The sequence below is a fragment of the Microcebus murinus genome, chromosome X, assembly GCF_040939455.1.
Source record: "Microcebus murinus isolate Inina chromosome X, M.murinus_Inina_mat1.0, whole genome shotgun sequence".
NCBI lineage: Eukaryota > Metazoa > Chordata > Mammalia > Primates > Cheirogaleidae > Microcebus > Microcebus murinus.
This window is the reverse complement of record NC_134136.1, coordinates 58,337,732-58,409,820: the sequence shown is the minus strand read 5'-3', so window position 1 is coordinate 58,409,820 and position 72,089 is coordinate 58,337,732. Positions and strand designations below refer to the sequence as shown.

At 38.8% G+C, this 72,089-nt stretch overlaps 1 protein-coding gene across 3 annotated transcripts; it reads left to right on the top strand.

Moving 5' to 3' along the window:
- The first annotated feature begins 39,581 nt into the window (after positions 1-39,581).
- On the top strand, positions 39,582-70,582 carry RAP2C (RAP2C, member of RAS oncogene family). Of its 3 annotated transcripts, XM_012764747.3 has the most exons (5): positions 39,582-39,710; positions 54,758-54,884; positions 56,383-57,190; positions 59,694-60,006; positions 68,069-70,582. In XM_012764747.3, exons 3-4 carry the CDS (start codon positions 56,918-56,920, stop codon positions 59,970-59,972), a joined length of 552 nt encoding a protein of 183 aa, XP_012620201.1. In that variant the 5' UTR covers positions 39,582-39,710; positions 54,758-54,884; positions 56,383-56,917; the 3' UTR covers positions 59,973-60,006; positions 68,069-70,582. The 3 variants fall into 3 exon arrangements, with proteins under 3 accessions (XP_012620201.1, XP_012620203.1, XP_012620204.1); XM_012764749.3 differs by lacking the exon at positions 39,582-39,710 and having other exon boundaries at positions 54,277-54,884; XM_012764750.3 differs by lacking the exons at positions 39,582-39,710; positions 54,758-54,884 and adding an exon at positions 56,064-56,255.
- The last annotated feature ends 1,507 nt before the right edge of the window (positions 70,583-72,089 follow it).

Sequence of the window (72,089 nt, the reverse complement as noted above, 5' to 3'; positions counted from 1 at the left end):
ACATACTTAGGGATAAATCTAACAAAAGATATGAAAAAGACCTGTGCACTGAAAACTATAAATCATTGCTGAGAGAAAATAAGGATCTAAATAAATGGAGATAGAATCCATGTTCATGAATTGGAAGTCTCCATATTGTCAGGATAGCAATTATCCAAAATTGATGTACAATGTCAATTCAAGCCCTATCAGAACCACAGCAGGGTATACAAATTGGCAAGCTGATCCCAAAATTTATACAGAAATGCAAAGGATATAGAATAGTCAAAACAATTTTGAAAAAGAAAACTACTTGGTTTTAAAACTTAGAAATCAAGACAGTTTAATACTGGCATGAGGATAGGTAAAAAGATCAATGGGACAGAATTGAGAGTTCATTTATGGTCAATTTATTTTTGACAAACATGTCAATATAAGTCAATGGAGAAAGAACAGTGTTTTCAACAGATGGTCTAGGATAATTGGATATCCACATGCAAAAAGAGGAATTTAGGCCAGGCACAGTGGCTCAAGCCTTTAACCCTAGCACTCTGGGAGTCCAAGGCAGGACAGTTGCTTGAGGTCAGGAGTTTGAGACCAGCCTGACCAAGAGTGAGACCCCCATTTCTACTAAAAAAAAAAAAATAGAAAAAATTAGCTGGGCATGGTAGTGTATGCCTATAGTCCCAGCTACTAGGGAGGCTGAGGCAGGAGGATCACTTGAGCCCAGGAGTTTGAGATTATAGTAGACTAAGATGACACCACTGCACTTTAGTCTGGGTCACAGAATGAGATTTTGTCTCAAAAAAAAAGAGGAATTTATATTTTTAATGTACACCATATGCAAAAATTAACTCTAAATGAATTATAGACTTAAATGTATAGGCTAAAACCATGAAACTTCTAGAAGAAAACAGAACAAAATCTTGTGACTTTGGGTTAGATAGAGTTCTTAGATACAATATCTAAAGACAATAAAAATTGATAAATTGGTCTTCACCCAAATAAAAACATTTGTGCATCGAAGGACACCATCAAAAAAGTGAATAGACAAACCAGAGTGGGAGAAATTTTGCAAATCATATCTGATAAGAGCTTATATGAAGAACATATAAAGAACTTTTACAACTCAATAATTAAAAGACAAATAACCCAATTAAAATTTGTACAAAGGATCTGAATAGATATTTCTCCCAAAAAAAATATATACAAATGGCCAATAAGTACGAGTTTGATGCTCAACATCAAACTCATCAGGGAAATGCAAATCAAAAAGACAACATATCATGTCATACTCACTAGATGGCTATATTTAAAAAGAAAGATAGTCAGTATTGGCAAGGATATGAAGAAAGTAGAACTCTCCTACAGTGCTAGTGGGAATGTAATATGTTATAGCCACTTTGGAAAACAGTCTGGCAACTCCTCAAAGGTTAAACATAGATGTACCATATCACCCAGAAATTCTACTCCTATGTATGTATGCAAAAGAATTGAAAACATATGTTCACATAAAAATTTGTACAAATGTTTATAGCAGCATTATCCATAAGAGCCAAGAAGTGCAAACAAACCCAGATGTCCCTCAACTGATCAATGGATAGATGAAATGTGGTACATCCATGCAATAGCATATCATCTGGTCATGGAAAGGAATAGAGTACTGATATGTACAACAATGTGGATGAAACTTGGAAACATGCTAAATGAAAGAAGCCAGTCACCAAATACCTCACATTGTATCATGTCGTTTATATGAAATATCCAGAACAGGTGAACGTATAGATGCAGAAATAGATTAGTGGTTGCCGGTGGCTAAAAGGTAGGAAGAACAGGGAGAGGGGTGACTGCTAATTAGCATGGATGGTTCCCAGCTTACAAGGGTTCAACATACGATTTTTCAACTCTAATGTGGTGTAAAAGAGATTCACATTCAATAGAAACTGTACTTCAAGTACTCATACAACCACTCTGTTATTCACTTTCAGTATAGTGTTCAATAAATTATATGATATATTCAACTTTATTATAAAATAGGATTTGTGATATAATTTTGCCCAACTATAGGCTAATGTAAGTGTTCTGAGCATGTTTAAGGTAGGCTATGCTAAGCTATGATGATTGGTAGAGTATGTGTATTCAATGCATTTTCAACATGATACTTTCTACTTCTGATAGGTTTATTGAGATGTAACTTTCTTATAAGTCAAGGGGCACCTATATAGGGTTTCTTTTCAGAGTGATGAAAATGTTCTGGAATTAGGTAGTGGTGATAATGGCAGAACTTTGTGAATATGCTTGGAACTATGAACTGCATACTTTATGTGAATTGTATGGAATGTGAATTATATCTCAATAAAGCTGTTAGAAAAAAAATAAAGCAAAATCTTTCATAGCTCTCTGTTACCCTTAACATTAAGTCCAGGTGTAAAGAATACCAGAACTTCTCTCCTACATAAATGTCCAATCCCTGCCATGTACCTTGCCACATCTAGCTGTTCTAGACTAATTGATCGTCATTCTTCCAACAGGCTGGTGTGACTACAGAATTGTTCCTCAACTTCTGCTATTCCCACCCCCTGGAATGTCTCATTTGCCTTGTTTACCTAGTGAACTGCTAATTAATTTTTAGGAAGCAACTGAAACCTTCTCCTCTCTCCCTAGCCAAGAAGGGTTACTCATTCCTTTCTCTCTACCATGACTGTTCCCCAAATATACCTCTATCATTGTACTTCTTACACTGCATGGCAATTGTCTGTGTTTACCTGCTGTGTGTCTCCTCAACTAGATGATGAGTTCATTGGACAGTTCTGTGGACAGGAACCATTTACCTCTATCTTTCTAGCATCTAGGACAGGGACTGATACACAGATTCTAGGTACATATTTGTTGTTGAATAAATGAATTTAAGTAGATTATCAGTTATTCATACTATATTGTCACTCTACTTTATCAAAATGATACCAATGCCCTGTGAGCTGGCAACAAGGTTTGAACACATGAAAGAGTAGATCAAGCCTATTTGCAGCATGGAGAGGTTAAGCCTGGCCAAGACACTACAGTGCAGAGTGCTGGGTGACCAAAAGGCCAACCAAGGCATGTGGCTTGGAGAGAGGATGTGAGAGTCACTGGGCTTGAGACAAGTGGCAGGCAGTGGGGAAGAGACCAGTGCGTAATTTTTCGATTCACAGGGGCTAGCCAGCCAGGCAGGACAGGGAGGTACAGAACAGGGAGGGCTAAACTGTTGTGGCTTAAATGGCAAAGAAAGACCTTAGAGTAGTTTTTGAGTCACTGCCTCCCATGGACCTTTCCTGGGGGTTGTGACATCCTGGGAATTTAGCTCTCTTGACGCTGCCACAGAGACTCCTTCTGTGCAGTCTGGGCTCATCAGACAAAGGTTACTGTCTTCTAAACCTTCCTGGCTTCCTAATTGCATGTGGTGCCCCACCATGTTTCCTTGTGCTCCAGTCTTGAACTTGTGTAGCCTTCAGCCAGAAAGAAAGAAACTTGTGTAGCCTTCAGCCAACTGGCCCTAGCCCAGTCTAATAGTTTGATTGGTTGCATGAAACGTTGAGCAAAATGCAGCCTATACTAAATGAAGTTGAAATGCCAGAACTGTTTTGGTATACTGTAGAAGAAGGGATTCTGCCTCAAATCTGTAACATCGAAATCCTGCCTGAGCTTCCAGCCGCCAGCCTGCCCTACAGATTTGGAACTTGCCAGCCCTATAATCATTTGAGCCAATTCCTTAAAATCAATCTTTCTCCCTCTCTCCCATTCTCCCCCTTACACTCCACCATATATATCCTATTGGTTCTATTTCTCTAGAGAACCCTGACTGATACATCCAGGAAATGGAGAAATAGTTCAAGAAAAAATGTGAAATGTATCTATTTCATAGTTTTGTCTAGGGGCAACTTTCTCTTGAGAAGGATAGCTTCCATCAGTGGAAGCTGTTCATTAACATTCAGATTCCGATTCAAAACAGTTGTTTCTTTGGCTGGGAAAGCCCAATTTGACAATAGACATTTCTGATTAAATGCAAACAGTCAGGGGCCTATGACAGAGAGGTTGCTAGCAAGCCCTAATTTTTTTTGCCACTTCAGTGACAGAAAGACAGTTTTGTCTTTCTTTCCCAGTGTCAAACAGAAGCTGGTCTGTAACCACTCCTGTCTCAGCCTGGGTGTGGTTCTGCTTAGCAGCTCTAATGAGAGGAGTTTTTAGGACCAGTAATTTATCAGCAAATACATGCCTGCGGCAAAGACGGAGGCTTTTGCCACTTTCCAGTTTGAGCAGCTTTGCCTGAACTTGAGGGCCTTGCCAATTACCAGGTTTCTCCACGGCACACTGCAAAGAAGTGAGGCAACGTGCACACCAGCATCTACAGAAAAGGTGGCTGCTGAACACCACACTTGAGCTGTGTTGATAATTAAGGAAGGCCTAGGGAAGAAAAGAAGGATGTTCTTGTTCAAACGATTTGGGGAAAGAGTGCAGGAAAGAAAGTCCTTTTAATGGGATTTTTGCCTCTCTTCTAAAACCTAGGAAGCATTGCTTAGTTGTTTGCCTGTTTAGATCCAAACACTAATACATTTTGTACACTTAAAACTGTGATTAATTCAAATTGCTCAATTGTTCCCTTCATCTGTATTCATAGTCATGATCCCCTGCCAGCGCCAGATGTTTCTAGGAGTGGTTAGCTCAAAAGCTTACTTGACATCATTCCGTGGCATTCCTTTCACTGATGTTTAACAGAGGACACAAGGCCTGACTCACACCTTGGCCAGAGACTACACTGATTAAGGCAAGCTGTAAGGAATCATAACCTTCCTCCTCGAATGGGGCCGGCTTTGTGCATCTACAGTTCTCTAATAGGAGAAAGGGTTCCCTTGTCTAAGATAGGGATCCTCCCATGTTTTTGGAGAAGGGGGAGGTCCCCAATTAAGAGCAGAAAGGAAATTGGACGGGTTAATCAGAAGCAGAGAGACACACACTGTGCAGCTGATCTGAAAGTTGGCACCATGCCTGACAGCATTGAATGACAAGATGCGGTGTTCCCCCTTTTTTTGAGGGTGCTCGTTCTCTTGTGTAATAAAACCATGCACTGCTTCCTAAATTTCGATGTGCATGCAGATCACCTGGGGATCTTGCTAAAAATGCAGATTCTGATTTGCTAAGTCTGGTAGGCATGAGCTTGTGAATTACTAACAAGCCCCCAGGTGATACCAAAGTACCTCATCCTTAGATCATACTTTGTGTACAAGGTTATAAAACATGCGGTAGGCCTTCAAATAGGTGCCAAACCTCTGGTGTTGGCTGAGTCCTGTCAGCCATACAGTCGGCCCTTCTCTCCTGCCATTTGCAATCTAGGAGACAAACAGCCTGTGTACACATAATGGGAACAACGCCATAGGGAAGTGGAAAGAGCTGGGGATCTTCGCAGGGAGTAGTTATTTTCAGCTGCAAGGGAGAACTGCAAAAGCCTCAGAGAGGATCAGACTTGTAAGTTGGATCATGAAGGAGAAATGGGACTTAACAGGCAGAAATGCAGTGGAGACTTGCCAGGAGGGTGGATAACCGGGAGCAAAGGCACAAAAGCTAGAAAATGTGAGGCATGGGCAGGAAATAGCATGCCATTCCATTTGACTAAAACGTGGAGTTTCTTCTAAGCAGAAAGTAAGGTGGACAAATAAAGTTGGTCCGGTAGTATTTTAGGACCAGATAACAGAAGACCTTAATGTCATGTCATACAAAAGCATTCGGACTTCATTCCATAAGTGACAGTGAGAATCAATTATTTTTTAAGCTCCAGAGTTATTTGACTGGAGCTGTGCCTTGGGTTCTAGGCTTAGAGATCACTCTGTGGAGAGCAGAAAGGACAGATAAGAAGGGGAGACCCTGGAGGAAGGGAGACCAATTTGAAGGCCATTGTTTAGTCAGCCATGTAGAAAATATTTATTGAGCTCCTGTTCCCACCACAGCTCTAACAACTTGAACAGAGAACACATACATGCATGTCCTGTCCCCTTGTGGCACTCACAGTCTGAAGAGTCCAACAAAGGAGAAGTTCAGGGTGCTAGGAGAGCATGACACAGGGAGATCCAGAAGTCTAGGGGGTCAGAGAAAATTGTACTGTGTTGGTGACACCTTGATCCAGATCTGAAGAATGAGGCAGAGTTAGCCAGATGAGGAAAGTGAAAGGGCACTCCAGACAGAAGGAAGGGCCCCCCAAAGGCCCAGAGACTGAAGAGCCTGGCATGTCCTGACACTGAGAAAAATAGAGCATAGCTGAAGTGGAGAAATCCAAGGGAAGAGAGACATCACATAAAGCTAGAATGGTTGGCAGAAGTCACATTTGCACAGAGCATTTATAGGCTAGGCAAGGATTTTGAACTTTACCCTAATGGCAATGAGAAGACATTAGGGGTTTTAAGCACTGGAGTGACTTGATGAGATCTCTGTATCAGAGCAACCCTTCTTTGTCTTTGCTCTGTGGAGGGTGGATGGGGACAAGGAGCAAGATTTGATGCAAGGAAGCCAGTCATGAAAATGTTTGAGACAAACAAACAAGAGTTGATAGAGGCTTGGTCTGAGTGGAAGCAAGGGTGGAGAGAGGTAGGCAGAAACAAGTGAAAATAAGAAGGTAAAATCAGCAAGAACTGGAGAACATGGGGAAGAACAGAAAAGGTGAAGGAGAAGGCAAGAATAATTTCTAAATTCTTAGTTTGGGGACTGGATGGATAATGGCACCAGCTACTGTTGTAAGAACATAGAGGAGAAGGAGGTTTGGAAGGGAGTGAGGAAGACAAGATCAGTTGAAGGTCCTATGGGACATTTGGGGGAGATAAAATAGGCAGATCTATACACAACTAGAGTTCAGAAGAGAGGTTGGGGTCAGGGATAGGAATGTGAGCATCATCAAGATAAAGATGATGGCTGAAGCCTTGCAGGCTCATTCTAATCCCAGCGCATTCCTCCCTGCCTGCTTATCACACCTCCCTACTGTGCCTGGCCCCCCAGCGTCCTTCAGGAACAAACATTGCAAGGAACGGACTGATACGGCAGCCCAAATTCTCCCATGACTGAGGAGAAAGAGGACAGATTTTGGAGGTAAATCACAATAAGAGATTGTGAGAATGTTGGAGAATAGAATTGGTATGCAGCCTGTCAAGATGAGGAACAGCTCTCATTTAATGTGTGAAGTCTGATAGGTCAGTTACAAAAAGAGGATTCAAGACTTTGCACACAATTTGTACATCAAACAGCTTAAGAGTCTTGGGTCGGCTCTCCCTGCTCAGTTACCCAACATGTTCTTGACATATATATGTTCAGATTGTGTATGTGAATTCCAGTAATTAGCCTACACAAAACTATAATTAGAAACACCTGCTGCTGCTGGCAAAAACTGTAATACATTCCCCAAACAACTACAAATGACCTTTTCCCCAGTGTTTTAGATTATTTACACCACTTTGCCCTTTGAGTAACCTAGATAATCAAGTGGGCTGTGTAAAAATGAAGATGTGCACTCTAAACAAAACAATACAAGGAAGGTTGCTTTGTATAAGTTGCCCTCCTGGAGGATATGTCTATCGGCTATCTCCCAAATCTTCTTTGAAATTATTACACCTGTAAATTAATGTTTTCACAGGACCTGTTGAAGTGGAACTCTTGTCAAGGAAGTAAAAATAAGTAAATAAACCCTGCAGCAATATGTCTTCTAAATTTGTAGCAGAATGATGACTTTGGAAAAATATGCAATCTGGACTCAATCTGATGCAAACCTCAGGATGACATCATGTATTCATATGTGAGAATTTTTGAGTGAAACCAGGACTCATAAGGGTATGTGGTGGTGATGAGTGGATATGGTTCCCTAGAAGGGAAATACTCTTGAGCAATTATCAGCCTCTGGACAGGCAGGCATGTAAAGGGAGAAGGTCACCTATCTGGGTGATTGATTACAAGTCATCCAAAGACTTTCCACACCTGCTTATTAATAGCAGAAACGCAAAGATCTGGGACTGAAGTTTTTCATGTACAACTTAAGGAGAGACTTGGAATACTACCTTCTAGGAAGATATGCTGAATCTGGGTTCACAACAGAAATGTAGATTATTCAGAAGCAAAGCCTTTTCTAGGGAGAGTTGAATAGATTTTCGACTAGAAGAGCATCCCTGTGGGCTCAGGAAGGTTTAGAAATCAGATCTCCATTATGTTACCTTATAATGTAGGGTATAGGGCAGTTATGGAAAAGAGTATTTCTATTACCTATTGTCACCTAAAAAATGACTCTCAAACTTAATGACAGTTTTACGTAACAATCAATTTTCTTTCACTATTCCTTGGATTGACTGGGCTCTGCCAGAGAGTTCTTCTGCTAGTCTTACTCGGGGTCTCTCATGCAGTTACAGTTAGATGGCAATTAGAGTCATCCAGAGGCTCAACTGAGTATCTGAGATGGCTGATCCTCTCTTCCTCTACATATAGTCTCAGGACCTGTCTTCTCCACTTTGTCTCTCTCCAGCAGGAGAGCCAGGTTTTTTACAGGGCTTCCCAAAGCAAGGGTTCTAAGAGAGAGGGAATGAAAACTGTCAGTCCTCTTAAAGAATAGATTCAGAACTGGCACTACTTCAATTCTGCTGCATTTTATTTGTTATTGCCAGTCACAGGGCACCCCAGAGTCAATATGGAATGAGACCACACTAGAGTGTGAATATCAGGAACACTAGAGTGTGAATATCAGGAAGAGTGGCTCATTGAGCACAATCTACAGAGACTAGGTATGAGAGAGAGAGAGAGAGAGAGAGAGAGAGAGAGAGAGAGAGAGAGAGAGAGAGAGAGAGAGAGAGAGAGAGAGAGAGAGCGCAACCTGATACTCTACTCTCTAACATTCTCTGGGGGTGCTACCTCAAGGAAACTTCATTATCTTTCCTATTGTGGTTTTGGGTGAGGAAACTCAGGTTTGAAGTATAGGTAAAGGTTTATTTAACTTTTTCCTGATCCAGTATTTCATAACCACTCTTTGTCCTTGCATCTCTGGTACATACATGAACTTAACAAGCTGACCCCAACAAGCTGTCCAAATTTAGCAGGAATATCATGGTGACAGTATTTAGAGTTCATAGCCATGTATAAACAACTGGAAAGGAGAGTAGTGGATTTGCATGGTATTGGGCAGAGTGATAATTCAACCCATGAGCCAGTGGTGACTTAGGGAAAAAAAATAAATTTAAATTCTCTGCTTGTATAACCAATAACAGGACCAGAAGAGGGAATTGTTCTACCTAACCACTTGAAGAAACTAGGGCAAGCTCCATGGAGGCTTGTGACACAAATGAAAAGTAAGAATCACCACCTATCCCAGTTACTCCCCATCCTACTCCAAATATTCCCCAACTACAAATTTATCCTTACTCCAATTATCAGACAAATAAGGCTTAAAACTCAGTGTTCTTCACCACCACAACCCTGAAAAGCCATGTATCACTCGTGAACCAATTAGAGTGCTCACTCTGTACAAAGTATCATTCTGTACATAACCCCTGGCCCCAAGGAACTCCCAATCTAATAAAAAAGATTGGTATATGATAAGGATAAATATAGAGGGTTGTGGCAGGCCAGAGAGGCATCTAACTAAATCTTGAAGCACAGAGGAAGGCGTTCTGGGAGGAAGTGACATCTAACCTGAGTTAAAAGGACAAGTTGGAGTTAGCCAGGTGATGGTGTAAGGAAGTAGGGCATGGAAAGAAAATTCCAGGCAGACAGTAAAGACACAGGGACTCCCAGGGAGTTCAGCAAGGATAGGATATAAAGTCTGAAGGAAAACTGATGTGGTGAGAGATGAGACTGAAGAGATAGGAAAGGACCAAACTATGAAGAATTGTATACCATGCTAAGGAGTATGGAAAGCAATATACTGTGGTGAGTATGTAAACATAATATTTTGAAAAAGGCCTGGCCTTGAATCTTGTCTCTGCTCTGTTATCTTTAGACAAGTCACTTTACTTCCTGAGCCTCAGTTTTCTAATCTTAATGTGTGACTCATAGAGTATATGTTTCATAGGGTGGTTATGAGGATTCTATTCTTTTTTATCTTCCATCATTCCTGTTAAGTCAACTGTAATTCTCATCATTATTGTATTAGTTTCCTGTGGCTGCTGTAACAAATTACCACGATGTAGAGGCTTAAATCAACAGAAATTTATTTTCTTACAGTTCTGGATGTTAGAAATTTGGATCAAAGATGTTGGCAAGTCCACACTCTCTCTGGAGCCTCTAGGAGAGAATTCATTTCTTACCTATTGTATCTTCTAGTGGCTGCCAGCATGCCTTGGAGTTCCTTGGCTTGCAGCCACATCACTCCACTTCTCTGCTTCTGTCTTCACATAACATTCTGTGTGTGTGTGTGTGTGTGTGTGTGTGTGTGTGTGTGTATGAGAAATCTCACTCTGCTCCCCTTTTATAAGGATACTTGTGATTGGATGTGGGGCCTACCTATATAATTAAGAATAATTTCCCCCATGTTAAGGTCCTTAACTTAATAATCTTATCCACAGGCCGGGCGCGGTGGCTCACGCCTGTAATCCTAGCACTCTGGGAGGCCGAGGCGGGCGGATTGCTCAAGGTCAGGAGTTCAAAACCAGCCTGAGCGAGACCCCCGTCTCTACCATAAAAATAGAAAGAAATTAATTGGCCAACTAATATATATAATATAAAAAAAAATCAGCCGGGCATGGTGGCTCGTGCCTGTAGTCCCAGCTACTCGGGAGGCTGAAGCAGGAGGATCGCTTGAGCCCAGGAGTTTGAGGTTGCTGTGAGCTAGGCTGACGCCACGGCACTCACTTTAGCCTAGGCAAGAAAGCGAGACTCTGTCTCAAAAAAAAAAAATAATAATAATCTTATCCACAAAGATTCTTTTTCCTTATAAGGTAACATTTACATCTTCCAGGAATTAGGATCTGATATCATGGGATAACTATTATTCAGCCTACTACAGATGGCTACATTTCTTTTTTTCCTGGATGCTTTAAGATTTTCTCTTTGTCTTTGTTTACAAAGTCTTGCTGTGATGTACCTAGGTGTATTTTCTTTGCATTTATCCTTCTTGGGGTTGACAGAGCTTCTTGAATCTGTGAATTGATGTCTTTCATCAGATTTAGAAAATTTTCAGTATCTTCATAAATTGTCACTGCACTTTCTTTTTTCTCCTTTTCTTCTATAACTCCAATTAAAATTATGTTAAACCTTTTTAGTACATCCCAGCTGTCTAGTATACTCTTCCTTCAATTTTCTGTTATTTTATTCTCTATGTATTTTAGTTTAAATATTTTACTCTGATGTATCTTCTAATTTACTAATCATCCCTTCTGTTTTGTATAATCTTCCATTAAACACATCTGTTGAATTCTTCAGGTTTTTTTCAATTATGGAAATTCCATTTGATTATAGATTTTAATTATTACATTAAATTTTCCTTTTTTCATGTTTCTTTTTTCCATCTTTCCTCTACTATATGACTAGTTAGTTAGAAACCTATTATCTAACTTGTATATATGGATCACCAGTGAGTTTTTGTCTGTTATCTGTTTTTTTTCCTCTAGGTTTTAAGTCATATGGCATTGTCTCTTGAAATTCCTAGAACGTTTTGAATGAATGCCTTCTAGATGTGTATAAATAATTATAGAGGCTCCAGATGATGTTATCTTCCCTTAGAGAGGATTCACTCTTTTCTCTGTTAGGCAGATCAAGTAGGGGCTGATCACGTTTACCAAGTCAGTGACTAAGCTGAATCAAGAAGGCCAGGTTCAAAGTTTGTAAATCCCTTTCTACTTTTATTTTGCCCCTGCTTCTAAGGCATTACCTTTCAAAACTTTCAGCTGATAATCTTGTGTGTTCAAGGGCCCTTACCTCTGGAAGATCTTAAACTCTAATCCTTATATTACTCAACACAGTGAGACTGCCCAAAATGCTACTCTGTTATTAGAGGCTTCCTGCAAAATTAATCTAATGTTTTGAAGAAAATATTTGTTATGTGTCATATATATTTCCTTTCCTTTCCCTTTTCACTGGGGTCTTAGCCTCTCAAACCAGCCCCCCAAAAACACCAAAAACTCTATTTTTTTTTCAGCATATTATGGGGGTACAGATTTTAAGGTTTCAATAAATGCCCATTTCCCCCCCTTCGCCCAAAACTCTGAGTCTCCATCATGACCATCCCCTAGATGGTGCACATCTCACTCATTATGTATGTATATACCCGCCCTCCACCCCCCTCCCACCTGCCCAATACCCTATTACTGTAGTACCTATGTGTCCACTTAGGTGCTACTCAGTTAATACCAGTTTGCTGGAGAATATATCTGGTGCTTGTTTTTCCATTCTTCGGATACTTCACTTAGTAGTATGGGTTCCAGCTCTAACCAGGAAAATATAAGATGTGCTATATCACCGTTGTTTCTTAGAGCTGAATAGTACTCCATGGTATACATATACCACATTTTATTAATCCATTCTTGGATTGATGGGCACTTGGGCTGTTTCCACAGCCTTGCAATTATGAATTGTGCTGATATAAACATTCGAGTGCAGGTGTCTTTTTTGTAGAGTGTCATTGGATCATTTGGGTAGATGCCCAGCAATGGGATTGCTGGATCAAATGGTAGATTCACTTGTATCGCTTTAAGGTATCTCCATATTGCTTTCCACAGAGGTTGAACTAGTTTGCAGTCCCACCAGCAGTGTAGGAGTGTTCCTCTCTCTCCGCAACCACGCCAGCATTTATTGTTTGGAGATTTTTTGATAAAGGCCATTCTCACTGGGGTTAAGTGATATCTCATTGTGGTTTTGATTTGCATTTCTCTGATGATTAGGGATGTTGAGCATTTTTTCATATGTTTTTTGGCCATTCTTCTGTCTTCTTTAGAAAAGTTTCTGTTCAAGTCCTTTGCCCACTTTTTAATGGGGTTATTTGATTTTTTCTTCCTGATTTTTGTGAGTTCTAAGTATATTCTAGTTATCAGTCCCTTATCGGACGCATAGGATGCAAAAATTTTCTCCCATTCTGTAGGTTGTCTGTATACTTTCATGACTATTTCTTTGGCTGTGCAGAAGCTTTGTAGTTTGATCATGTCCCATTTATTTATTTTTGTTGCTGCTGTGATTGCCTTTGGGGACTTCTTCATAAACTCTTTGCCCAGGCCGATGTCTAGGAGAGTGTTTCCAACTTTTTCCTCTAGAGTTCTAATAGTTTCATACCTTAGGTTTAAGTCTGTTATCCAGTGTGAGTTGATTTTTGTGAGAGGTGAAAGGTGTGGTTCCTGTTTAGCCTTCTACAGGTGGCTATCCAGTTTTCCCAGCACCATTTATTGACGAGGGATTCTTTTCCCCAGCGTATGTTTTTGTCTGCTTTGTCAAAGATTAGATGGCTATATGAGGATGGTTTTATATCAGGATTCTCACATCTGTTCCACTGGTCAATATTCCTATTTTTGTGCCAATACCATATTGTTTTAATTACTATAGCTTTGTAGTACAGTTTGATATCTGGCATATTAATGCCTCCTGTTTTGTTTTTGTTGCCTAGAATTGCTCTTGATATTCGGGGTCTTCTTTGGTTCCATACGAAGAGTAAAGTTATTTTTTCTATATCTGTGAAGAATGCTGATGGGATTTTAATAGGTATTGCATTGAATCTGTAGATCAGTTTGGGTAGTATAGACATTTTGATGATATTGAGTCTGCAGATCCACGAGCATGGTATGGATTTCCATCTGTTTACATCCTCTGGTATTTCCTTCCTCAGTGTTTCATAGTTCTCCCTGTAGAGGTCTTTTACGTCCTTGGTTAAGTATATTCCTAGGTACTCTAATTTCTTTGTTGCTATTGTGAAGGGAATTGAGTCTTTGATTTGGTTCTCAATTAGGTTGTTGTTGGCGTATATGAATGCCTCTGATTTCTGTTTATTGATTTTGTATCCTGAGACTTTACTAAATTCATTGATCAGTTCCAGGAGTTTCTTGGTTGAATCCTTGGGGTTTTCTAGATACAATATCATATCATCAGCAAACAGTGAAAGTTTGGTCTCTTCTGCCCCTATTTGGATACCTTTGATTCCATTTTCCTGTCTGATTGCTGTAGCCAAGACTTCCAGCACTATGTTGAACAGAAGTGGAGATAGTGGGCAGCCTTGTCTGGTTCCAGTTCTAAGTGGGAATGATTTCAATCTTTCCCCATTCAGTATGATGTTGGCTATGGGTCTGTCATATATGGCTTGTATCATTTTTAGGGATGTCCCTTCTATGCCTATTTTCTTAAGTGTTCGTATCATGAAAGGGTGTTGAATTTTGTCAAAAGCTTTTTCTGCATCTATTGAAAGAATCATGTGGTCTTTGTTTTTGCTTCTGTTTATGTGGTGAATTGCATTTATAGATTTACGTATGTTGTACCATCCCTGCATCCCTGGGATGAAGCCCATTTGGTCGTGGTGGATTATTTTTTTGATAAGTGTCTGGATTCGGTTAGCTAAGATTTTGTTGAAAATTTTCGCATCTATACTCATTAGGGATATTGGTCTGTAGTTTTCTTTTTTTGTTGCATCCTTTCCTGGTTTTGGTATCAGAGTAATATTCGCTTCATAAAAGGTGTCGGGGAGGTTTCCGTTCTTCTCGATGTTGTGGAATAGTTTCTGCAAGATAGGTACTAGTTCTTCTTTGTAAGTATGGTAAAATTTGGGTGTGAAGCCATCTGGACCGGGACTTTTATTTTAGGGAGATTTTTAATTGCTGTTTCTATTTCAGCTGTTGAGATTGGTCTGTTCAGGGAATCTATTTCTTCCTGGTTGAGCCTAGGGAGGCTGTGTGTTTCTAGAAATTTGTCCATTTCCTCCACATTTTCCAGTTTGTGTGCATAAAGATTTTTGTAGTATTCATAAATTGTATCTTGTATCTCTTTGGGATCAGTTGTGATATCTCCTTTTTTGTTCCTGATGGAGCTTATTAGAGATTTCTCTTTTCTGCTTTTTGTTAGCTTAGCCAATGGTGTTTCAATTTTGTTTATTTTTTCAAAGAACCAACTTTTTGTTTTATTAATCTCCTGAATAGCTTCCCTGTATTCAATTTCGTTTAATTCTGATTTGATCTTGTTTATTTCACTTCTTCTGCTGGGTTTGGGGTTGGTCTGTTCTTCTTTTTCCAGCTCTTTGAGTCATTTCATTAGATTGTCTATTATTGATCTTTTTGTCTTTTGGTTATAGGCATTTATGGAGATAAACTTTCCTCTCAGAACTGCTTTAGCTGTGTCCCAGAGGAATTGATAACTTGTCTCTCCATTGTCGTTTTCTTCATAGAATTTTTTTATTTCCATCTTGATTTCTTCATTTATGAAGTAATCATTTAGTAGGAGGTTGTTTAATTTCCACGTTTTTGTGTAGAAATTTGAGTTTCTGTTAGGGTTGATTTCTACTTTTATTCCACTGTGATCTGAGAAGGTACATGGTATGATTTCTATTTTTTTAAATTTCTTGAGATTTTCTTTGTGTCCTAGGATATGGTCAATCTTAGAGAATGTCCCGTGAGCTGATGAGAAGAACGTATATTCAGTGGATTTTGGGTAGAATGTTCTGTAGATGTCTGTCAGACCCAATTGTTCTAGAGTTTTGTTTAAGTCCATTATTTCTTTATTAATTATCTGTTTGGAGGATCTGTCTCGTGTCGTCAGTGGGGTGTTGAAATCTCCGGCAATTATGGAGTTGCTATTAATCCATTTGCTTAGCTCCAGTAAGGTTTGCTTTATGAATCTGGGTGCACCTAAGTTGGGTGCATATATATTTAAAATGGTTATCTCTTCTTGTTGAAGTGTGCCCAAACCATTATATAATGACCCTCTTTGTCTTTCACTACTTTTGTTGGTTTAAAAACTAAATCGTCTGAAATTAGAACTGCCACACCAGCCTTCTTTTGGCTTCTATTTGCTTGGAATATTGATCTCCACCGTTTTATTTTTAGTCTATATGCATCCTTGCAGGTTAGATGTGTTTCCTGAAGACAGCATATACTTGGCCTGTATTTTCTTATCCATTCAGCCAGCCTATGTCTCTTGAGTGGAGAGTTTAAGCCATTCACATTTATTGAGAGAACTGATAGGTAAGGTAGATTACTGATCATTCTGTTGGGTTGGATGTTGTTGCTATGATTTCTGTCTTGAGCCATTGTAATATCTGGCCTTTACTATCTTTGGGTTTTGGTTGTTTTTATATTCGTGGGTTATTATTATGATGTTCCGTGTGTAACGCTGTTTTAAGTACTTCTTGTAGGGCTGGTCTTGTCTTGGTGAATTCTCTGAGGCTTTGCTTGTCTGAGAATGTTTTTATTCCTCCTTCATATACGAAGCTTAGTTTTGCAGGGAATAATATTCTAGGCTGGGCATTATTTTGTTTCAAGAGAGTGAGAATGGGGCCCCAGTCTCTCCTTGCTTGTAAAGTCTCATTAGAGAAGTCTGGTGTTATTCGAATTGGCTTTCCCTTGTATGTTACTTGCTTCTTTTGTCTTACAGCTCTAAGAAGGGCCTCTTTAGTTGATACTTTGGTCAGTCTGATGACTGCATGTCGTGACGTCTTCCTGTTTGCATTGAATCTCCCAGGGGTCCTCTGAGCTTCTTGAACTTGTATATCAAGATTTTGAGCAAGGCCTGGGAAATTTTCCTCTATTATATCTTCAAATAGCTTGTCCAACCCTTGAGTGTTGTCTTCTTCCCCTTCTGGTAACCCTATGACCCTCACATTAGGTTTCTTCACATAATCCCACATCTCTTGTAGGCTTTGCTCTTTTCTCTTGTTTCTCTGCTCTATTTCTGTGACTGATTTATTTAATTGGAGGGTGTTATCTTCAAGCTCTGAGATTCTTTCTTCTGTTTGATCTACCCTGTTCTTGAGACTTTCCACTGTATTTTGTAGTTCCTTGAATTGATTCTTCATTTCCAGGAGTTCGGTTACACTTTTCTTCATTGTGTCTATTTCTTTTCCCATATCCTGGAGGCTTTTTGTGGTTTCTTTGTGTTGGTTATTGCATTGTTGTTGCAGCTGGGTGAGTGTTCTTATGTTCCACATACGAAATTCCTCTTCTGTCATATTGGTTGCCTGATTTTGGTTGGTGTCCGTTTCTAGGGGGCTGGTGCTCCTCTTTGGGGGTGTGTTTTCCGTTTGGTTCTTCATATTTCCTAAGTTCTTTCGCTGATTTCTTCCCATGTCAATCAGTTGTTGTTTCTTTCCTTAAGTTATTGTTTGGGTATTCACACACCTTGTTTAGTTTCTGAGGCGTTAGGTGGTGTCTGTGGGTGAGATTGGACCACTCCCTGTATACTGAGTCAGTGGGTGCCGTGGAAAGGCTGTGCAAGATGCCGTCCCTGTCAGTAGGTGGCATTTGCTTGGAGGAACAAGCTATGCTGTTGATTTTGTGTCCTGTTAACAGCTCTTGTTCTGGGCGGAGCTGGGTTGGGTAAGCCTGCCCTCAGGCCGTTAGCAGGGGTCAAAGTTCTGTTCTCTGCTTCCAGGGAAAACTGTCAGGGCAGGGCTGGAGTGGTCCCGCTCAGCCAGAAAGTCTGGGTGTGGGGGTGGGGCTGTCTGAGACCCGCAGTCTGCAGCAGGCCTCGCTTCTTTCCAGCCTCCCCAACTCCGCAGCTACTCCTGGGCCTCTGCCAGCAGGTCAGACCACAAGCCAACAGGCCTCCCCGGACTGTGATGCCGGCGGGGAGGTTCCCTGCACAGGAATGCCACCTGGGTTGGGCGCACAGCCTCCTCCTGGGAGGAGGGTTGCCCTCTAGGACGCCGATCCGCCCCTGGAGGCACACACACCTCAGTAGGCTGTTCACGTATAACCCTTCTGTGCCCCGGGCAATGCTAGCCCTCGGTGCAGGGGATCTGGTCTGCAGGTCTGACCTCTGGGTCCCAGAGTTCAAACTGTGTCCCCACCAGGGAGAGGATTTCGGGTCCCAATTCACCCACAGGGAGCCCATGCTGGGTCTATGTCTCTCAGCCTCTGAGTCTGCACCGTTCTGGGAACACCGTGCCAGCAGCACCTGGGAGTGCTGGCGGGTAGGGAGCTCACAGTCTGAGTTCCCCTGAGTCAGCTATAGGGTCCCAAAAGGGAAGGTCCCGTTCCTTGGAGGTGCCTCTGGCTGGTGGCTGCATTGTCTCTCTGGGCAGCCGCGGGTAGGGTCGGCGGAGGGGAGGAGGAGGCAATTTGGCGCCTGCCGCGCGGCTCGGGTCTGTGCACATGGAGTTGCCCGGAGGAAGTTGGGAACCTGGTGCCACGTCTGCTACAGGCTCACCACTGGCTGGCGGCGGCCGTCTCTGGGCTGATGTCCACAGGTCTCTCCACTCGCTGTGGAGCCCGCCAGTAGTCCCAAATGCAGGGGAGGGGAAACAGCAAATCCACCTACCCTTGCCGCTGGTCTTCGGGCTGCTCCGGTGGTCTCAGCCTCCAGTTCTCCTCCGCAGCCTCCTCCCGTGGAGTCTCCCGAGGTCTCAGGTACCCCTCCTTCCGGCCCTCGTTCGCTGTATGCTCGTCTTCTTGCTTCTTTCCTCTAATTTCTGCTAGAATCTGTCTTTTCCGCAGAGACACTTTGTCTGGTGGTGTTATTCGTCCGCCATCTTGCTCCACCCTCCTCTATTTTTTTTTTTTTTTTTTTGAGACAGAGTCTCGCTTTGTTGTCCAGGCTAGAGTGAGTGCCATGGCGTCAGCCTAGCTCACAGCAACCTCAAACTCCTGGGCTCGAGCGATCCTTTTGCCTCAGCCTCCCGAGTAGCTGGGACTACAGGCATGCGCCACCATGCTCGGCTAATTTTTTATATATATATCAGTTGGCCAATTAATTTCTTTCTATTTATAGTAGAGACGGGGTCTCGCTCTTGCTCAGGCTGGTTTTGAACTCCTGACCTTGAGCAATCCGCCCGCCTCGGCCTCCCAAGAGCTAGGATTACAGGCGTGAGCCACCGCGCCCGGCCTATTTTTTTTTTTTTTTGAGACAGAGTCTTACTCTGTTGCCCAGGCTAGAGTGCCATGACATCAGCCTAGCTCACAGCAACCTCAAACTCCTGGTCTCAAGTGATTCTCCTGCCTCAGCCTCCTGAGTAGCTGGGACTACAGGCATATACCACCATGTCCGGCTAATTTTTTCTATATATTTTTAGTATGCCAATTTATTTGTTTCTATTTTTAGTAGAGACGGGGTCTCACTCTTGTTCAAGCTGGTTTCGAACTCCTGACCTTGAGCGATCTTCCCACCTCGGCGTCCCAGAGTGCTGGGATTGCAGGAGTGAGCAAAAACTCTATTTTTCCTACCCGCCTCCCCAGCAGTGGCCCTCTGTCTGGTCAAAGCCCAGATTCTAAATCTTTATCTATGCACCCCAAATTTACAAATGCCCCCAGGGAGAAAGTAGCTTTCCTCCCAGCGGTTCAACTCTCTTTGAAATCTTGGTCCCTTCAATGCTGATTGCTTCAACAGTTTCCAAAGCCTTTACGCAGATTTTTAATTTTTTATTTACCCAGCTTTTCTAGTTATTCTTGTTGAAACTGAAAGCAGAAGCCCACTGAGGGACTTTTTGACGTGGGAGCTTTCTTACAGCTTTAATTTTCTTTTCTCCAGCTTTATTGAGTTATAGGTGACAAATAAAAATTTTATGTATTTACAGTATACAACATGATGTTTTGATATATGTATAAATAATGAAATTATTACTACAATCAAGCTAATTAACATATCCATCACCTCATAGAGCTAACCTTTTTTGTGTGGTGAGAACATTTAAGATCTACTCTCTAACCAAATTTAAAGTATACAATACAGTATTATTGACTATACTCACCATGCTGTATGTTAGATCTCCAGAATTTATTCAGTCCACATAACTAAAACTTTCTATCATTTGACCAATATCTGCAACATTTCCACCCTCAGCCCCTGGCAACTACCATTCTACTCTCTGCTTCTATCAGTTTGACTTTTTAAATATTTCACATATAAGTGAAATTATGCAGTATTTGTTTTTCTGTGCCTAGCTGCTTTTACTTAGCACAATGACCTCCATGTTCATCTATGTTGTTGCAAATGACAGGATATTCTTTTTTAAGGCTGAATAATATTCCATTATATATATATATGATATTTTATTTATTCATCCATAAATGAGCATTTAGGTTGATTTCACCTTGGCTATTGTGAATAATGTTTCAATGAACATGAGAGTGAAGAGATCTCTTTGACATACTGATTTCATTTCCTTTGGATATACACTCAGTTGTGGGATTGCTGGATCATACAGTAGTTCTATTTTTAAATTTTTGAGGAAACTCCATACTGTTTTCCACAATGGCTTCACTAATTTATTATATTCCCATCAACAGTGCACAAGAGTTCCCTTTTCTCCATATCCTTGCCAACACTTTTTTTTATTTTATCATATTATGGGGGTACAAATATTGTTAGGGTTACATATATTGCCCCTGCCATTCCTCCCCCCTCCGCCTTACCAAAACATCAAGCGTGTCCTACCCCCAGGTAGTGCACATCACACCTATTTTGTAAGTATATATCCTTCCCCTCCTCCCCTCTCCCATCTGCCCACCACCCGATAAAAGTTTTATTTTTTTATTTTTTTGACCTTTGGGTTACATTGTATATCTTTGCCTTTCCCTACGAAGGGTTAGAGGTATTCCCCCCCACCACGATGCTCGCCACAACCCTAAGATGTGTATCTCCCCCTCCACCAAACCCTGGTGAGCACTGCCACCATTTGAGCACCATAGTTTTAATCAGTACCAATTTGATGGCGAGTAGATGTGGAGCCCATTTTCTTGATCTTGTGTCGTCTCACTTTGGACAACCAGCTTAAGCTTAATCCAGGATAGCATGAACGGTGCTAGCTCACTGTCATTTCTTAGAATTGAGTAGTATTCCATTGTGAGCATATACCAAATTTTAATTACCCACTCATGAATTGACGGACACTTGGGTTGTTTCCATGATCTTGCAATAGTGAATTGTGCTGCCATAAACATTCAGGTGCAGATGTCTTTATAGTAGAATGTCTTATGCTATTTTGGGTAGATGCCCAACAATGCTATTGCTGGGTCGAATGGTATTTCTATATCTAGCTGTTTGAGGTATCTCCAAATTCTTTTCCACAGAGGTTGCACTAATTTGCACTTGCCAACACTTAATTTTCATCTTTTTGATAATAATCATTATAATAGATATGAGGTACCTATGGTTTTGATTAGCATTTTCCTGATGATTAGTGATATTAAACATTTTTTCATATGCCTATTGGCCATTTGTATGACTTCTTTTGAGAAATGTTTATTCAAATCTTTAGCCCATTTTTTAACTGGGTTATTTGTTTTCTTGTTATTAGTTGTTTGAGTTTCTTATATATTTGGGATATTAAATGTTTATTAGATATATGGTTTATAATTATTTTCTCCAATTATCTGGATTGTCTTTTTACTCTGTTGATTGTTTTCTTTGATGTACAGAAGCTTTGTAGTTTGTTGCAATTCTGTTTGTTTCATTGAAGGTTTTAACCAGAGGACTAGTATAAGCAACTTTGTATTTAATAAGAGTCACTCCAAAGGCAGGGTAGAGGATGGTATGTTAGTTTTCTTGAGCTTCCATAACAAATTGGAGGGCTTAAATAACATAAATGTATATGTTCTCATAGTTCTGGAGCCTAGAAGTTTCAGACCAAGGTATTGGTATTGATTTCTTCTGAGACCTCTCTCCTTTGCTTGTAGATGGCCATCTTCAACCTTTGCTTTCACATGCTCTTTCCTATGTACCTGTCTGTATCTAAATTTCCTTTTCTTATAAGAACACATAAGTCATATTATACTACTGACCTTATTTTAACTTAATTAGCTCCTTAAAGAGACTATCTTCAAATACAGTCACATTCTGAGTTACTAGGGGTTAGGACTCCAACATATAAAATTTGGGAAGGGGGGTACAATTTAACACATAACAGATGGGTTGGAGGGCAGCAAGAGTGGAGTCAGGGAGGCCAGAAAGAAAGCTATTGCAGTAATCAAGGAGAGAGAGGATTTGGTAGATCAGACTAAGTAATGGCAGAAGAGCTGGAGATAATTGGATTGCTCCAAGAGAACATCAGAAAACATTACATAATAGATAGAATTTGGTAGTTGTGAATAAGATATGTTAAAATGATGAGGGAAGAGTCAAGGATGATACTCAAATTTCTAATTTGGACATTGAGTAGAGGACAATTGGAGTAATGTGGTTAGGGAAGAGTTGTCTTCTGAGATACAAGCATATCCTCCTTTCTCTCATGTTCTGAGATAAAATTTAAGCCCTTGGATCACAGTTCCTTGAGTCACCTTCCCTTCTTCCTCACTTGAACACCAGAGCTTATAAGAATCTGCATCTGCTCTCATCCCCACCATGCCTCCTTGTTCCTTATAATCTAGGAGTTCTCAGACCTCTTCCACTGCTCAGGAGCTAGATATCTATATTCGAGCCCCTGTCAGTAGCTTGGGCCCTGCCCCCTATGGACAGAAGGCTGCCAGCTTCTTGGACTCTTCTATTCCAAAGCACCAGACTATACTTCCCTACTGGGATAAGTGTCCCCTTCATTTCAGACCTCTTGGTGCTGATCACTTGCCTGAAACTATACCTGCCCCTCCATTACACCCCATCTCAATGGACTGATGCAGTTCAAGCCTCTGCTTTTGTCTGGTTGTGAGTATGTAGCAATGCCTTGGTACTGACTCCAAAGACTTGGTAGGCCAACCTCAGAGAATGAGAGCAGTTATCTGGACCAGTGCAGATATATTTAGATATCCCTTTCAGACTTCTCCTTCTGGTGAAGATGTTCTTCCCAAAGAATGGACAGACAGGGAGACCGACCTGAGATCTTCAAATCAGGCAAATTGGAACTGAGTAAAGAGGCCTGAGTGATACAGCTTAAAGATAACAACAACTCTACATAGGATTGTATTTGTTTGCCCTGTCCTGCTAAATTTTATGGAAATTGCCAATCCAGAAGGCTTAAACATACTGTTGGCTAGTCCACCACCCAAACCAGCAACCTTGAGACACTGTAACTCTTTAATTGGCCTTGGCTCAGCCCCTTTCCATTCTAGCATCAAACTACTTCCCCTCTAAAACTGCTTTTTCCCATAGGTGGGGAAAGAAATCAGCATGTGTTAGAGACTGCTACTTTCTCCTCATTGTTCATTCTTTCCCTTTCTTTCTTTTTTTTTATTTCAGCATATTATAGGGGTATAGATTTTCCTTTATTTCTTTTAGTAACATAAATTCCTAAGATTTAGCAAGGAACCTGGCTCCCCCAAATAGAGACTACATTTCCCAACCTCCCTTGCAGCTATGTGTGGTCACATGACTAAGTATGTGTAGAAGTAAAGCCTGCAATCTCTGAGTTACTTCCTTAAAAGGAAATGGCTTACCCTGCACTTCCTTTTTTCCTTTCCTTTCCTACAGGCTAAAACACTGACATAGTGGTGATGAACAAGTTTTGACTATGCAAACAAGGATAATATTTTAGGAGATGATGGAACCACAAGATAGAAAGAAACTAGATCTCTGGAAGATTTTTTAGAGCAGAGCAGCTTACCTATTCTCCCTTTGATTTGTTGTATGAGATAAAGAGCAATTTTTTTATCTTGTTTGGATATCCATTAACAAAAGTTTAGCCTGTACCCTAATACTCAGTGTGTTGTCCCTCACCCATCAACCAGAGGACAATTTTCTGTACATGTGGGCCCATAACTTATCTTCGGCCTTCTTTTAAGCCAACTTGCTCAGTGCCAATGAAGACCAGACTCAGGTGCAATTATCATGAAATGGTGATCCTGTCCACTCACTCCTTGCCCCCATCTCCAGTTCCTTCTCTGTGTTCCCAAAGATCCCTGGGTTTATCTTTCACCCAGCACTTAACACAAAGGATTTTTATTGTTTGTGGATTTATCTATCCTCCTCACTGGAGAATGAGTTCCTCAACAGTTAGAGCCTATCTGAATTGTTTGTTGTTTGTTGTCCCACCACTTTCAAGACTCAATTTGGACACCAGCTACTCTGAACAGCCTTTCTCACCTCTTTTCTTCTAGATGGGTTAGGGTGCCCCTCCTCTGTGCACCTACAGAATCTCAACAACTCCAACTTATCACCTCACATAAGAGTAATCACACAGCATTTTAATTGCCCCTTCTACCTTTTCTCCTCTACTAGACTTTGCGCTCCTCCAAGATTTCTGAATTCCTAGTATCTAATACTGCACCTGCACTAATTTACTTAATGAATAAATTTCCTGACAGTTTATATAGGAGACAGAAAAATGTACAGTGCTATCAAACCCTGTCTTATAAATGAACTGGTCTCCAAGAGTTTGGTTCTAAGGTATTTGTTTGGAGCTGTGAGTTCAATAGAGGTGGTGCAGTTAAGTGCAAAGAATCTTGGCCTGCTGCTAAAGGACTTGTGTTCTCTGCCACTAATTCCTTAAGGACTATGAGTAAGGCCCTTCCACTATCTAGACTTCAGTTTCTTCTAAAAAGTGAGGCTGTGGACAGGTGATTCCAGCAGTTCTGCTAGCTTTCAGTTTCTATATGTCTTTGAAGGCAGCCATAGGGTGTCCGTCAGTACCTGAAGTTCTATACAAAGATTTGCTCTCTTGTGTCTTTGTTAAAATGCAAGGCATCTGAGGACCATCTCATTAAATCTCAAATGACTCAATTTATTTGTTTCTGTTGATCCATTGCTTTCCCTCAATGGAGTGAGGGAATAATCTGTGACCTATGGCTTCCCCCATTGGTCACAAAGTGGAACACAAAGGAGCATCTATCAGGCAAAAGAAGAAATATGGCAGAGGCATCCCTACTGTTCATGCATCAGGCATTGCCAGTCTCTGCCCTAGCTTCACAGGCAGACCTGCTTGAGAAAATGCAACCACTAGTGGGACAAAGGTTAACCCACTCAGATTCCCAAGGCTGGCCTGAACAGTGAGTGCCTGGGCATTCCCAGGGGCTACCCCTTGAAGAACTCTGGAGCAAAGTCCTCATCACTCAGCTCTTTCACTTCTCAAGCTCAGCCCCTCTCAATATTCCCACAGTGCAGATTCTTCCCAGGCTCCAGGTTAGGATTGGCAGGTTTTCTTGAGGTGCTGATTGGGACATCGTTCTGGATGGCACCCAACTTGCCAGGTGTCTGGTTGGAGGCGATCAGAGAAGCCCTGACGCGACAGACCCTGCATGTAGTTTTTGGTTTCTTTCTGGGAAGGCTGATAAACTCTGTGAGAAGACAGCTGCGTTTGTATTTGGGGTGGTTTCTTGATCAAAGGGCAATGATTATGCCTTGCCTCACATTTTTCTGTTTGTACACATTTGCCTAAATGCCCACCTTCTGCCTTGAGTGTAAGCAGTAGAAGGGGTTCGTTTCTGTGACTCTGATGAGATGAGCATTGAGTGCACATAGGTGCCTTGTTTGTAATTTCCAATCACCAAGCAGAAAGGGAACAGAGGTCTGCTTTACCTTTGCTGCTTCTCCATTCAACCTCACCGGCTTGCCCTCCCTTTGCTGACACCTCTGCCTTCCCTTTGCTCACCTTTGAGGGCTTAGAAAAGAGACAAAGGGCTGAGCAGGTTGGTGGAGAAATTCTGGAAGAACTGGTGCATGTGCAGCACTATTTTTCTGGCCAAGTGAGTTTTTTAATGGCAGTTGGGAGGAGGCCACGTGAAAACACCTCAGTAGAGTGATACAGAGGCTGGGAGCCCTGGCAGCCAGTATGGAATCCTAGTGCTGTTTTATCTTTACTCGTGTATTAGCTGGATGACCTTGGCCTTGTGGGACTCAGATGAGACTATCTAGGTGAAAGTACTTTATAAACGCAATACAAATGTTTGGTTATTACATGGCTCTATTTGAGAACAAAGTGAAAGCTTCCCTGCTAAAAAGTATCTCATGCAACCAAACCCCAACCTGGTCAGGAATTGTGCTAATAATGCCCATATATGCATATTTAGAAATTGTAAATTACTTTTTGCTTAACATTGACCTGGTCCAAACTTCACTTTTTTAAAAATGTAGACTCTACCCCCTCACACCCTCCTCCTAAAGGATAGTCCCCTTAAGTACCTAGAATCTCAGTATGAAAGAATGTTTTAGACTCTTTCCTTCTCTACTTATAGCCAGGAGGAAACCACAGGATGTCTAGGAGTAGAAAATGGAGGTGAGGCTGGGTGCGGTGGCTCACGCCTGTAATCCTAGCACTCTGGGAGGCCGAGGCAGGAGGATTGTTTGAGCTCAGGAGTTCGAGACCAGCCTGAGCAAGAGCAAGACCCCGTCTCTACTAAAAATAGAAAGAAATTACTTGGGCAGATAAAAAATATATATAGAAAAATATTAACTGGGCATGGTGGTGTATACCTGTAGTCCCAGCTACTCAGGAGGCTGAGGCAGAAGGATTGCTTGAGCCCAGGAGTTTGAGGTTGCTGTAAGCTAGGCTGATACCACAGCACTCTAGCCTGGGCAACAGAGTGAAACTCTGTCTCAAAAAAAAAAGAAAAAAAGAAAAAGATAAAAAAGACAGAAAATGGAGCTGAAAATAACCTTTCCCTTATGTTTAACCACCATTGACTTTTTCAAACGAATCATTATTTTTATCTAATATATGCTGACTCACGATGTTATATTAGTCTAGTACAAAAAGCTTATACTACAAGAAGCAAGACCCTGTCTCCTTATTCTTCCTCCACCCTCACACACACCCCATTTTAGTTTTGATTTTTTAACTGTTTCTTATGACATTCACTTTGATATTGCTAATAACATGCATGCATTGCTATCTCTTGATTCATTACAATTAATCTATTGCCATCTTATGACAGCAGATGAGCAGTCAATGTGCTTACAATCCTCTCTCATCTCCTATTCTATCAAGAGAGTTTTATATTACATTTTGAAGTTTGCATCACTACGGTTACGCAAATGTTATTCACTACTGAGCCAAGAAGTATACTGTGATTACATTCTCTTTCTTGTGAAATTTCTGGGGTTTTTTTAAGAAGTTAATTATTACCTAGTTCACTATTTTCCTTTGCATAGTTCATTTGAACCTGTGACCAAATCTTCATATACCTTCCAACAGTCTTGTCAAATGCCTCACTACAATTGTCCAAACAGTCACATAAGCAAAGCTTTCAGATTCTCTCTCAGTTTTGCTGCTGTTGTTTTGTTTTGTTTGGGTTTGGAGGGTTTTCCCCATAGAAATATCACTTCGGGGGCCCTCTAGTCTGCTCAAATCTGAACTGTTTGCTTTCTGAGATTGTTGCATAGCTGTCATCTTGTAAATTCCTGTCACCCCTCTCCTGGATAGCACTGTTTCATGGATCTCTTTCATGGTTTACATCTTTGTTTGGGTTGAGCACCACCTCCTGAGTAAGGGTGCATAGTAGGTAACATTTTTGAGACTTTGCATATCTGAAAATGTTTTTATTCTACCCTCAGATATGATCGATAGCTTACCTGAGGATAAAATTCTTGGCTGAAAATCATCCTTTGTTCAGAATTTTAAAGGCATTACTGTATTCTCTTCTATTCTTCAATCTTACTATTGAGAAATCTAAAAATTTGTATGTGACATTTCTTTTTTTTTTTTTCTTCATGAAGTTTTCAGGTTTTGACTCTTTAATGTTCTGGAATCTCACAATGCTCTTGTGCTGGGTTCATCTGGAAACTTATGTCTTTCAGAGCTAGAAAACTATTTTATATTATTTCATTGATAATTTGCTCCCATCATTTTCTGTTTTCTTTCTGGAAATTGTTATTAGTTTGATGATGAATTGCTTAGATTGTCCTTCTACTTTTATCTTTATTCTCATATTGTCCACCAAAACGTAACCTACACAAGGAGAGAGAATTTTTGTCAGTTTATTATTCTTGATAATATAATGATACATTCTAGAACAGTATCTGGCACATAGTAAGCACTCAAACAAATTTGATGAATGAAATCTCTTTATATTTTTTATTTCCTTTTTGTGTAATTTCCTCAACTTTATCATTCAACCTATTTACTGAGTTTTTTTACTATCATATTTTTAATTTCCAGGTATTCTCTTTTGTTATTTGAATATTCTTTCTTTCATATAAACAAGTCCTTGTTTTAGTAATATATTATCTTCTATTATTTCTCTGGGGATATTATTTATTATTTCATAGACACTCTCTTCTGTTCTCAACACTGTTTCTGTTTCCTTTTTTTCCTCCTTGTTTTGGTCCCTCTTTCAAGTTGGAGTTATACTTCAAATGACTGGTGATCTTTGGCTATCCATTCCTTGCTTAGGAGTGAAGAACTAAAAAGTGCATTGGAAGTTGTACTGCTTAAGTGGGGCTTAGTACCTGGTGGGTAAAACTTAGTGCCTGAAATTGCTAAGTTTTCTAAAGTCCTCTAGGATGAATCAGCTTGCTTATTGTTGATATTTCCTTCTGACCCTTATGTCTCCCTTTAGCATGTATCTGCATTGCCAGTGACTATTGCCACCACACTGCTCCTAAGCCCTACTGACCAATAATTATTGGCTGCCATAATTAGGAAAGCCTTCTCAGAAGCATGGGGTACAGTGTGGCTTAGATAGTTTCTATGCTTGGAATCTCACAAGGTCAAAATCAAGGTGTCAGCAGCTGCATTCCTTTCTGGAGCTCTGCGAAGAATATACTTCCAAGCTCATTCAGGTTGTTCTCCAAATTCAGTTCCTTATAGAACTGAAGTTCCCATTTCTTTGCTGGCTGTCCAGAGACCAGTCTGACACCTAAAGGCCACCCTCATTCTTTGTCATGATTTCCATGTGGCCTCCCTCCAGCAACAATGAGATGAATTCCTCTCACACTTTAAATCTCTCTGACTCCAGCCAGGGAAAGTTCTCTGCTTTTAAAAGCTCATGTGATTAGATTGGGCCCACCTGAAAAATCCAGGCTAGAAGTCCCTATCTTGAATCTCATCACCTTAATTACATCTGCAAAGTCCCTTTTGCTGTGTAATGCAGCCTAGCCAGGGATTAGGACCTGGATATCTTTGGCGGCTATTCTGCCTACAACAAATGGATTCAGGAAAAATGCGAGAGAGGGTGTATTGGGAAAAGGCCCGGAAAAGTGAAAAACATTGATTTCAGAGAACCATAGGCAATTCAGTATGACTGGAGCATGCCGGAATATTAAGTTGGAGTGGGAGGCAGGGGCCAGATAATAATGGACCCTCACTATTCCAGCTTTCTTGTTCTCCTCTGTTTCTTTGTTCCCCTTAGTTTTTTTTTTTGTGTGTGTGTGTGTGTGTGTGCGCGCGTGCACGCACACTACACCAGAATGTTTCATTTTACCTCTCTCATACGTCAGTGGAAACTATATTTCCTCTGCATCTGAATTCATTCTGGTTGATCCGAGCGCCCATCGCAGCCTGCTTCCATGCAAGCATTTAGCCTCTTTCCCTTCACAGTCATCTCATTGCTCATTGTACTTGCAAGTAAGAATCTTTGCAACTGGTGTGTTTGCCATCTGGATGGCCATATGTAATCCCATAAATCCTGGTCTAATTTTCCCACAACGCTGCTTTCATCATGTCACTACACTGCTCAATGGATCCTGATGTCTCTTCTTTGCCTCTGGAACTCAAACCAAATTCTGAAGCCTGCATTGCCAAGTCTGAGTCTACCCAGCCGTGCCAACCTCCTCACATACTCCATCCTAGGCAGCCTGGCCTCTTCCTTGCCTTCTGCCCACCATACTCTTTCTCTTTCTCATGACTTTGTTCTTTTTCTTCCCCCTTTTCAATCAGAATATCTCATTCTCTGTCCCTTCTGTGCATCCAAACTGGGCTTAGCCTTTGAGCCATAACACAAATCACACATTTATTATGAAGCTTTCCCTAAAACCCAAGCTTCCCATTAATCCTTTGATCCTCTTCCTAACTTTCTATAACATTTATTTGTTTATTTGAGAGACAGGATCTCACTCTGTTGCCTGGGCTAGAGTGCAGTGCACAATCATAGCTCACTATAAACTTGAACTCCTGATCTCAAGCAATCCTTCTGCCTCAGCCTCCTGAGTAGTTTGGACTACAGGCATGTGCCACTGAGTCCAGCTAATTTGTTTTTTTGAGAGATGGGGTCTCACTATGTTGCCCAGGCTGGTCTCCAGCTCCTGGCCTCAAGCAATCCTCCCACTTCAGCCTCCCAAACTTCTGGGATTACAGTGTAAGCCACTATGCCCAGCTCCATAGCTTTTGATGTATGTCTGTATCATGTGGCTTTACATCAAGTTAGATGCATTTCATTCATCATCACAAATTTTCTTTGACTTTAATGATGCCAAATGTGAAAGTCTCATCTTTCCAACCACACTATATGCTACTTGAGGAAAAGGTTTCACATCCCATTAGATTTCAGATAGGATTTTTTTTCAGCTTTTATCCAAGTGTCAAACATTTTATAAGCAATTTAGACAAATGTGAAAATGCTTATGTATTTCTGTTCCACCTACAAATCAAATGGTCATTTAAACTGAAACTTCAAAGGAGTTTCCCCATATTTATATCATTTTTTGGACAGGATTATGAAATCTTTATCTCTGGCATCAGAAATTTTTACCAAGTTTCTCTTTATTTATTTCCATGCCAATGAGTGTGTGTACTTATCCTAGCTTTCTTTAGCTTTTCCCATAGGCCAGTGTTTTGTCACTTGGCCAAACATGTGGACGATTTATTGGACGTAGTGTTGTTTAATCTAATTCCTGAATAGCCTTCACCAGGCAATGAAGGGAGGAGAGAACTATCCTTTGAAGAAGCTGCCAAACTTTGCCCTAAGACATCTTGCAAATAAGATACTAGATTTATTGCCAAACTCATTCCAATAAACAAAAATGTATAGTAAATTCAGTTCCAAATCATGAAGTCCATAAGGTTCTAACTAGAGGGCTTTAGGGACTCAAAAACCCAAATCTTTCTTTGATTCTAAGCAGAAAACTATTACTGGAAGTGCTGACAGTTGATAAGTTTGAGACATATGGTCCTATTCTATTTCTCCAAAATAAGAATGGTGGTTTTAGCAGTGAATTGATGGTGTAAGTAAATCTAGCGCTTGAAACAATTTAATTAAATTTCCTCCATCTTCAGTGTAAACACCAGACAGAATCTGTCCTTCTGGTTAGGAGAGGTAATGGAATTCCCCTATGGCAAATGGCTATTGCACTAGACTAGCTCCTGTTGAAAAGGCAGGAATGATGCTTAGGCAAGATAGCCTGAAGTCAACAGCAGATAAACACTCTCCAATTTTGAGAGGGAAATAGATCACAAAAGAGCATGAACACATCAGCTTCTTAAGGAGCACCACGCATTTATTCCTGTGAATTTTAACATAATGGCTGATCCATAGCAAAAGGGAAAAGATCCATTCCCACCAAACTGGTATGCAATAATGCAAATGAAGCCAAGAGTAGGGGGAAAGGAATGAAAATGCAGAATGTGCAGACTTTAATTGAAGAATATTCTAGAACAGTACTAATATTTAGTGAGCTAACAACTGCTTCAGAGCTCTAGAAACCTAAATGGTTAATTTTTTTCTGACCATTGTGTGATTTTCCAACAAGAAAAGTTAACACAGAAAGCATTTAGCCAACTCAGATGAATATGCAGTAGATAGTGATGTACCACCCCAAATCCAGTTGTGCCATTCAGCCCCATGTTTACATGGAAAACACTTGCAATAAATTTTGGAAACAAAACTTCTTGGCAAATGCAGGTGCTTTCAACTTTGTGCAGATTGGACTTGAAGCTATTTTATAAAACAAAAGGAATATAGATTGAAGAGTGGTTACAGGCCTGAATCCAAGCAAAGTGGTGAAGATGACAAAAGATGATGATGTGTCATCATCTTTTCTGTGTCTCTTCCCTTCCCCCAGCCCACTTCAGTGGTGCCACTCAGAACTATTTACAGTTGCTTGTACTCCCCAGGCTTTTTGCACCTCTGTGTCTGTGTTCATGCCCTTGCTTCTGCCAGCAATGTCCTTGCTCCTTGCTTCTTCTCTGCTTGGGGGAGTCCACTTCAAGAAATGAGTCTTCTTCCAGAGTTAAGGGCAACCTCCTCCATGTAGTTTCCCAGATCCCTACTCCATCCTCAATTACAGTTAACCCTCACCTAGAGGTAAACACTGCTTCTTTTGTGCTATTCCCCACTGGAACCCATGTGTCCACCATTATGCCTGTAACTTTTTATCATATTTGTGCATGTTTTTTCTTGGCCCTACACTGCAAGTTCATTGAGAGCAGGAACATGCACTTTTAACCCGCTGTATATCTTCAGCTCCTAGCAAAGGGACCAGCTCATAGTAGTTGCTCAATTGTCAAGTGAAAAATGAATTAACACAAGGAATAAAGTGAATGCGATGCTAAAGCTTGTGTGCTTTAAAAAGATTGTTTTATCATTTTAATCATCTTATTGGTCAATTCCTGTCACCACCTACTTGACTTATTTTCAGAAATGTAATCATAATATTTACCTTATTTTGGCACTTAGGATTTTCCTTCCTTCCTTCCTTCCTTCCTTCCTTCCTTCCTTCCTTCCTTCCTTCCTTCCTTCCTTCCTTCCTTCCTTCCTTCCTTCCTTCCTTCCCTCCCTCCCTTCCTTCCTTCCTTCCTTCTTTCTTTCTGACAGAGTCTCACTTTTTTGCCCAGGCTAGAGTGAGTGCCGTGGTGTCAGCCTAGCTCACAGCAACCTCAAACTCCTGGGCTCAAGCAATCCTGCTGCCTCAGCCTCCCAAGTAGCTGGGACTATAGGCATGTGCCACCATGCCTGGCTAATTTTTTTTCTATATATGTTAGTTGGCAAATTAATTTCTTTCTATTTATAGTAGAGACGGGGTCTTGCTCTTTCTTGCTCAGGCTGGTTTGGAACTCCTGACCTCGAGCAATCCGCCTGCCTCGGCCTCCCAGAGTGCTAGGATTACAGGTGTGAGCCACCACGCCTGGCCTGGCACTTAGGATTTTCTACCTCACATTTCCTATTTTTATACATTTTATTCTTTCTCAAACAGACTACTAATTTCATGAGGACAAAATGAATGTTTCATTTTTATGCATTATATACAATTGGCACTCAATAAACATTTGTTAATTAATTCTTTACTTGTATATAGATCTCTGCAGTTAGCAAGTCTCCACAGTACCCCAGTGGGAGTAAGCAAAGCAAGTATTATTCTCTCTGTACCTCCTCTTGTTTTAGTCAAAGAAACTGATAATTAGAATGCAACATAGCTTTCCCCACCTTCAAACCATGCACAAGAATCACAGCTGAGAGCCCTGGGGGGCCTCTTGCTTCTTGTGCTGAGATTTTTTACTCTTTCCTCTTGTTCTCCTTGTTGAGACAATTAGCTTCTCTCTGTAGAAGATTCCTTTTTGGAGAAATGTCCCCATTAGGTTCATTGATATAAAACACCTCATCGAATATTTTAGACAGTGAGTAGTAAGAGTTGCCATGCTTAACTGTCAAAAGGAAATCTTCCAAGCCTGGACTTTAGTAATGTATAACCCCTTTCTGTTTTTTGGAACTGACACAAGAAAGTAACCTTTATCTGGAGCCATCCCAGAACATAGATCAAATTGCATCAGAATCCACATTGACTTAGTGGTTAGTCAATCACATAATCAATGTGAAACAAACAATACTGTACATTTTGTTCCATACACTATACTTCTTAAATGTCCATTCAAATACATTACTGAATTCAGATGATCTAGCAATTCTATGAGGGGCTATAAGGTGGACATTTTTATCACCAGTTGAAAGACAAGAAAATAGGTTCAGAATGATTAAACAAATTACCTAGGGTTATATAGTTACTATTTTCTTAGCTGTGAAAAAATTTTAGAAGCTGGAGACTACTTAAAATAACCTTTATCAAGAGCCAAGGTGAATATGCATTATGGGTCAAAAAGAGTTAAAACTCAATACAACCAACCAACCACACAACAGAGCAGAAACCCTTTTGTAGATAACTGACAAATTTGAAAGTGTCATTGTTCATTTATTTACCAAATAAATGAAAATTTATTTGTATTATATCAGTCTCTGGCAGGCAAGTATGGAAGCCATGGTATACTCTAGTGGGTTAAAATGGTATTATAAGGCCCAAAAGGGAAAGTCAATTGTATTAATGCTACATTGCTAACTACTATGCAAGAACTTCTGAAATATACTGCAGAGAAGGTTTTCTTTATGATTTTTGGCAAACTTGAAGGAAGATTCTGATTTTTATTGATATGCCACTTAACTTTTCTGAATCTCAGTCTTGCACTCGAATGTTTATAGCAGCACAATTCATAATTGCAAGGCTGTGGAAACAGCCCAAGTGTCCATCAATCCAAGAATGGATTACTAAAATGTGGTATATGTATACCATGGAGTACTATTCAGCTCTAAGAAACAATGGTGACATAGCACATCTTATATTTTCCTGGTTAGAGCTGGAACCCATACTATTAAGTGAAGTTTCCCAAGAATGGAAAAACAAGCACCACATATACTCACCAGCAAATTGGTATTAACTGAGCAGCACCTAAGTGGTCACATAGGTACTACAGTAATAGGGTATTGGGCAGGTGGGAGGGGGGAGGGGGCCGGGTATATACATACATAATGAGTGAGATGTGCACCATCTGGGGGATGGTCATACTGGAGATTCAGACTTGTAGGGGGAGGGGGAGAAATGGGCATTTATTGAAACCTTAAAATCTGTACCCCCATAATATGCCGAAATAAAAAAAAATGGGGGAAATGAATGCCTACTTCATACCAAGTTGTTGTAGGAATTAATCTAGCTCAGCATATATATTAATAGCACATAATTAATGGCTGAGAGGTGGTGAGATTTGGTAAGTGTCACTTAAATTTTTTTTTTCCTTCAGAAATAAAAGATACTACTTTTCCCAAAAATGTAACAATGAAGATCAGTCAGGTATAATATGTAACTGTTAATAATGTAGTTTGTATTTCTAACTAAACAAACTCTGAAATCATAAGTATGTCAGATAAGTACTGTTGCCTTTCAAAGTGCTCTCCCTTGGGAGAAGATCTACTTATTCTTGTGATGCTCAAAACATCTCTAGGAACAAGAATTGCCTTCAGAGCTAATTACAAGGTCCTCAAAAAAACCCAATCTCATTTCTTAATTATCACACTTCATTTTAAGCTCAAAATTTATGGTCCAGCTCTATCAATCACTCATCTTATCAGGCCATTGACTTGGCCTGAAATGATATTTGGTTATCCCCAAACACCTTGTCTGTTCTCCAATGACCAAGATCTATTCCAACTGAGTAAATTTGAGCATGTACCACATACTATGTGGGCAGTTTCCAAGTATCTTTGAATAGTTGTTCAATTACTTCAAAGAGACTTTACATATGCCTAAGTTCTGGTATTTTTGTTTTTAAACCAATGTTCTATGGTTTGAATATTTTTGTCCCTTCTAAAACTCATGTTGAAACTTAATCTTCAATGTAACAGTGTTGGGAGGTGGGACCTAATGGGAGATGTCTAGTGGTCTTATAAAAAGGGTTCGTGGGAGTGGGTTCACTCTTTTCTTTGCTCTTCTGCTATGTGAGTACGCAGCAAATAAGGCCCTCACCAGACACACCATATGTCACCTTAGCACCTTGATCATGGACTTCCAAGCCTCCAGAACTATGAGAAAGACATTTCTATTCTTTATAAATTGCCTGGTCTGTGGTATTTTGTTATAGCAGCATAAAACAGACTAAGACACAATTTTATAACTTCTTTTAACAGTAAACAGGTAGATATTTGAAGTAGAATAAATGGAACTGAAGTTAAGAGAAACACTGTAGCCTGTTTCATTGCTGGAATTGTGTCTCTGTCTACTTATATACTCTGTCTCTGCCTCAGTACTTGGGGCCTTCCTGAGTCCTAGGGGCAAATGTTTGTGAAACCATTCAACTTCTACATCGACTTTTAAGAACTTGAACAGTGTCTTATATAACTTTGGCTCTCACAAAGTACCTAGCACAATATCTTACATAAAATAGAATCATAGAATTCATAGGCTGCTAGAGCTAGAAAGAGCCTTAGAACAGGCATCCTCAAACTACAGCCCCCAGGCCACATGCGGCTTGCTGAAGACATTTATCCGGCCTACTGGGTGTTTTTGCCACTGCTGCCTGTCCTGCTTAGCAGCCGACTCATCCTGGGCCCACAGTGCGCATGTGTGGAATGTGCGCTGCACTCTCCAATGGCCCTCCAATGGCCTAAGGGACAGTGAACTGGCCCCTTGTTTAAAAAGTTTGAGGACCCCTGCCTTAGAAGATAGAAACTCAAGACAGAAAAAGTGACGAGTCTAGGTTACATAGAGAATTAGTGTCATAGGATCAGGCTTTCAAACTCAGACCTTCACACTTCTCAGTCCACTGCTGTTGCCAGCACAACACATTTAAATAAATAAACTAAGATCTCCTCATTGCTTATTATTATTTGCACAGACATCCTATATGAGTTGGCAGTCTTGTTTTTGTAACTCCTTTGGCCTTTGGTTTACTGCTGCAATATATTACACTTTGGTATAATAGTCCTAGTCCAAGCCCCTACCGTTCATTTCCTGGCATGCTACTACAAATGCACTTTTATTGATGTGTAGACAAAAATCAGAAGAATCTCCAATTGTATTCTTCCATAATAGTTAGTCTCATATACCTAACCAAAAACAAAACAAAACAAAATCCCCACCCTATTGGTCACAATAACACACATCTAATTTCACTTAATTAAAATAATAATGTTAGGAGAAAGTAATGACATTTTTGTTTGGATCAGTATAAGCAGAACTAAAAACAAACAAACAATGTAGTCAGTTTACTTCCAACCCATATGGAGTAGTGAGTAAATATTGTCCAATTGGCAGTAACACCCAAAATATGAGGTTGTATTCAACCACAGTGTTGGTTTAAATGATGAATATACTGTGATTTTGTTAGGTGAAAGTCCAACCAGAAGAACCAAATTTTAACACTAAATAAAATGGTACTACCAAAGTACAAATTAGTTAGTTATTGGGGGTCACTTTCCAAACCATAAAAATGTCACAAGTTGTGGTTAACATTTTTAAATGACACAAATATCTACTGCCACAAATCTTCCAGATCCCCTGTCTCTTAAGTTATGGAAATATGTTGTGGTTTAACAAAAGCATAGCCTTTGGAAACTGTCATTTCTAATAGTATCTCAGGTAGTGACTCTGAATTAGATTGTCCCCTTTTAGGTAGAAGTACAAAAGTCCCTTGTTTTCCTTAATTCTCTACCTAGTCTATCCTGTCTATTTTTCTTTTACTTGCTCACATACCACTGATCCTAAAGAGAATTCAAACTATTCAAAATAGGTCACAAAGCCCAACCCAACATATAGCCCTCAAGGTGCAATGCCAGAATCTAGGAAGCAAATTCCTCCATTAAGACCCCTTTTATAATGTAAACAAATTATGCTGTCTTTACATGATAGGAATTAGACCCAGGGAATCCATCATTTGAGGAGACATAAAGCTCATCTGAAACCATTAAAATTTTAAAATAAACTTGCAGATATTCATATACCACTGTTCCACTGACATGGAAGGGTTTCATATTAGGGTTTTTGTTTGTTTGTTTTTGAGATAGAGTCTCACTTTGTTGTCCTGGCTAGAGTGCAGTGGCATGATCATAGCTCACCACAACCTCAAACTCCTGGGCTCAGGCGATCCTCCTTCCTCAGCCTCCTGAGGAGCTGGGGCTACCACCTTGCACCATCACGCCTGGCTAATTTTTTCTATGTTTAGTAGAGATAGGGGTCTTGTTCTTGCTCAGGCTGGTCTTGAACTCCTGACCTCAAGCAGTCCTCCCATCTCAGCCTCCCAGACTGCTAGGATTATAGGTGTGACTCCTTGTGCCCAGCCTCATGCTAGGTATTTAAGTGAAAAACAGTATGTACATTGTAATTATTTATATATTAATATATTATACACACACACAAAATATAGTACCCTTGTTATAGTGTGATGAGAATGGCAATTTACTTCTATGGTCTTCTTCCTCAAACCCCATAACTTTAGTCTAATCATGAAACAAAATATCAGACAAATCCAATTGAGGAACATTCTATAATACAAATACCTGACCACTATTCCTCAACGTCATCAAATACAAAGTCTTAGAAACTGTTACATCTAAGAAGAGCCATAAAGGACATTAGGTAAAAAACTAAGGAAGTCAGAATAAAGTATGGACATTAGGTAATAATAATGAATTAATATTGATTCATTAATTATAACAAATTACTGTACTAATGTAAGATGTTAATAAGAGGGGAAACTGGGTGTGAGTTATATGGGAACTCTGCACTAGCTTCACAATTTATCTGTAAATCTAAACCTATTCTACTAAAAATGTATAACTATGTTTACCCCTGGGTGGTAGAATTAATTGTAGGTGAACTTTATGTTCTTTCTTTTACCCATCTGTAGTTTTCTACAATTGGCATGCATTGCTTTCATAATAAGAAAAAAGATAAAAGTTGTGAAATATATGAATTTATATTTTATTCTTCACAATATCTATATACATTTAAAACATTGCATATATATACCAGATATATTTATTGTGTACAGACAATGTTTGGTATCTGTATGGATTTGTAAGCCCCTAAGGGATCCCTAGCCCTTAGTTTGGAAACTTTGACCTTAATTTTAGTTAAACCTGCAATCCTGTTCATAGTCCAGTATTTCCTGAACACACTGAAAGAATGCTGAACCTTCCAGGTTGTCTGAAAACTTATTGAAATCCCCCTTTTTACTGTCTGCTACTTTTTCTAAATTAGATGTATTCCCAATTGATGTCATTAATTAATGAGGATTAGAGAGGATAGAGAAAGTAGTAGGGGAAATGATTTAGAATCTAATTGTAAATTATGAATAGTGGAACCTAATTCACACTCGAAAGCCTAGTCTTAATATGAAACACTCATCTTTTCTGACACCTATGTGCTCAAAAAGACTTGCTTTTCTAAACTAAATTCTTTTTATTTACACACATTTTAGTTTGCAAATCAACATAAAAAATGGAGAGGGAGAAAATAAATGGCTTTGTTTCCTGTAAGGGGCCTGGTTCACTGTAGTTGTTTCATGAAAGTACAAGTTTCCTGCCTTCCCTTCCTCTTTGCCATTAGCTCCATAGGTCTTATACTTTTTTATACCACTTATTTGCCCTTGGATGTGATCTTGAGTGTCCAAAAATTCATCCCTCCAAATCACAGTTTACAGAGCAATATGTGACTGAAGGAACAAGCATAAAAAAGGATAAACCTCATTTCAATCCATTAGAAATATTTATTGAATACTTACTAGGTTCCAGGGATACAGGGCTTGCCATACAGTAGTGTTCAATAAATATTTTTCATTAACTTTGTTGAGTTAATGAACAACGTTCCTGCCATCAGGGTGTTTGCACACTAGTGGAGAAGACAAATAAACAGAGAATTAAAATACAGTGTGGAAGTACAGGGTTCTGTGGGGATACAGAGGAGGAGCACCTTACCTAGTGTGAAGCACGCAGGGAAGGCTTCCTGAAAGAGAAGAAGGCGTCTAAGCTAAAATCTACCGCATAAGTAAGAGTTAACTGGGAAAGTCGGTGAGTACAGGGTGAGAGGAATTGGGAAAGGGAAAGATATACAAGCAAAAATTTTCATGGTATATGTAATGAACAATTTAGATATATAGGAGGACTACCGTTGAGGATTTGTAAAATAACAAATGTTTTAATGTCAGTTTGGAGCCAAACTAACGATATCCTTGAATATCCAATTGAAGAATGTATGCTTTCTCTTGGAAGCAATGAGGCATTTGTCACTTATTTATTTATTTATTTATTTATTTTTTTGAGACAGAGTCTCACTTTGTTGCCCAGGCTAGAGTGAGTGCCGTGGCGTCAGCCTAGCTCACAGCAACCTCAAACTCCTGGGCTCAAGCAATCCTGCTGCCTCAGCCTCCCGAGTAGCTGGGACTACAGGCATGCGCCACCATGCTAATTTTTTCTATATATATTAGTTGGCCAATCAATTTCTTTTCTATTTATAGTAGAGACGGGGTCTCGTTCTTGCTCAGGCTGGTTTCGAACTCCTGACCTTGAGTGATCGGCCCGCCTCGGCCTCCCAGAGTGCTAGGATTACAGGCATGAGCCACCGTGCCCTGCCTATCACTTATTTTTGAGTAGGGCATTGACTGATGTGTACAAAGCAGTTTTTCAGAACAATATTCTAGGAATCCTGGGTTGAACTGGAAGGGACAATGTTAGAGGTAGAGAGGAGAATTAGGAGGTTCTTATAGTGTGAGGTGATGAGAACCTGAACTAAGATGGTGAGGCTGAGAATGGGAAGAGGCAGTGGCAAATGGGTGCAGGGGATATTCCAGAGAAAGAGTCAACAGGACTAGGTGGCCTGACAAAGTGTAAGAGGGAAAGAAACAGGATCTATAAAACAGGTACTCATTAAGTACATGTGCTTCTTTAGGTGGTTTGACTTTACAGTGGTTCTCAAACTTGATTTTGAAGATTACCCCCAAATCATTACATAAAGAGTTCCTCGCTCTTTTAGGGCTGCATAATATCCCACTACATGACCATGATTTACCAATGGGATTTACCAATCCCATACTGAAGAACAATTAGATTGTTTTCAATATTTTTGGACAATGCAACAAATACTTTTTACCAAGTGGATCTCATGAAGATAGAGAGTCAATTGGTGGTTACCAGAGGCCAGGAAGGGGAGAGGGGTGGGGGGATAAAGAGAGGTTGACTAATGGGTATAAATATACACTTAGATAGAAGGAATAAGACCTCGTGTTTGATAGATCAGCAGGGTGACTATACTTAATATTAATTGATTGTGCATTTAAAAATAATTAGAAGAGAATATTTTAAATGTTCCTAGTGTAAATACAGATATTTAAGGTGATGGCTATCCCAATAACCATGATTTGATTATATGAATATATCAATTTATCACATGTACTGCAAAAATATTTACAGCTATTATAGATCAATAAAATTAATTAATTTTTTAAAAATACTCTTTACCTATGTCATTTAAAATGCATGTGAGTATATCTGTAGGATAAATTTCTAGCACTGACATTGCTGGGTCAAAGATTATGTAGATTTATAATAGTGATAGAAATTATTGAATTGCCCTCCATAGAAGTTGACAATCCATAGTCCCAGTATAAGTGTCTAAGAGTGTTAGTTTTCTCACACTCTTGCCAACAAAGTATATTATCAAACATTTTATCCCTTGCCAATTGGATAGGTAAAAAATGGTGTTAGTGTGGTTTGATTTACAGTTTTCTTATTGCGAGTGGGGATGATTATCTTTTCATCTGTTTAAGGGACATTTATGTTTTCTTCAGCCAGGGCCTTTAAAAGGAACTATGAATAATATGTAAGGAGAACTGAGAATTAGATTTTTAAGAAAGTTCTGGCAACTCCTAGATGAGGGATGGGGTCCTGATATCAGAAAAGTGTTGAGAATGGCAAAGGGAGAGGTCAAGAATAAGAGGGTACACTCAAAAGAAAATAGGAACATTTACTCAGATTAACAGATGTAGTGCTATAGTAGATATGGGTACATCATGTTAGGGGAGCTTGATAGCCATTAATTTCAGTTACTTTCAAAAACATTTATTAAGCATTTTCTGTCATTAAGACAAAGTCCCTCGTAGGGGTGGGAAACTTGTAAACTTAAGACCACATGTGGCCTTCTAGGTCCTTAAGTGATGCCTTTTCACTGAATCCAACTTTTACAGAACAGATCCTTTTATTAAAAGGAGTGCAACAGAGAAAGATGAAGCTTTTGTTGCCTCCTTTGGTGCTTAAAAAAGAACAATCTTGAAATCAGAAGGCCACAGGTTCCCTACCCCTGTGAGGGTGGGCACTGAAATATTATTTCAGAAAGGTTTCTTTTGGGGGTGAGGGGAGTATCAAAGAAAGTATCCTGAAACAGATGATGATGTGTGAGTTGGATCTTGAAGGAAGCATATATAGTCACCAGGCAAAAACAAACAAACAACAAGAACAAAAAAAAAAAAAACGGAACATTTCTATCTACCAACATTGTAGAAGGATTATAAAGGAATACTATGAACAATTATTTGCCAATAAAATAAATAACTTAGATAAAATGGACAAATTCCTATAAAGACACAAACTACCAAATCTAACTCAAGAAGAAATAGGCAATCTGAATAGACTAATAACAAGTAAGGGATTGATTGATTTCTTTTTCCTTTATAAAAAAAAAAAAAAAAAAAAAAAAACTACCCACAAAGAAAAAGACCCAGATAGCTTCACTGGTGAATTCTACCAAATATTTGAAGATCAATTAATAACAATTCTTCACAAATTCTTCCCAGAAAAAGAAGAGGAAGGAACGACTCTCAACTCATTCTATGAAATTAGCATTATCTTGATACCAAAACCAAACAAAACCATCACAAGAAAAAAATCATTTCATACCAGTATCTCTTATGAAGATAGATATAAAATCTTCTATAAAATATTAATAAACCAAATCCAGCAAAATAGCAAAAGAATTATATACCATGACCAAGTGAGATTTCTCATTGCAATGCATGATTTTTCAACATTTGAAACTCAGTATAATGTAATACATTATATCAATAGAACAAAAATTACAGGATCATCTCAGTAGACACAGAAAAAGCATTGGGCAAATATTCTAATGCTCTTTCATGATTTACAAAAAACACTTTCAACAGACTTTGATTAGGAGTATGCTCAACTTGATTGATAAAGGGCATCTACACAAAACCCACAGCTAGCATCATACTTAGTGGTGAAAGACTGCATTCTTTTCTCCTAAGATGAGAAATCATACAAGGATATCTGTTCTCACAATTTTTTTTTCAACAATGTATCAGAACTTTTAGGCAGGGCAATTAGCAAGAAAATGAAATAAAAGGCATCCTGATAGGAAAAGAAAATATCCAAAACTAGCTCTATTCACAGATGACAGGATCTTGTGTATAGAAAATGCTGAGGAATCCACACACATACACAAAAACTATCAGAACTAATAAACAAGTTCAGCAAATTATCATGGTACAAAATCAACACAAAAATGTAATTGTATTTCTATACACTTGCAATGAATGATCCAAAAATGAAATCAAGAAACATTTCCATTTGTAGCTGGGCATGATGGTGCACACTTGTAGTCTCAGCTAATCAGAGGGATCGCTTGAGCCCAGGAGTTCAAGGCTACATTGAGCTATGATGGCACCACTGAACTCCAGCCTGGGGGACAGAGTGAGATGAAACCCCACATCTTAAAGAAAATTTTTTATGAAACAATTTCATTTATAATAGCACCAAAAAGAATAAAATACTCGGGGAGAAATTTAACAAAAGAAGTACAAATTTTATACTCTGAAAACTATAAAACATTGTTAAAAATAAAAGAAGATCTAAATTGAAAAATATTTCACGCTCATGGATTAGAAGACTTAATATTGTTAAGATGGCATTATTCTTTGAACTGATCTACAGATTCAAAGTAATCCCTACCATATTCTCATATGGCTTCCTTTTAGAAATTGACTAGATGATTCTAAAATTCATATGGAATTGCAAGAAATCCAAAATAGCCAAAACAATCTTGAAAAAGAAGAACAAACTTGAAGGATTCACACTTCCTGATTTTAAACTTACTAAAAAGCAGTAGTAATCAATACAGTGTGATATTCTCATAAGGATCTATAAATCAATGGAGCAGAATTGAGAGTCCAGAAATAAACCCATACACATATGGTCAATTGATTTTTGACAAGGATGCCAAGACCATTCCATGGGGAAAAATAGTATTTTTTCACATGCAAAAGAATTAAATTGGGCCAGGTATGGTGGCTCACACCTGTAATGCTAGCACTCAGTGAGACCAAGGTGGGAGGATTGCTTAAACTCAAGAGTTCGAGACCAGCCTCAGCAACAGTGAGACCCCATCTCTACTAAAAATAGAAGGAAATTTGCTTGGCAACTAAAATAGAAAAAAAAAAATTAGCTGGGCATGATGGTGCATGCCTGTAGTCCCAACTACTCAGGAAGCTGAGGCAGGAGGATTGCTTAAGCTCAGGGGTTTGAGGTTGCTGTGAGCTAGGCTGATGCCACAGCACTCTAGCCTGGGCAACAGAGCAAGACTCTGTCTCAAAAAAAAAAAAAAAAACAAAAACAAGAATTAAATTGGACCCTTATGCCATATACAAAAATTAACTCAAAATAAATCAAAGACCTAAATGTAAGAGCTAAACTTATAAAACTCTTAGGAGAAAATATAAGGTAAATCTTCAATGACCTCAAATTTGGTAAAGCATTCTTAGACATAACACCAAAAACACAAGCATCAAAGAATAAATAGATGAGTTCAATTTCATCAAACTTAAAACTTTTGTGTTTCAAAAGATACTATCAACCTAAAGACAACCTACAGAATGAAAGATAATATTTGAAAATTATATAATATATGTCTGATAAGGGACTTATATCTACGACATATAAAGAACTCTTACAACTCAATAATAAAAAGACAAATAACTCAATTTGAAAATGGGCAAAGGATCTAAATATACATTTCTCCAAGGAAATACAGAAATGGGCAAAAAGCCCATGAAAAGATGCTCAGTATCATTAGTCATCAGGGAGATGCAAATCAAAACTACAATGTAATATCATGTCACACCCACTAGGATGACTAGAATCAGAAAGTCAGATAATGACAAATGTTAAAGAGGATGAGGGAAAATTGCAACCCTCATACTCTGCTGATGGGAATGTGAAATGGTGCAGCCACTTTGGAAACGGGGCTGGCAGTTTTTCAGATGGTTAAACCTAGAGTTGTCATATGACCCAGCAATTCTGAAGAGAAAATAAAATATGTCCACATAAAAATTTGTACACAAATGTTTGTAGGAGCATTATTCATAATACTCAAAAGGTGGAAAGAAGCCTAATGTCCATCAACTGATGAATGGATAAACAAAATGTGGCATATCCATACAGTGGAATATTATTTGGCTATGAAAAGGAACAAAGTACTGATACATGCTACAACATGGATGAACCTTCAAAACATCAAGCTAAGTGAAAGAAGCCAGTCACAAAATACCACATATTATATGATTCCATTTATATGAAATATCCAGAATACATCAATTCATAGAGACATTAAGTAGATTAGTGGTTACTTAGGGCCCAGGAAAACAGGAGGATAGGGGGACAATAGCTAAAGTATACAAAGTTTCTTTTTCAGGTGATGAAAATGTTCTAAAATTGTGATGATGGTTATACAACTCTGAATATGGTAGTACTATTGAATTGTACACTTTGAATGGATGAATTATATGGCATGTGAATTATATTTCAGCAAAGCTTTAAAAAAAAGAACGCTGGCAAGAAATCCATAGGGGAAAAAATGAAGAGAGTGGAAAGCCTTCTGGGCAGAGGTAATACCATAAACAGAGGTACATGGGAAAGAAAGAATATACGTGCAGAACAGTACTAACAGTTTAATAAATTCATCACTATTTAACACCTACTATGTTTCAAGCACTGTTCTAGATACTGGGATATGCAGTGAACAAAACTTACAAAAATCCCTGTCCTCATGGAGTTAACATTCTAAGAGGGAAAATATATTAAAATCCCTAGTTAAAGCATACAGTGCATTAGAAAAGGATAAATGCCACTGAGAAAAAAATAAAACAAATAACAAGGCTTGACGGCATTGTATTGGAAGGGGGTGCAATGTTATAAAGAGTGGCCTTGGTGAGGAAGCAGATTTTGAGTAAAACACGCGAAGAAAGAAAGGGAACTATGTGAATCTAGGAGAAGAACTTTCTAGACAGTTGGCACAGCAAGTAAAAGGGCTTGTGTCAGAGAGTATCTATAATCTTGGAAGAGCCAGATCACACAGGGCCTTAGAGATAATCATAAGAACTATAACTTGACTTGAGTGAGATAGGAAAGTACTGGAGGGTAATTAGCACAGGTTCGCTTTGGCTACTGTGCTGAAATAGACAAAGTGGAGGGTAGGTTCACAAACAACAAGAGCAGTTAAAAGAATACAGTAATCACTCAGAAAAGTAAAAGTGAAGGTTCAGACCAGATTCATAGCAGTGAGTGAGAGTGATAAGAAGTGGTCACATTTTGGACATATATGAAGATAAGACCTTCAGTATCTCCAGATGGATTGGATTGTATGGCATGAGAGAAAGAAATGACTCTAGGACAACCGCAAGGGAGTGGCCTGAGTAACTGGAAGCTGGAGTTGTCATTTACTGAGATTTTTAAGGGAGGGCCTTAAGGAGGGCCATGGGTAGGAGGGCCATGGGTTTATTTTTGAGAAGAGATGGTTATCAAGGTTCAGTGTTGGACATGTTAAATCTGAGATGTTGGCATACACACAAGTGGAACTATAGAGTAAGTATGCATCTAGAGCTAAGAAGAGTAGTCTGGAGATGTACATTTGGGAGTCTGCAATATATAAGATGGTATTTAAAGCCATGAGACTGAGTGTAAATTTACTGAAACCATGATGAGTTTAGTTATACTAGAATGTAAATGGTGTGAAGGTGGGAGATGTGCTTGAAAGTTAGGCAAGGATAAGATTATAGAAGACTTTATATTCCATGCACATGAGCTTGGACTTTATCCTGATAGAAAGTTGTTGAAATCTGCAGAAATATGTAGTCAGACTTGCTTCAAAAGACTTGCTTCATGACACTGATAGAAGTGTGAAGGAAGGATTGGAGACATACAAATCATTTAGGAGGCTACTACAAAGTTCAGGAAAGAGTTGTCACACAAGTGTTTCTCCAATCTCTGTACACACTAGAGCCAACACAAGATGGAACATATGTGAGAAATACTAAGGAGGTAGAATTGGCAGGACTTACTAGTTGTTTCATTATGGCAAGTGAGGGCTAAGAAAGAGTTGAGGATAATACCCTAAGTTCCATTTTCAATAACTGGTGGATGATGGTCCCATTTACTGTGATAGGAAACACAAGAAGGGGAAAAGCTCTGAAGATTAAAAGAAAGAAGAAAACAATGATATGCTGAATATTGAACATAGTAAGTCTGAGAGGCCCTTAGGATCAGCCAACTCCCTTGGGTCTCAAAGTGATCCTCTAAGTTAATTTTATTTATCTCAGCTCTGTGGGAAGAGCATTCACTGAAGTAATCAGCACAAACACCATGGCTCGCACATTATGTTTCTCTGTGTAAAGTAAATTATTATTTAGACTTTTAGGAACTGGTTCACAGGAGTATACTTCACCACTCCACATTCCCCTCCAAACTTCCGATCCCTCAGCTTTCTGTTAACACAAAATTGAGTCCCAGACATTCAAAGCTAAAAGGTCAAACTTAGTCTTACAATTAATTCCATGAGCCAGGATGATCTCCCTAAGGTACCTACTTTGAGCAGCAACAACCCAGCCTCTCTCACATTGACATTGTCACAGCAACAAGGGAGTGTGTTGTGTCGTGTTGTGTCTTCCTTTTAAAACCCAGGACATGTATTTTATTTTTATTGTTATAAAAATTTTGAAAAACATAGGAAAGTATAGTAGAAAGAAAAAAGTGTTTTTAATTTAATCTTTTGCTGACACCTAGTGCCAGAACGTTGCCTATTCAGCTACCTGCTCCAAATAAGAAAAAAATTCATATGATTTTAAAATAGCCATGAATTTGAAAAAGAAAATAATGATCTGTTTTATCAAATAATACCTATCTTATCTTTACATTAATTTTCCACATTATTTTGCACATTTAAATATCAGTCTTTTAGAGCTGTCAGACACTGAGTAGGCCTTTTAAACGTCTAAGAATTCAATGTTGAGGCAATTTCTATTTTCATTTTTGGTTACCTGCTGGGGAAATCCCTGGGAGCACATGGAGGCCCAGTTTAGATCAGAATTTCACTCTGTATAAGTTTTGAAGCACTTAGGATAAACTCTCCTTGGAAGTTGTATCAGATGGGTTTGGAGTATACAATGTTTTTAAAACCGTACTTTTCAACTACTGAAGAATGCTCAATTTCACATTAAGAGTTTATATGAAACAGCAAAAGTCTAGCCTTGCATGTAATTATTATAAGTGATCACTTATAAAGAAGAACGACTTCTTTGCCATGAAATAATTTTGAGGAGAAGCAGACACAATTTGTATATACATCATTAAAAACAAGGTTTAAACTATTTGTGGTAACTATTGGAAGCAGTAGACGCACTCAAGAGAATGATATCTGCATTTGGAGGTGTTATAGCTACAGATGCAAAGGAAGAAATAAAAAATGTAAGGTATCTAAAAATGAATGTAGCAGTTCTCCACTTAAAACTACATCTACTGGCTATGTGAACTTACCTGTGTGAGCCTCAGTTTCCTCATCTCTAAGCTAGAGATGATGATAATAATAATGCTTGCCTTTTGAGGTTGCTGTAAGAATTGAATTTTTCCAAAAATGGCTGACACCTGGCAAGTACCCAATAAACAATAACTGCTATTTGTAATGGCAGTATTAAAAATAATTAAGCTTACCCCCTGCCTCCTCCCATGGAGTCGAATGTGGTCCCAGTGGCAAGAGGAGGCTCCCTGTCATGAATGCTCCAGAACAGCACTTTGGGAGGTAACTGTGGCCCCCTCAGCTTCAGCACCAGATGTCACGGATCCAAGGTCAAGTGGCCCCTGGAAGGTTATAGAGGCGTGTTTCCAGAGGGGATATGAAATCAGAATGAGCAATCACCCTTGCTCAAGGTCAGAGAAACAGGAGAATAAAGTCCAAATTCCTTAACCTTGTCTCACTATCCATTCACTTTCCTATGCTTCAACAAACAAAATTCCTTTCTGTGAAACAAGGTAGTTAATATAGTATAGGGTCTGGGGTCAGGCTAACCTGAATTTGAATCCAAACTCTGCCACTGACCAGCTGTTTGACTCCATGCAAGTTAACTTCTGTGAGCCTTAATTCCTTCATCTGTAAAATTGGGAATAATAATAGTACCTAACTCTTCAGGTTATTGCCAGGATTAAATAAAATGATACGTGTAAATCATTTTGCACAATGACTGGCAAATAATCTATAATCAATAAATCATTATCATTATACCATTAAATCATCCAACTTGCTACCACATCAAATATAGCCTTAGATATTTGGAGTTTGCACTAGCCTGGCAGTTTCAAGTGAATTGTAGTAATCTGAGAAGCATGTCCTCTATGTCTTTAGCTTTCTAAGGTTCAAACCTGATTATAATAACCATTTGTTAAACACCTACCATATGCCAGTCATTTAGGTACTTTTCCCTACTCAATCTTTACAGCACTTGAATAAGGTAGATGCTATTTTCCCTTTACAACCGAGGAAAGGGAGGCTCAGAGAAGGTAACCTGACCCAGGTCACACAAGCAGCACAGCCAATAGTTGAACTTGGCCTGGATGTGACCTAGCTGTGTGACCTAGCTCCTGCTTTTGCTCAGCGCAATGTACTGTCACACCTTTGTAAAAACACCTTTCATGGCTTCCTACAGCCTTCAGGGGAAAGGTGAGACCCCTTAACTTACTACCCCAGGTTTTTCCTTTTTATCTCTATCCCCTACCAACCCCTCTGGCCTCCTTGCCCACTCCCCAGTTTCCTTCTCCAGGAAGCCTTCCCTGATGCCTTTCCGAGTCTCCCATAGCACCCTGATGTCTGTATCATAGGACTTGCCACGCTGTACTATAAATGTTGATTTTGTCTGTATTCATTAAAAGTGCTAGCAAAGTGCTTGGCACAGAATAGGAATTCAATAAAGGTATGATAAATGGATAAATTAATAAACATTGAGCAGGGAAGGCCCAAATAAAGTCTTACTGCTTAATAGAACAGTGGCACTTAAAAGCAATAGTCCAGGTGTCCTCAAACTACAGCCCACGGGCCAGATGCGGCCCGCCGAGTGTTTTTTTTTTTCTTTTATTTCAGCATATTATGGGGGTGCAAATGTTAAGGTTACGTTTATTGCCCATGTTCCCCTACCCCCCTCAAGTCAGAGCTTCAAGCGTGACCATCCCCCAAACGTTGCACATCTCACTCATTATGTTTGTATATACCCATCCCCTCCTCCCCCCTGCCTGACACCGGATAGATATTATTCCTATGTGTCCACTTAGGTGTTGATCCGTTAATACCAATTTGCTGGTGAGTACATGTGGTGCTTGTTTTTCCATTCTTGAGATACTTCACTTAGTAGAATGGGTTCCAGCTCTATCCAGGTAAATACAGGAGGTGCCATAACACCATGGTTTCTTAAAGCTGAGTAGTACTCCATGAAATGTGGTATATGTATACCACCGGGTGTTTTTGCCACCGCTGCCTGTCCTGCTTAGCAGCCAATTTGTCCCGGGCCCACAGTGTGCATGTGTGGAATGTGTGCCGCACTCTCCAACGGCCCTCCAACGGTCTGAGGGACAGTGAACTGGCCCCCTGTTTAAAAAGTTTGAGGACCCCTGGCATAGTCCCTTGGGCCAGCAGCAACAAGCATGATCTGGGAACTTAGAAATGCAAATTATTGGCCCTAACCCAGACCTACTGAATCAGAAACTCTGAGGGTGGGGCCTGGTCATTGAGTTTAACATCAACTGCCAGGTGATTCTGATGCACGTAAATTAGGGGTATGGTATTAATACTAATTTCTTACATTTATTTGATACTTAATAGATTCCAGAATACTTTCCTAACTACTATCTTTGAAATTAAAAATGAAGTGAAAAGAGGAAAATGACGAAGGAGCTCAGATCTGTTTTAGATACACCCGTATTTAGTACCCCTCTGAGTTCTGAGAAACTTTCTTAGCAGTCACACCTGGAAAATAAGGTTTGTTGCTTTATAGGAGTATTTGCCTGGCCAGGCTGGGGTGGTGGCCTCTGTGGTAAGCAGCATCTCCCATGAAATCCCATTGGTTGGATGAAAGATTCCAGGTGAGCAGGGTTGAATGTATTTAATACTAACTGAAGTTATAGAAAAGTTAAAGCTACAGGGGAAAAAGGATTACTCAAGTAGGTGATGAGGGTTACATGAGTATTTTTAATGTTTTAGGCAGACATGGTGTTTCCTAAGTGAAAGAAGCCACTTGCAAAATTATATGATACCATTCTTAATTTTTAAAAATATTCTTTAACTCTCACAGAAAAAAAAAAATGAGAAAGACACCAAAGTGTTAACAGTGACTTTCTCTGTGTCGTGAGATTACAGCTTTATTTTATAATTTGATTTTTTTGCAAAGAGCATTATTTTTTGATAGTGAGAAAACAATAATAAAGGTATAAATTGGTTCTCTGTACCTGGGGAAACTGACACATAGAACCAATGGCTGGTGTAGCCAGAGGCAGGATTTAAAAGGGAAGATTGGAATCTTAAAAGGCTAAAACGAGCTGGAATGAACCCAGGACAATCTAACTGATATTAATGAGGGCTCCTAAAGCATTAAAATAAGAAGAGGAGGGCCGGGCGCTGTGGCTCACGCCTGTAATCCTAGCTCTTGGGAGGCCGAGGCGGGCGGATTGCTCAAGGTCAGGAGTTCAAAACCAGCCTGAGCAAGAGCGAGACCCCGTCTCTACTATAAATAGAAAGAAATTAATTGGCCAACTGATATATATATAAAAAAATTAGCCGGGCATGGTGGTGCATGCCTGTAGTCCCAGCTACCCGGGAGGCTGAGGCAGCAGGATCACTTGAGCCCAGGAGTTTGAGGTTGCTGTGAGCTAGTCTGACGCCACGGCACTCACTCTAGCCTGGGCAACAAAGCGAGACTCTGTCTCAAAAAAAAAAAAAAAAAAAAAAAAAAAAAGAAGAGGAGATACTTTTCAGAATATCTTTGTAGGCAGAGTGAGAACACTACTGACTCAAACTTTCTGATCACTCAAGGGCAACATCTAGCAAAAGAGAAGGGAAGGGCCTGCAGCATGGACAGAAAGGGGTTTAGCTTTTTCCCAGGATCCAGAAGGCCAGAGGGCTCACTTAGAAAATGGAGGTGATGGCAAATTATCCAGGACAATTAATGGCTCCAAGGGTTTCAACTGAAGGAGATAAAAAACCACTTGAAGGGAAGGAGAAAGGAACAAGGGAAGTCAGCAACTGGTGCCTGGAGCAAATCGTCTAGCACTTTAAACTTGTGTCAAGCTAATCTTGCAAAAGAGATTATGTTCCTGTAATTTACATATTCTGCATATAGTTTATACCTTAAGATTTCTTCACACTCTGGTGAAAATTGTGTGTGTTCTTTAAAATGATACTGAGCAAAGGTTACTTTGAAGAGGAGGTTGATATAGAATTAAAGCAAAAGTTCTGTATTTCAAAGGGCATGATTTCTGAAAAAGTCCCCCACTCCCTATCTTTTTGAGCCTTGGGAGTGTGGAAATTATTATTTGAGTAGTTTACATTTATTGATCAGTTAGTGTTTGGGAGGCTAAATGCTTTGAATAGTTTCTCATTTATTCTTCTGTGAGTTAGATACTGCTATTAATATTATTCCCTACTTTACAAATGAAGGAATGGCAGTGTAGCCGGAAAAGGGCAGTGTTAGAACTGACTCTGAAGCTCAAATTCCTTCTAAAACACTACCCTGCATTAGTTAGTCCTGAAAATACCCTAAAGCAAGTAACAATTGCTATAAAATGCTAAAATTAGTAATACCCAGGGAGAGGTTATAAAGTAAATGATGTGGTCATACTGCATTGGTGGGAATGTGAATTGATGTGACCTTTCTGAAGGACAACTTGGCAATATTTACCAGAAGAATTTTAAGGGCAAGTACCCTTTGTTTCAATTATTGAACTACTAAAAATTCACCCTAAAGATTAACTGGCAATGATATATGTGCAAGCCATTCAGTGCAAAGAACTAGAAGCAACCAGTGTCCTTGAAAGGGGAGCTGGTTAACTAAACCATGGTACAGCCATGAAAAAGAAATAAAGGATATCTGTATGTTCAGAAATGGAAAAATCATCAAGATCTAGTACATTTAAAAAAGGTGCAGAATAGTATGTAGAGTGTGATTACTTTTCTAGTACAGTCATTAAAAATATATATTGAAAGTAGATTGATAGATGCACTGGCATAGAAAGAATGTTTTTTCCCTGAAAGGAAATATAAGAATCTTCCAACAATAGATAACTTTGGAAAGAGTAATTAAGTCATTATTTTTGTGCCATTTGGAAATATTTAAGCTTTTAAAATTTTGTTTTCCTCCTTGTGTTTTTCATTTAAAAAAATCCTAACACTTAATTAAATCTTTTAAATAAAATCCAAATAGCTAGCATTTATTGAGGCTTCATAATGTGTAAAGGACTGGGCTAAGCACTCTACCTGTATTACCCCATTACATCCTCACCTTAAATTCTTCTCTCCTTTTTACAAGTGAGGAGTTAGAGGCTCAGACTGGTTAAATCATTTGCTTGAGGTCACACAGTTGGAAGGTGGGGGAAGGAGGTGCAATTTCAATGTCCCTCTGCCTCATTTCAGAGCCCTAGGTCCCCAGTGCCAGGCTACACTCTTCTAAATAATCTTTATACTCTCATCCTTCTAATGAAAGTACACTGGCAAACAACTGGAGTCTAATGAGATAATGTATGTGAAAATACTTTTCTAAGTATAGAGGTGTTTGGGGAGGGTGGGCAGGGACTGGGAGTTTGTTTAAATTAAGCAGATCTGTCCACTGACCCCTAGACAGTTGGGGTATTGTTCTTTGATGAAGTGGTGATCAACAACTTTCTTTTGTTCCTCCTTTAAAAATGTTTGTTCCTCCTTTAAAGTTATATTTACTCCCTTTTCCCCCAATAATACCTGATCATTGTTTAAAAACTAAAATGATATGGAGAAACGAAAGTCCTTTCATAATACTCCTTATCTATAATTAATGACTTTGTTTCAGATTTGAATGACTATATAACTATTTCACACACTCACATATTTTATATAAATGGTAGTAACTTTATATTTGTTCAGTATCTTGCTTTTTCAGCTTTACAATATGTCTTCACCATCTTTTTGTATCAGCACTTAAAATCTACTTTTCTCTAATAGCTGCATAGTATCCCATTATGTGAATATATATAATTTTTAAAATCACTTATTGATGAACATTTAAGTTACTTCCAATTGTTTGCTTTCCTAATCAATGCTGTAATGAGTACCCTTCCTAAGAAAGTTTAAAAGGATCTTCAGACTGTGTGACATTTGTCCCCCTGTAGTTGATGAGAATGACCCAACAGGACTCTGTACTCAGGGAGGAGTATGTTTCACTGTGTAGACAAACAAAGAACACTCTCCAAAACACATTCAGATATAGTAAAGTTGCCAACAGGTGGGACGACCTCAAAAAGAACTCCCTGTTTTGACAGTTTAGTAATAGAGCAGAGACTTGCTACGATTGCTCAACACTCGCTGGATCAGAAGAGGAATTTCCAGACTCAGTTACAAGCACGGCTGGTGGAGGGCTGTGGATTCCACCAGACAGTCTGGAGACAGCTAGACAGGGAGATGAGCAGCAGAGCTCCAAATCAGGCAACAGCACGTGTGGAAGGAGCAGTGACCTATGGGGAAACTCATAACTCATAAACCAAACCTCTTCCAGCAGAGGGCAGTGTCTCAGATATCAGGCAGGACCCAGGCCAGCTGGAGCCAGGGCTGGGAACTTCGCTGGAGAGATTGCACCAGCCTGAGGCCGAGGAGAAATTGAACTGAACTCTCTTTCGAATACTGTAAGTGACATTGGGAAATACTCAGGGAGGGACAGTGAGACCTCACACTACTGTAATTCGCTTGTGTTCTAATGCCTAACAATCTGGGTTGGGTAATAAATCCTTTTTTTATAGAGTTTGGCCATTTAGGGCTTGTAAGTAAAAGAATTTGGAGTCATTTGAAGTAAGTTGGCCACCAAGTCTCTCAGGTTTTCAGGGTGCATGCTTGAATCAAAAAGGGAGTAACATGCCTAAAAGATAGCCTAGCCTGCTTGTCCTGGGGCCCTGTGGATGTGAGACAAAGTTTACAAATAGAAAGTTAGCAAAGGGAAAGATATGTCAGAAGTAACAATTTTATCTAAAAATAGATACTTAGTGTCTAACACTAGAGTTATTATTTACATTTGATCTCAGTGAGTATGACGATGGCCTTTACAACAAAACTTTAGCATGGAAGAGTCTGCTGTGTAGTGATTGGAATCAAACAGACAAAGCTGAGTAGAGTACCATACAGTCCATTTCTCATGCTGTTGTTCTTGAGCCTTGTGATTTAAAAACAAAAACAAAAAACAAGAGTGACTTTGGTAATTGCTGGTGGAGTCAAAGCATATTTGCCAGATAATAAAAGCACTGTGTGTTTGTCAGGCACGGCTAAGTAAAACACACCACATACTAAATCAGAGCAATAGAGAAGTCTAAGGGTAGTTAGCATGCATTTCTCAGAAAAATAGCAAGTGGAAGAAATACCAGCAAAGAAGATAAACTTTCTGGGCTGTTTGGTTTTAACTGCAACTTCTAGTCCAGGGATGTTTGGCGTCTTCCCGATCGCCAGGTTATTAGCTGGCAGTCCTGCACCGGGCAAGGAGCGGCTCAAATCCTCAGGCCTGACTGCGGGAGGCTGAGAGGCGGAGGGGCTTCTACGGGTTTGGGGGTGGGATGGTCAGCAGCAACTGTGGGCGCGAAAGGACGGACGCTGGAGGTTCTCAGGGAGGCCCTTTCCCAAGGCCATAGTTTCGACCCGAAACCGTCCCAGGCCGGCTCGCTAGCTCGGTAGGGCGCGGCCCCAAACGCCACCCGACTCGCCCCGAAGAGGTGGGACTTTCCCCACCGGAAGTGATCCCGTCCAGTCTCGGGGAACTGGGGCACCTCAGCCAGTGTGTCAGGGAAACCCTTCCGGGTGTGTGTTGGGGGGGTGGGGGGTGGGTGAGAAAAAAAAAAAGAGGTGGGTTAGCCTGGAGTCCCTGCGGCCGCCGCCGCCGCCGGACGGCCCCCGCCCCTTTCCCCTCCGCGAGCAGCCGCGCTGGGGCCGCGGTGACACAGAGGAGCCAGCGGGTGGCCATGGCCTTGGAGTGACAGAACCTCCCGGGCGGCCGGGTGGGTGCGGACGGCAGGGTAAGCGGCGGTGGCGGCTGGGCGGCGGCACCCTAATCCGGGTGGGAGCTGGGGAAGGCGGCAGCCAGGGCCGCTGGTTTGGGGCGGGGGTCAGGCGGGTAATGTGCGCCCCTCTCCCTCCTCACAGGCTGGACGACCCCCGCGGGAGCCGGGGCCCAGAGACCCGCCCGGCAGCAGTGACTGGAGCGGAGCCTGCAGGCCCGGGCCGGCTGGGCAGCGCGAGCAGGAAGCGGGGTCCCTGGGCCCCTTTGTGTGAAGGGCGGGGGAGGGGTGCCGGGCAGCCCCTGGCTGCTCCTTAGACGCCCGCCTCGCTGCGGGGGGCCCCTTGCCGCGGCCCTAACCCCTTCCCTGTTAGAGCACTCTGCTCCTCCCCACCCTCGCTGGGTTTCTCCCAGGCTCGCCTTCCTCCCCACGCCCCCTGCCTGGACTTCAGTTCCTATAGGAAGGGTATTACCATCCCATCCCCACCCACCCTGACACTACGCTCTTTCCCCTCCCCCTCCTTTAACTTCCTCTTCTTCCCCGCTTGGGCCCTCTGCTTCTCTGCACTCTCCTCCCCAGTTCGCAGATTTCCGCCCACCTTCCGCCTAGTCTAGCAGCGCCGCAGCTAGCGGGGTGTTATTTTTCCCCCCCTCTGGTAGGAGTTAGTGAAGGTGAGACTCATGAGGGAGTACAAGGTAGTGGTATTAGGGAGCGGAGGGGTTGGCAAATCTGCCCTTACTGTGCAGTTTGTCACTGGAACTTTCATTGAGAAATATGACCCCACCATTGAAGATTTCTACCGCAAAGAGATCGAAGTGGACTCTTCCCCCTCCGTGCTGGAAATTCTGGACACCGCAGGAACTGAGCAGTTCGCCTCCATGAGAGATCTCTACATCAAAAACGGCCAAGGTTTCATCCTGGTTTATAGTCTGGTTAATCAACAGTCTTTTCAGGTAACCAAACCAAGTCTTGTAATTTGTTAGAAGGGGGTGTGGTAATCCTACATCTACTTCTGGTTTGCTTAAACCGTACGTTAATGACTATGTTTTGCTTTTGAAAGTTAGACATGGCGCATTCTTGAGGTTACTCCTGGCATGGAAAAGTATCGGGTTGTTTCTACAGAGAGTACTAAAGTAACAAACGTCAACAAATATTTTAAAGCTATTTTTAAGTCAAAGAAAAGGGAAAAAGAAATAGGTCAGTCTTTGTATATTTAGCCTGGAATATAACCTTCTGAAGTTGCTTGCTCAATTCAACAAGTATTGATTAACGTACTCAACAAAACATTTAGCAGATAATCTCGGGTAAATATAGCATTTTGAAAGGAAAATTATTTGGAGCGTATTATCTGTTGCACAGATAAGTCCTCTGTGTCTCTTCCCCCTCCGTCCCTCCCTCTGCTCCAACGAGATTCATAAATCTTAGTGTTGCAAGATGAAATACTCAAGACCTGCCTTCTAGGCATTTTACTTACTTGGGGCATGTAGCATAAAGGGAAGTTACTAATTGAAAAGACTTGTACCTAGAATTAATAACCAACAAAAATCAAGAATGGCTCTCATTTTCTGCAGTCGATCCAAATTGGTTTTGGTAACATTGCCTATATTTATAGAAAATATGTGGGTCTGGGAACACTGAACAAGTGCAGATTTCTTATCCTGGCTGGGTGGTCAAACTAACTGGATGTAGTCCAATTGCTTAGGAAAATCTGTCCTGCCCTTCACTGGGAGACAGACCGAAAGTTTAACGTTATTTTAGGAGATGCAATAAATGTTGCTATTTATTCTTTGAAAATAAATAACCTCATATTGACCCATTATATTGACCTTCATTGATTTAGGAAATGGATATTTTTTTCTGCATTTAAAGGTATGCACTTAATGTTGCTTACTTAAGAGACCTTAAGTGCTTTAGCCAATACAATGTGCTAATTCCACTTTCTTTAGTATTTTAAATTAAAGTACTATAGTGAACTTTTCCAGTAACCTGATATAGCAACTTCAAGGATTTTTTTAAGATAACAAGTTCCAGGTAAATTAATCAACGCTATTGTGACCAAACTAGTTCAATTTATGTAGGCTTACAATTCTAAAGCAATAGTATCATAAAAGCATTTTCCCCAGAAAGTACCAAAGTACTAAAGGTGCTGTTTGACAGGGATATTCTTTCTAAAGGATCCTCAGGAGATTGTTACTCTATCAGCTAACTCTGGAGGCTGAGTGTCTTTTGGAGGGTGTTTCATAAGATTTCCATTATCTCCACTTATGTTAGAGACAGAAATTGGAAGTGAAAATCTGTGCCATTATTTCAATGAAGACTTAGACTCTTTTGAGCCCATATGCCAATAAGTTTGGATTCTCAGCTGAACTTGTGTTTACATTTAGACAGCGGGAAAAGAAGCTAGGAGACTGAGTTATACATGATCAAACTAAATTGTTGTAAATATATAACTGTATTTTTTATAAATTTTCACAGTCCCTTGTTTTTTCCTTTGACCTGTGTATGAATATTCTCTTTACTATAACTATTCAAATTAAACACATGTTTTATATTTAAGGCAAACCTTATAAGTTGTGAAAAATCAAGAATTGTGATTTTTTTAAGAATTAAATCTATGATACTATCTTAAATGAATACTTTTTTCCCTCCCAAAATTGATGCTACTGGAGAATTGCTAAGGCTCTTTCTTATCTTTTGTAATTAATTGTAACTACTTGTAAAACATAATACACATGGGGAAAAAACAAGTAGTAAAAACAAACGTAGGCAAAGAAAAATATGACGACTTTCCACCCAAACTCCCCATGCATTGTCCTTCTCTGACAGTTGCTCACTATTACAGTGGTTTCTAGTGTATTTAAGTGTATTTTAAGGTGTTTGATTTTACCAGAATAAAGGCACACCATTCAATTTAAAATGAAATATTTAAGTGTATTAATCTGTTTTTATCTGTGGTATTCTAGGTGTTACAAAGTGGGTTTTGTTCCTACCTAAAACACTTTCTCTCAAGCCCTCTTGCTTCATGGCTAGGAATGCATAGATGCTGCAATCCTGTGCTGATAACAGGTGTTACAAGAAGTGATCACAAGCAGGCAGGTTTAGGGAGATGGCCAAACATCCTTATGTACCAATGGATTAATCATATTTGGGAACTTGCTTTTTTAATCAGTGTAGACTAGGGGTGGGGAGAAGTGATTATATGAGTCTTAACGTTAGTGTGCAACCTATGTTTTATATTCTTGACATAAACTCAGCAGGTAGGACCTGTGGAAATTATGTAGCTCCTACTTCAGTGGACAAATTGACAACATTTTCTCTGTTTGGGTGTGTGATTTTATTTTGAATTCAACTTTATATACTCACCGAGGGCTGACTTTTTGTAATATTGTAATACTTATGTTGTGGTTATGCAAACAGCATAATTTTTTTTCTTTCTCTTTGTTATTGTTTGAATAGGATATCAAGCCAATGAGAGATCAGATTGTCAGAGTGAAGAGATATGAAAAAGTCCCACTAATCCTAGTAGGAAATAAAGTGGATCTGGAACCAGAAAGAGAGGTTATGTCTTCAGAAGGCAGAGCTCTTGCTCAAGAATGGGGCTGTCCTTTCATGGAAACCTCGGCAAAAAGTAAATCAATGGTGGATGAACTTTTTGCTGAGATCGTCAGGCAAATGAACTATTCATCCCTGCCCGAGAAGCAAGATCAGTGTTGTACAACTTGCGTTGTCCAGTAAAAAAGATAACCTCAATCATGGCCATACCGAGCAGGTTAGTTGTTGATGGAACTATATGAGCCAGGTGCTGTTTTATTTTGGATCAAATATAACAAAAAGCTGATTAATAATTGATACACATGCCAATACCTTAAATTTCTTTAGTTTTAAAATAACATTTTCCTTAGCAGAGAATAGTCAACATTCAGTGAAGAAAATTTTTTTAAATGCAGATAATCAAAATGAAGGTAAGAAATTGCCTGTATTCCCATCACCAAGATTTTTTTCTTAATGACTACTTCTCTGCTTTGTTGATAACATTTCTTTGGGGTGTTTTAAAGCATAATACACCTTTTCTCTGTTTTTATGATTTAGTACCCAAAATGCACAGGAGAGAGCATTCAATAATAATTTCAGAAGATGATTAGTTTTGTGGTGTTTTCAACACTTTTACGTTTTTACATCCCAGGCAAGAGAATTGCTATAATTAAAATAATCAATTTACTAATCACCCAAGTGCTCGATTTAACAGGATGATTATTTAATCAAATTCATCTGTACCTTGCACTTGAGGGACTTAAGTGACCTCTGATAACAAATTATAGCGTTACATGCACCTTGACTTCATTATGAATATATGGCCCAAATAAGAATCTGGTTAAATCATCTGTGATGTGTTAGAAAGAAAAATCCCAAGCACAGGAAGCAGTTTTTTTAAGTTTAATATATAGTAGAATTAATAAGAACAATAATGAAGCCTTCAAGCCTTTCATTGAGTTAAATGGTAAAAGTTTTTTAAATGAATGAGTTGTTTTTTAAGTATGGGTATTTAAAATTTACTGCGCATTTAAAACAAAATTATCTTATTCACATCATGATCTTTTCATCTAGACTGTAATTGAGCAAATAGTCTCACTTAGACAGTAACACTTAGATAATAAAACAACCAATATCATGGATGACTGAGAAACCACAGCAAATGCCAGACTATCCTGACAATATCAGGAATGAAATTGATCTTCTTGAGCCAGGGCTGACCTGGAGTCTAGGAGGCAGTGTTGCAAATGGCAACAGACATTTCAGATCACAGTGATGATTCCTAATCAAAGGTCTGGCTTTATATGTGTTCCCTGGAGAAAAGACTAACGGTCCCTAATTTATCTTTTCAGACAAGGTTTCCTGTCAGATAGTGTCATCTTTGGAAATGAAGGATTACCACAATGCTTTATTCAAAATGCTTTCACTCATCAGCCTTTAGCATACCATAATATGATGAAAACTCATTTATTTTCTTATGTCTAGCTACAGCTATTATTTTATAAAGTCACTGTTCAGACTGTAATGCAGCTTATGTTTGGTTGATAGGGTTGCACTCATAGTATAGTCTTTTGAGAAGGAGACAAGTGTATGGATTGAGTCCCATGTTCTTGCTTCTGTAATCTTGCTTCTTAAACTGTAAGCGAGCTTCAAGTTTGAACTTGTTTTGTATGGCGATTGCATCTTTATCATTATGCTCTAGACACTTTTAACTGGGTAGATGACATAAGCATAGACGTTTTTGTTTTAATTTTATTATCTTTATAAAAAATTAACCAACTCCCACAAAATGTGCCCGACTTTCTTTCCATCATTTATGTAAACTGCTATAGGAGGTAAACTGAATAAAATTGGTCTCACACATGCAGAGGACCAGTTGTCTAAGCCAAATTGGCAAATGGATAATTTTTCTAAAGCTATTTTAAGCCTTTTTATTCTGAATTTTATTTCATTTTGTAAATTTTTGTGATCTGAATTATTGTTAATCTATTTGGTTACCTACAAGAATGAGTATGTAGATTTCTTTTACTTTAATATCTCAAGCCAAGTATGTTTACATTTTTGTTTAAATACTAAAGATCAGAAATTATTATTAATACCAATAAATACTCATTTTTATAGTAATGGTTCACATACCCTGTATAGTTTTTGCTTGGGTTTGTTTTTGTAAGCAGAATACATAAATGATGATATGGGCCTTGAAATAAAATAACCAATCAGCTGAATTTCTAAAAATACTAAAGGGAACTCCCTGACCAAGACCTTTTAGCACAAAAACCACTCTGTGCAGATTTTTTGTTCTGACATCAAATAAGATTGAACTGATGTGTATGGGAATCTATAATCTGGGTCTAGTAAAGTTTGTAGTTGTCCTTGCTCACTATTTACCTAAAAAACAATAGATGATGGATTTTTAATTCTGTCGCTTGAGTCATAGAGCTCTGAAGTCTGTCAGTCCCAGATCTAGATTGAAGATCAGACTTTGGCAGGTAAAGGTGATTTGAGAAATGTTTGTCTTTAATATTTAGAAAAGTACCTTGTCCCAGTTAGAAATAGGACTTAAGTCAGAAAGACTGTGATTGTTGTCTTTAATTAATTGCTTTTTTTAAGTGAAAGGGAAAATTTATTAATGCTCTAAGAATTGCTTTTGATAATTCCTCACATTTATTTCTTAACACCCTTCAATTTGGGTCACTGGTCTCTTGCCCAACACCTGTTTATCTGCATGATTCCCAGGATTGTTTCCTCACCTTTTACCCTCCCATTGGCAGTAATGTTGGTGTCAGTTTGGAAGCATGGCCAGATTCTATATACACTGCCCTCATCCTCAGTTCTTTACTGACCTGAGGGGCTTCCCTTTAATTGCTTTGAAGGACTTCTTTCACTGTGCATCAGTAGTATGATAGAAACCCAGATCGGTGTTATAGCCTTATTCTAGTTTTATTCACTATATCATAGCTACTCTGTATTGGTACAGGAGTCCTCAAACTACGGCCCACGGGCCACATGCGGCCTGCTGAGGACATTTATCTGGCCTGCTGGGTGTTTTTGCTGCTGCTGCCTGTCCTGCTTAGCAGCCAAGTCATTCTGGGCCCACAGTGCGCAGCATGTGTGGAATGTGTGCTGCACTCTCCAACGGCCCTCCAGTGGTCTGAGGGACAGTGAACTGACCCCCTGTTTAAAAAGTTTGAGGACCCCTGGATAATTGGCAGTTCACTGTTTTGGTACGGATGCATGTTTTGTTAATACTATCATAATACTAGGAAAGAAGTAAAGTGCTGTGTGCGTTCAGGGAAAGGAGAGGCCATATCTAGTTAGAGCAGAGTTTCTTGACATTCTGGAATCTTTGATGTTTGGGGCTGTCTTGTGCATTGTCAGAATTTTAGCAGCATCCCTGGCTTCTACCCACAAGGTGCCAGTAGCATTTCCCCTGTCTTTCCCATTGTTTGTCTTGTAACAAATAAGAATATGTCCAGAAATTGCCAAATGTCCCTTGGGGGGCAAAATTACCCTGGTTAAGGACCACTGAGTTAGAGGAAGTGGAAAGAAAGCAATAGCATTTGAATCAGGCCTTGAAGAATGGGTAGGACTTGAGGGGATGGCGATGTGGTTAGAGGTGATTTCCAAACAGAAAGAATGCCAAAAGGAACATAATAACATCCTAAAATATTCTGTAGATTTCCCAAAAGGGAAGGAGTACAGTAAAGTTATCCCTTAAATATGAAAATTTGTTTTACCCTTTTGGCAAATAGAATTTTTTAAAGATGATTTTCAAAGGATTTCTATGTGTCGGTCTGTCCAGTATTGATGACAGTTATACAGAAAGAAAACAGGGGGGGAAAAAAGGTATTCTTCATTATGATTTGAAGGTCTCCTGCAAGATTTTATACCATTTTTCGCAGTGTGTTATGGAACGGGTTCTCCCAACTAGAGTAAATGGTGCATAAGAGTAGCAAACACCAGGAAGCAAACTGAAAGAACAAAGATCATTATTTATGTCAGCCCCAGTTCATTATTTATGTCAGCCTGCAGAAAAAAGGGAGATTCTTGATTCAAGACTAGCACATCATTTCACATGCAGCAGAATGCCTGCGATGTTAACAAAGGCTCTTGAAAGGCTAAACCATCTATGAACATCATTTTAGTCTAGCTGGACTTACTATTTCTAAATACAGTAGAATTGATTAGCATTTTTAGGATTTTTTAAATAAAAATCTAGAATCAAAATTGTTTCTAATCTTTCTTCCAGGTTTTCATTAAATATTGTATACTGGGGGTTTAGCAAATATGGCGGAAAATCCTCAAAATTAAATCACACTGTGCACTTTAAAATTTCCTATCCAAGTTAAATATCAATCATGTCATTAAAACACTGGGGTGGAATTTTGTTGCAGAAGTTACAGTTTTATTAGATACTTCCTTTTTGTCCAATTTTGCATATCACTTTGGAGAAAATGGCTTATTTAAAACACTCATCTGTCATCCGGTTCACATGGTTAGTCAACATGGATGGAGGACGTGAATGGAGGAAGCGTGGCTTTGGGGGTAGTATGTATAATAGCCACAGCAAACCTGGGGTAAAAGGGAACTACAAAGCTACTTTGCCCTTTCTGCTACCCCTAATTCTCCAAGACCTTCACTGACCACCACAAGATTCATGGTTTGAGACAGTTCAAAGTGAACAGGTGCCTAGTTAGACCTGCTCTGGGTGTGGAGGTGTGTCTGGTGATTAGAATGACTCTTTGTATATCTGTTCCCTTTTTAATTGCTTCCTTTTAACCTCAAGATTAGGTTTTTATTGCAGAATGAAATGCATATGAGCCGTTCAGTTTTACTCCATTACCTCTCTGGCTTAGAATGAACCATCAGTAGAATTAACAAAAATTGCATCATGGAGTTGGAGAATTGCCACCGAGGAAGTGTTCTAGCCATACTACAGTAAAGATTCTCCTCATGGCAGATTATTTCTCAGTGGAATTCTACAATTCAGAAGATAGTATCACTAAGAAAAACTTAAGTCCTGTCAGCTATTGGAAAAACTTATCCAATCAAAAACATTCCTTGATTAGCCACAGTCTTAGGAATATCAGATTTGCAAAAAGCAATTTAGAGTTGAGGGGAGCAGTATCTTACCTTGTCAAATTCAAAGATAGCAGCTGGAATAAGATCACTGGGCTTATATTACTGTTTGTTATCACTGGACATGGTCATACTATTTGAGATCTTAGATTTGAACTCATATTAATTTAAACTTGGAGATTTTAGGTCTCGGACATAAGAATAATAGCTAATCCTTTCCCTTCTACCTGGGTTCACCATAAACATTAAGTGTGCTTGCTTTCTTTCAAGTGTAGTTCCACCTCCATTCAAGGATTATGTGCCATAGATTCAGCTTTCACTCTCTAATGAGTGACAGTGAGCACTTTTAATGACCTAGTCCTCCCACTCCACCCCAATAAGCTTCATGAGTATTATGCAAATTAGGGTAGAGAAATGAAACAAGATATTTAACAAAAACATAATCTCTATCAGAATTCAGTCTGGTGTTTTGCTAGTATAACTAATATTTAACTTGTATATGAAAATGCCAAATAAAAATGTGAAAGGAAATTCATTTTTTAAAAATTCCTTTGGTTAAATTCCCAGAATATTATATGTCTAAAACTGGAAAGAAAATAAAAGCAATTATGGTTGCACATTTATATTTACTAAAAAGAGAGAAAGAATGCTAGTAAATACCACTGTATTTAGATATGATAAGTCCAGTTAAGCTAAAAAGACATTCATAAACTGCTAATCCTTTCAGGAGCCTTTGTTAGCATCCCTGGCATTCTGCTGCCATGTGAAATGATGTGTTAGTCTTGCATCAAGAATGTCCCTTTTTCTTCAGGCTGACATAAATAATGATCTTTGTTCTTTCAGTTCTGTGTTTGGTACTCTTGTGTACCATTTTACCCCACTTAGGAGACCCTATTTCATAATTTCCTGAACAAAATATTTGGACTGTTTGTTTTTTTGTTTTGCTTTGTACTCTCCCATAATAATAACATATTAGAAAAAAAGTGAAACCAAACAGTTAAGCACGAATTTGAGTAGAAGCTTCCAGTGTTAAGATTTCTTGGGTGTCTTGCTGGAAATTTGAGAGTGAGGAGGAAGATAACATGAAAGCAGCAAGTTATACCTTTGCAACATGTCTAGATGTGGTATCCTTTCAGTTAAAAAGCACTAATTTGACCAGCTGCCATTAAAGCTTCTGGGATTTCTTTTTAAATAAATGAGAGTGTTAGTACACTGCAAATTTTGCTGTCACTGTGGAGCAAGAACATTTATGTTTTGCGTTATGTGAAATCCTATTCAAAAAGATCCTGTTGTTTTTGCTTAATGCAAGCTTTTGCTTCAAGATTTATTAATGCAGAGAATTATAATTTATTACTCTCTTTAAAAGTAGCCAGTATCAATACTTTGTTTAAAGGTATGCCTAATGTTAATATTGTTGAATCTGACTCAGGATTTATCTATATCTCTTAATTTCACTGGAGTATTGTCATCCCATGGAATGTGGATGGACCAAATATTAACCAGGTTTTTAGAGATGGGAGGTGATGAATATATCACATTTTATTCAATATAGATTATGGTCAGTAAGATGCTTTGTATTATTAATGTTTATTTTGGCTAGAAATAAATAAGTGCTTAATTTGATTTCAGGGAATACTTGAACTATTACATCTTTACGTATTAAAAGTCTTCAATATTTAAGAGACATAATCATATTTGAAAACCGTAAGCTCTTTACAATTTATTTTGAACATGTAGATTGAAATTTATAGCAAAATTATTAATTCAAATTGAGGGAAATCTAATCTGAATTACTAAAAAGTCTTCATGGTGAATTGCATATATAATGAAATACTATTGTGTTCAAATAGGTATAGAAATTTCAACTAGGCTAAAAGAATATCAAGGTCCTTAGTCTGGATATCAAAAATACAATCCTGGTCTTCTAGAAATGTGTAAAATAGCTGGGAAATGAAAACAAATTTATAACAACCCTGTGAGGAAATTATTTTCATCCCCTTTTCAATGATGAGGAAACTGGGCTTATCCAAACTTAAATAACCAGTGTCCTAATTAGCAACTTTAATGCACAAAGGTCTTAATTTTAATTGGAAAAGATGTTTCTATAATAGTTTCTAAAGAGGCAGACTTTTGTTCTGTTCTTTCCTAATGCGTTAGGTGGCAGGATTTCAGTAACTATGAGCAGAGTGGCATTCGTTACAAGTAATCATTTTATGATATAACTGCTAATAAAGCATTTACTCAGGCTCTTTAAACACTTACAGAAGTGTAGCTGTCAAATGAAATCAAAATCATGCATTTATAAACATTGGTTGACCCCTTAGATGATCTTAAACTGGTTTTACTTGGCATTCTTTCATAGTTGCTATTCTTTTGTTTCTGGCTTTATGATAACATTTTTTATCTTCCATGTTACAAAGCAAATGCAATTCCACTCCCCTAGAAGCTATTTGGTGATTCAGCACAGTTGAAGGACATTGTGTCTGTCTGAATGATAGATTCACCCCCACCCCATTATTAACTGGAAGGGCGGAAATCTATCAGCTATAAGAGCAGAGACTGAGGAATCCCAATCATAGAAGTCCCTGTGTTTGGGAGGATGTCCAAAAAAGGGCAGACCAGAGTAGGAAATATGAACTGCTACTATTACCCAGCATCTAGCCCAAACCAGGGCATCTAGTGCTCACTATTTAGACTCTGATTGAATAACATTTTCTTATTTTAAATTCCCCAAAAAACTAAATTCAGAAAAAGGCTAGTATAATATCAATTAACTTATAATTATATGCATTTAATTCTAATACCATTTCTAGTTAAAATATGAAGAGATCAAGTTTTAAAGTATAGGCAACATTTGCCATAACTTTTACACTGTAAGATCGTTTAAACCAATAAAAACCTTATTAATATTATGTAAGTATAATACAAGTATAAAATGTAGTACAATAAAAATAGAGTGGCTACACACACACACACACACACACACACACAGAGTACATTATATCCAATGCATCATTACTATGTTTCTGATTCTTAATGACTTTTCAGGACCACAGAAAATTACCTTTTTACTTAAACTAATGAGGAACACAGTGAAATTCCACCTTAAGATTAATATTCTTGTTACCACTTCCATGTTTATATAGATCTGTTGTCAGTGTTTTCTTTTAAAGCTATAATCTATATTTCTACATTTTATGATATTTTTATCTTAATTGCAGATAAAACTCAGAGGAAATTTGCACAGATGCTGCTTTGGAGAACTTTACAACCTGGGTTGCAGAACTGAGCCTTGGTAAACCTGTCTCTATTACAGCATGTTGCCATACATCTAATTAAGTGCATAAGGTCTTTGGCCTTCAAGATCCATTGACCTTAAACAGGAATGCTTAGCACGTTTACCATACGTTTAAAATCTGTTCTTTATCAATCAGTCCTTTTATAGCTTTCTAAGTTCTTATTGATGGCTAATATGCAAGGGTTAATTTTTAATATTTTAATTGATTTCTTTAATCAGTTTCTCAACTTGTATTTATTAAATACTCAAACTCAGTATTACCTACTCAATGCCTTTTAAAAGAAAGTTATAATGGAGAAAAAATTGAGCCTTAAACAAATGGTTACTTCTGTATATTACCTCGTACCAGTGCTTCATCCTATTTGTAAAATCTTTCTCCTTTAAATGGTTGGTTAATACTTTGAGACTTTGTTTACGTGTGGCAGTGTTGTAAAAAAAAAAACAAAAAAACTAAAGATCACATTTTTACCTGTATGGATGGAATATCCCTTTTCTTCAAGTGCAGTTTGTGATATGTTTTTGTAATTAAAATGTTCTGAAAGTTATGATTCATATTTGAAATTGACTGTAGAGCATTTAGTTGAAGAGTTAAGCATTCAATTCCATTAGGTTTTCACATGTGTTAATCTCATTTACCGCATTGAATTGCGGCAGTAACATTTTCCTTTCTGTGAAGTTCTAAATTTAGTTATGACCTATTTAGCAATGCCTTTGAAAAGGGATATTGTATCCATGGTAAATTAATTGTATACTTAAACAGAGATAGCTCAGCTTTGCCTATCAGGCTTATAATTGACATCTAGTAAACTTCTGCACATGTAAAATTGAATTCAAATGAAATCATATACACTTTCTAGTTCTTAATATTTGTCTTTCTGAATAATCGTTTAAAGCAATATTTGTTAAAGTTTTCTTGCACTATCACAATTGCTTTTTAGTTATTTCTCAAGAAGCATGTTCGTAGTAGAGACAAAATCTGTGTAACAGGAGGGAGAATAGCGCCAAGTCTCTGGGCTATTTTTTATTTTTGCAAATGTGCTTTCTAATAGCCATTGCCTTCCATGTTGTTTACCTAATCAGCACATTTTGTCTGAATACTTGAACATTTTAACAGTAACACAGGTATAGAAACAGAAAGGAAACTTACAAAGAGTAATCTTTTGGTTCCGTTTTAACATCAGGACAATGAGCGCTTTTTCTAGCAATGATTTTTAAAATTGTGTAAGTTTGACAGTATTTTACTGTTGGGTTTTTATTTGGTTTTAGTTGTGTGCTTTTAATTTGCAGAAGTTAGTAACTGCAGCTCACCTACTGCACCAAAGTTCTCGATTTTAGGAGCCCAGCTTTAGTCATTTGAACATGCTTCTAAACAAAACAAAACAACCAAAACTATACTTTTGATCTATAATAATAGCTCAATAACTTTGTCAAGGAAAGCTCTAATATATGCAGTGATGGTTTATGGAGGGTGTGGCAATTTTAAATTTGTATTGTGTGTGATGTTCAAATAAAGTGATATCTACATTCATGTGATTTATTGGTCAGCATGACCATTAATTATTGAGTAGAAATTGATTAAACTTTGATTTCCTTTTTTTAAATCGTGTTACATTTGATTCCTGATCAAATTCCTTCAAAGTGAACTCTTGTAATAAAATTTTGAATTTTATGGTGAGATTGTAAGGGTAGAGGCAATTGAAACATTGTTCATTATTTATAAACTGCTTGAAATGAATACTTAATTTAAGTTTGCACTTTAATACCAAACTTAAAACCAAACACTCATTTCAAAGTAGGTTAAGTGATTGTGGTTCATCTTTATTAGCTTTGTGAAATTCTAAAGGAATCAAATAATTCATGATAATTTAAATTTTCTTCAGATTATTGATTTTTGATACAGTATTTCTTTCCTCTGGATAGTTTGTTGTTTTTTTTTTTTTCTCTCTCTCTCTGTCTCAATTACAGTGTTCATTGTCATTGACCTCAGCAGCAAATTTATCTTGAATTCACTTAGGATCACAGGAATCAGGGGAAAGTGATTTAAAAGGTGGTTTCTCCAGCACATTTTAAGAAAAGGGACCAAAAGTTATTTTAGCTTCCTCAATAGATTGCATGTTGCTTATTAGGAGAATAAATTAATATTAAATGCAATATATGTCTTGTCTTTACTATGGCATCTGTTTAGGAGTTGTTCAAATCACTGCAGTAGGGCTCTGCAAATAAAATCATGTAACCTATTATCATGGATCTAATGTACTGTAACTTTATCAGTGAAAGGTAAAATCTCAAATAACAAGTACAAACATTGAACAATTACCTATAAAGATTTGTAAAAGTAAAATTTTTCCAATAGATTTCATTCTTGTCATTTTGTAAGACGACCCTGCAGTCCACCTGTTTGTAACTTTTTTAATAAAATAGACATCTGTATTACTGAGATTGGTTTCTTTAATTATTTGGTGTATTGCTTTATGTTCTAGATTTTCTAAGTTATAAATCTTTCTCATAACTGAAAATCACTACTTCTTTATCAAAATGATAATGTGTATTGCAGTATATGTTTAAACTGAAGTTAAACATTTGTTTTCTTGTTTTTTTTAGTCACCATTCTGCCATATTTGGGAAAAACTGAGATATATCCTAAAATATAATATGTAACCAATTTGAATAACTTATAAATAAGCCAAAAATTATAGATAATGGGTAGAAAAAGAGTAATATATATAACTTGGCTCATATGCAGAAAGTGGCCCAACTACAAATTTGATGGCTAAGAATTATCTATATATAAAATATTTTAAACAATACTAAGCAAAATTATTAAATTTTGAAATGCCAAATTAAGAATATCGGGCACAGTTAATACTTTGTTTCATCCAGTGAAAGGTTTTGTTACTCACTTTAATTCACTGCTCTAACTCAATATTTTTAAATGGTTAAACTGAATAGATTTTTTAACTCAATGTTTTTAAAACTTTTCTTTGAAGTTGGGCAGTTCTGTCTATCTAATGTATGTGGACTGCACGTAAATGATATTTGTAAATGAATGGGTAGGTTTATATCACTGTGTTATAACATGTAGAAAATATCTTCTTATTACCATCAATTACTGGTTTTCAGTTGGGCTGCAGACACGCAATATATGCTATTTTAGATGCTGTCCTTGCTGTACAAAAACCCTTTTCTACAATGAAGGCATTTATGATTTCAGGGCCTTTCCCCTTTATTTCCACCGATGGAGTAGTATCTCTTCATCCAGCAGGATCAACATTTTTAACCACGTGAATACAGAAGATGAGAGGGTGGAGGAGGGTAAAGAACTAAGGGAAACTGTCCTGATGAGCCAAATCAGCATTGAATATCAGTAGAGGACTACAGTCTTATACTGTCACAGCCAGATTACCTTTATCTTCTCCCTATTGTCTTCATGCCATTCTTATCCTTGGAGAAGAGTCATCTAGTCTTCACACTTCTCCAAGTTATAGCATCTTGTGGTCAAGACCCAAGGCTATAAAACTAATTCAGATTTAAAGCAGGAACAGTTTTCCAAATAGATTCCTGCTTTTGCATATTTTTATCTCATTTGAACTTTACTGCTAGCTGGTGTTTTGAATTTTATTGTCCCCATTTTATAGTTGTTAAAACCAAGGCTCCAGTTGTGACTTAAGTTCACAAAGGCAAGGTCAAATGATTAAAATATTGAGAAAGTTTCTTTTGGAGAAGGTTACAAATTTTCCAGTAGGTAGAGTCAAATGAGTACTATTAAAATTGGAAACAAGATAAAAGACACAGCAAGAAATAACTTTTAAGTTGGTGTGATAATGCATACTAACAAAATACTGTGGGTCTATTTTAAAGGTAATGTGTGTATTATATTGCTAAGAGTTTATGTAAGATGTAAGTTATTTTCATTTTAGCTATCTATTTTTCTTTGGAAAGGCAAT

What these genes read in the sequence shown, in the direction of transcription:
- RAP2C (XM_012764747.3), top strand. Translation starts at nt 56,918, where the DNA reads ATGAGGGAGTACAAGGTAGTGGTATTAGGGAGCGGAGGGGTTGGCAAA. An exon ending in TTAATCAACAGTCTTTTCAG is followed by an intron (nt 57,191 to 59,693) that starts GTAACCAAACCA and finishes TTGTTTGAATAG; the next exon opens with GATATCAAGCCAATGAGAGA.